Genomic DNA, 72,089 nt, shown 5'->3' on the forward strand with positions numbered 1-72,089 from the left:
GGTTTATATGTCAAATGTCAACTTTGTATGAATTTATATAATTAACTTAAATATATATTTTAGAATTTAAATTAATTTGAGGTCTTCTTAATTTGGAGCTTAAAGGTCTGTAGGTTAAAGGTCTGGCCGATAATATGGAAATAATTCCTAAGATTATTTTGTGGGGGAGATCTTGATCTATCTCAAAAATCATATTTTGATGGAATTTTGTTCCTTCCAAGGAGTCAAGGTCGGCTTGGCATTAAGAAACTCCGGTATATTTGAGTTTACCGGCATTAGCAAGTCATCCCCATCCTTTATGGAGAGAATGAGATCCCTTCATAAGAATGCCTTTTTGAAGACAAAGGGTCCTTCATAGTTAGGAGTCCACTTGCCCCGAGGATCCGAGTGTATAATAAAAAGTATTTTGAGCACCAGCTCGCCAACTTGGAATGAGCGAGGAAGAACCTTCTTATCAAAAGAAAAAAGGAAAAGCCTTGGAAAGAAAAAGTGACAAATATTCTTGTGCTAATAAAATTGTGTTCAAAGGTGTAACCATGAGCAAAGAAAAGGGTAAATAGAATTGTGAATATTTAAGAAATTGAGAAGTGAATGATCTCATGGGTTTAGGAAACTTTGTTTGAATTACCTTGAGAAATGACCATTCTTGGTTAACCAAGCCACATTACAACCCTTGAAGTCCTTTTTGATTCGTGCTTTCTGCTTTCAATTTGAATTGCTTAGATGAACGCATAAGTTAACCTAGATGTTAGCAATATTGTTGTGTGTGAGTCAAGTCCCTTATTTTTGTTCTTCGTCATAAATTGAAGATGTGTGTTAGGTGTGATTCATATTTGCCCTTGTGATTGTTTAAGAATTTTTGACATGTCTTTTATGGATAGAACTTGTTTCATGATGGTGTCGTTGTAGTATAGTGGTAAGCATCACTTTGCTTATACTTTTTGAATTTGAACCATGCATTTATTTTATTTTCTCAATTCTTGTTGAACTTGAAATTTTTGGAAGTCACTTGTTTCTTTAGGTTTTTGAGACTCTTATTTGAGGATAAACAGAGATCTAAGTTGGGGAGAGTTGATAAGGGTCAAATTTTGTATATAATCAAGAGTATTTTGTGGCCCTTTGCACTTGGTTTAATTAGAATTTCATGGCAAAACCTTAACTTTAGTATAGATAATTGGTTTTTAGTTTTATTGTGTAAATATTGTAAAGTTTGATCATATTCATTTCATTTTGTAGGTTTCCTTGCATAGTTGAAGTATTGAGCATATAAAAGGCAAAAGAAAAGCTTCAAGATTCATTTTTGTTGGAAATTAAGAAATTAAACTTGGGCTCAACACAGTCAAATCACTCTTAGAAAAGGCAAGATAGGAGGTTGGACGCTCAACACGATCAAAGCATACTTTGAGATGGTTAGGAAGAAGGTCATGCGCTCAGCGCGACACTCAACATAATTTGTGGCGGTTTGATCCTTTTTTGTCACGTATTTGTGTTAAGCGCGCTCTGTTGGGGCTTAGCACGGTCTATTTTATTAGCCTAGTATATATACTTTTGTATTTCATATTTTTAGGTTATAATATCCATTTTGAGAGCAAAATACACCAAAAACATCAAACGGACTCGTAATTAATTCTTCAGAGCATCAATCTTCGACTTTCCAACATTGATGCTTATGAATCTCTTCATCTCTCTTATGAAGCAAGCTACCATGATGTGTAGCTAAACCGCCTTTTGTCAAGATTAGATATACCTAACCTAAATAGTATGTATTTCTTTTGATCCTTTGTATGTGAATTAGTTAATGATCAATATAGATGATTATCTTTGCTTTTATGTATATTTGTGGTTTGAATCATTATTGAGAAATATCTTTCAAGTCTTGACCTAAGTTTTCATCTATCAAAGACCAAAGTTTGGGCATAGGTTTAGAGTTTGATATTCACTTGTATCAAGTTTTAATGTTATTGTATTGGTTAATAGGCTGAGAGATCGTCGATTAAACAATACGATAAAAAATTGCAACACCAGTTAGAGATAAGCGGTGTTGATGAGTGATACGTGAATATATTGATTATTAATGAAGTTCACATGCTATATTAATCAAATACATATGAAATAGGTTAATAAATTCTAATCTTGACATGTTTTTTAAACTGTTAAAGTCTGAATCTTTTACCATTGTTACAAACTCCAGTGAATGTTACTTTTCAAAAACGAAAACCCTTTGAAACCCTTACTTAGAACATCATTAATTGTAGAACGGCAATGATATCGCACTAATTCCTATGGAGACGATATAAAATACTTACCTATCATAAACTGTTTCAACATATTCTATTATTCTGATGGAACTCTTGAACAATCGATTCCAAGGCTTACGTCTTGTTCTTATTGGGCGTTTGTTGTCCATCAATTTTTTATATTAAATACCTTGAATGAAAAAGGACCGTTGGAGTCTAGCATTCTGGTGGAACCCTGATTGTTTAGTCTCGAGGATTACGTCTCATTCTCATCAAGCATTTTCCATTCACTCATAAAACATTCAACAAATCAAACTCTTTTCAAACAAAAGATATTTCAACCTGAGATGATGCAAAATGATCCTTCATCCACAATCATATGAGTTTAGATAAGTGACATTTTCCCGTGAATATTGATATGTAGAAATCCATTCAATGTGACATAAATGCCCGATCCTCACCTATTTTGGGTAGCAAGCAATGTTTTTCCGTCGATTAAGACAAAATAGATTTTGCAAAAATCAACAAATAAAGAAACATTTTCTACCTAGAACTATGTAGCATTGAGTTCTCCATCACATATGGAGTTACATAGGAGCAAGACCCGCAATCTTGTAAGGCACATTAATAAAAAAAAATGTTTTTGACCCCTTTCTTTTTTCTCTTTAATCTTTTACCACTCGAAGAAAACAAATGACATAAGCTAACATTCAATCGCAAATCTAACTAAAAGGTTCCCATTGAGTATAACGAACATGGGGGTTGCTACTTCGCATAATCGATTGTCAAACCCAAATATGGTTGTGACGACCATGTTCTTTTCAAAGGTTTTATCTATATTTTCCTTTTCCTTCATTTGAATAAATAAAGTTTGTAGGCGACTCAGTTCAGACATATTTTCTGCGAGCGTGCGATGCACTTTGCGAAGGATCGTAATTTTAGAGGCACGACAATAACAATGGTGCTATCGTACAAGCTAAGGAGCCTAGATATCACAAACGATCTAAATACATACTTAGGATATATCACCTTATTCGAGAGATAATAGATATAGTAGGTATGAAGATATGCAGAGTACCAACACTTGACAATGTCACTGACCCACTGACAAAGCCTCGTGCGTAGAAAAAGCATGATGACCATACTAGATCTATGGGTATTCCTGATTGAATCTAGTGCTAGTGGAAGGTTGTTGGTGTAAGCCCTAGAGGCCAATAGTTTTGATACTAGTATCAAATTATTTATTAAAATAATAAAAGACATTTTTTTTATTATGTTTGTTCTTCTAAAATAATATATTCCCTAAAATAGCTAGCCCGTTTAATGAAATGTTAAATGTGATTAATCATGAGATCTAATTAAATATAAGAACATCATTTTTAAAGTATATATAGTAGAGATTTATTGTGAAGTAGTAAACATTAAAGCACTGAGACTATTATGTCGATATAATGATGATCATATTTCATATATCATGAATACAAAGTTATCAAGTCTTCACATCGGTATGGACATTAGGAGTAATATTTATATTGGATTGACCCACTATGAGAATACTACATAGAAAGTAATGCAGAGTGTCATAAGTTATTCTAATGGTGATAATGGTGTATACCATCCTTTGACCTAAAACCACTATGGACCCTAGATTTAGGAGTCGAGTATTTTATTATTGATCAAACGTTGTTTATAACTGGATGACCATAAAGACAATTGATGGGTACTCCACAAAGCACGCTGAGAGACATGAGTGACCTAGATGTAATTTTTCCATCATGCATAACATGATAAATGTCTAAGGGCCCAATATTGAATTAGACAAGGGTGACATAGCATATGTCTTGTGTGTAATATAGACATGAGGGAAAAAGGGTAATTGTAAAAAATAATACTATCACAAAAAGGTTTTTGTCAGATCACATGACAGTTTCGTGACTTGGGTAGCAGTGATGTGTTGCTAGATATCGTTTATTGTTTATTATATTAAATGTCTGATTTAATATAATTGTCAACGTCAGGAGAACCTACAGGGTTACATACATAAGGACAAATTGATGAGAGATAGAATAAATAAGGAACACTGTAAGGTACGATATACTTGAGAGAATTGTGGAACACCCCAAGGTACGATGTACTTAAGTGGAATATAAAACACTGTATAATATAATAATAATAGTTATTATTATTATTATTAATAATAAATATAATAATATTAATAATAATAATAATAGTTATTATTATTATTATTAATAATAAATATAATAATATTAATAATAATAATAATAATAAAACATGTTTATTATAATAATAGTTATTATAATAATATAATATTATTATTATATGGTGCACTTAAGTTGAACTTTTAACTTTAACCCATGTAAGTGGTTCTATGAATAGAACCCTTGTACATAAGCTTTCTCAATTGATGAAATTTGATATGTGAAACCCTAACCGTAATTTCTTTCTCTCTCACTCAAAGTCTTTATTTGTAGCGGCTAGCACTGAGATTGAAGGTACTTTGTTTGTGTGGACTGAGTAGAAGTGTTGATCATCAAACATCACTTGTGATCATTCATTCAGATTTGCATCAAAGTTGTTAATCACCACAAGAGATAATTTTTTTTTATCATTGATCATGCATCATTCGTAAGGATGAACTAAAAGAAAAAACTTGTTTTCCGTTGCATTTTGAATCGTTTTTTTTCCTTCAGTTTTTGGCTATGATGTCTGCACTAGATGATACTATTTTGATTGTTGTAATCTATTAGCCTTGTTGTGGTGTTAATTATTTTTATTTGTTGTTTTAGGTGTGTTTATGTTTGCGCGTTGTTTGTTTTAGGGGTGTTTATGTTAATTTTGTTGTAATCAAAAGTAGTTTTATATATATATATATATATATATATATATATATATATATATATATATATATATATATATATATATATATATATATATATATATATATATATATATATATATTAAATATTAGGTTACAAAAATTAAAAAATTAAAATAAATTGTCATATAGAGCTTCCTCTAACATTAGGACAATGTTTCTGAGTGTGTTTGGGCTGACGACATATACCACATAATCTTACATATTTATTAGTCGTATCCATTTTTGTTCTAATACGTGTGTTGTTAGGGAGACTCCTTTTCTTCCTTCAAATATTTTGTGTTGTGCCAAATTATATTCCCTTAATATGTAGGTCAATAATTCTCCTTTGCTACCACTAGAAGTTATTGTTGTACACATTAAATACGTTTATGACTTTGTAAACCGTTGATAAATGGTTGAAGATGTCCCAGCGAGCATATGAACATGCAATAATTATATGTGAGCAAGGCTTACGGAAGGATTGAAACTTACCAGAGTCGCACCAACCTCTATTTAGTTCGAACCGATAACATCCATTCGGCATCACCTCATTGTAATCCATTGTTTCCTTTACACTTAAAATGTGTATATGATGGTCAAAGATTGTAATTGTATGTTTGATAGCTTTGATAGTTTACTCCTTCATCACTTTCATGCAGCTTTCACTGAATAATTTCCTCGACTGTAACACTGAACTCCATTTTTTTCCTCTGATTGCAAAAAGTAATCCCAACCTAAAATAGGTAGCTCTTACCAACGCGGTTATTGATAGGTTTCTAATGCCTTTGAAGACGTTGTTCATGGATTCCACAAGGTTTGTTGTCATGTGACCCCATCGGCATCCTTCGTCAAATGCTCTTGTCCATTTTTCAAATAGAATGTTATCCACCCACCTTAATGCATCCATATTTGACAATCTAATTTCCTCACGATAGTGTCGGAATGATGGTTGATTTAAGGCATACTCTGCATTCATAACTTTTTTCTGAAGGTTCTTGTCTTCCAATCGTCCAGGCCGCACACCAATAACTCCATCAACACAACCCAACTACTCCAACATGGGTCACAAACTCAGTTACGATAACGCGTCAATGCACACACAAGGCTACTTAGAAATGCAAGAACATATTAGGGAATCTAGTGATGGTGATGTTCCTGGGACCTAAAATCCTTAAACTCCTTGGGTGAGTCAATCGTGAGCGCAATAAGTAAGGGTAGTTAGGGGGTGTGGAATTAATGGCTAGTATAACCAACCCGACCGTCCTCACTAGTGTTAAAAATATTTCGTATGTAAAATAATTTAAATTAAATATTAATATTTTTATTTAGTTTTTTATATAATTTATTTTTAATAAAAAATAATAATACATTGACGCGCCAGATGAATTAGCGTTAACACTTGTATTTTCAACACCATCGCCAATTACATTGGCAATACTATATACAATCGTCAATTTAATTGGTGACACCTTTAGTTTTTTAAATTGAAGCTCCAATTCATCTGACAATAAGGGTGTTCAGATTCAAATTGATCTAAATAAAAATCGAAAATCACAAAAAACTGAATATTATCGAACTGAACTGCGAGTACATTTATCTTTAGATCAGATAATTATTTGTCTTAAAATCGATCCAAACCGCACCACGAATACCTCTATCTGGCAACCCTTTGTCCTAAATATTTTTTATTTGAAAATAGATTATTTTGGTAATTATGTGAGAAATGTGGGTATTGTGAGAATTTATTTGAAAACCATGTTGTAATATGGGCTCAAAAATTACTATCTGAACCCGGTCTTATATGGACTTCGGACTACCCAACCCTAAATCATTTTTTTAATAAAAAATAAAAATAAAAATCCCATAAAATTTATTATAAATGAAACTAAAAATTATATTATTTTAAACATAATACATTTTTAAATACTATATTATCTTTTATAAATACTATAATATATTTTTAAATACAACACATGTATAAATTGTATAAAATAATACTCGAATATTTAACATAAAAGAAACTAGTAGAATACGAAGAAAGAGTGTTGGTTATATTGTTGTATAAGATTTAAAAAAGAAAGATTGAATAAAATAGAGATAAAATTTAGTGAGATGAGAAAATCAATGTCTTATTTTGAAGTAAGACAATATAAGTATTGCTATATATATATATATATATATATATATATATATATATATATATATATATATATATATATATATATATATATATATATATATATATATATATATATATATATATATATATATATATATATATATATATATATATATATATATATATATATATATATATATATATATATATATATATATATATATATATATATATATATATATATATATATATATATATATATATATATTTAAAATTTATACATATGTGGGTCTAACGGGCTACCCACGACTCATATGGACTAACTCTAATGGATAGCGGACTTTTTAGGACTAACCTAAAAAACCTTAAATAATATGGACTTTAATTTTAAGGCTCAAATCCTATGATTTTTCGGATCTGACATGCTGGTCCATATGAGCTAGCTCATTTTGTCCGCTCTAGTTATTTGCATACAAAAATTTCCTTTTTAATTGTTGTGATTTTTTTAAAATAACCATTATTTTCAAATTTATTCCCTAAATAACCATATTTCAAAAAAATACTAAAATAACCATTATTTTTAACTGATGCTCCAATTGAACTACCGCGTCCAATTAAGCATCAAATGAGGCACCATTATCTTTGGCGCATGCATGCAAAACTAATACATGTAGGCGTCATATGTCTTGGCGCATGCATGTGTGCATGTGTCGCATAGACACATGCATTGACGCATGCTTGTGTGTGTCTTATGTGTGTGTAGCCTAGTGCTTTGGCACATGCATGGTTTGGTTTTTACCCTCCTTTCATTTTCCTTCAATTTCTTCAATCACCTTCAATTTTGTTTTCTTTAATCATGTCTGAATATATTCACAAGAGAAATTTCGATTTAATCTTTTCAGCAGTCGCACCTTTGATAAAGATTCGACTTTGGAATATAGATTTGTTTGAACGTCTTAATCGGACGTTGAACTGTTGGTTAGATGGAGAAATTGTAGATGGTGAAAGGATTAGAAAAATTCAATGGCTTGAGTCCACGTTCAACCAAAATGGAGAAGTGCGTGAATGGATGGATATTAAGACTGACAGAGACGTTCACAGGATGATGCATAATATGTTCAAAATTGTTTTGATGGTTGTAATCGCTTAGTTATAGTAATGATATTTTAATTGTTGTAGTTGTTTGTGTTGTTGTTTATGTGTGTGTTACTTGTGTGTTGAATGTGTTGTATTTGTTTGTGATGATATTTCTTGTTATCATATGAAATAAATTTTGTTTTTAATATAAAACAAAAGAGGTACATATAAAATTATCTTGTTGTGCTTGTTCCAACACTAGGACAGTTTGTACGATTGTGACCTGGATGACAACATGAACTACATAATTGAACAATTTTGTTCGTCGTATCCATTTCGGTTTGAATACAGGTGTTGTTTGGGCGTCCCTTTTTCTTTCTTCGCATAACTTCATTGTGTCAGAGAATGTCCCATTGATATTCAGGTAAGTAAGCCTCTTTTGCAACAACTGAAAAACTAATTTTGTAAACATTGAATAAGCTTATGACTTTGTAAACGTCAGATACTAAGTAGGATGGATCCATTTGAACCTTTGAACATGCCACAATGACATGGGAGCAGGGCATACGAAAGACTTGGAACTTTCCGCAGTTGCACCAACCACTATCTAGTTCCACTATGTATTATCCTATCGACATGCCTTCATTATGATCCATGGACTCAGCAACACTGTACCAACCTTTAGTACGGTCAAACACCGTGATCACGTGTGTGTTAGCTTTGGAAGCTTTATGTCTAATGAATTTCATTGAAGCATCACTAAACAACTGCCCAAATTACAACATTGAACTCCATTTGGAACGTCTTATCTCAAACAACGTCCCTAGCCTAAAATATGTTGCAGGCACTAGAGCTGTTATAGATAGGTTTCATATGCCTTTGAAGATAGAGTTCATTGATTCCACAAGATTTATTGTCATGTGGCCCCAACGTTGATCGTTGTTAATCCACCATAGTGCATTTGCGTTTGACAATCAGATGTCTTTGTGGTAGTGTTTGAAAGAAGGTTTTGTTAATGTGTAACCTGCGTTAACAACCTTCTTCCGCAATGTTTTGTCTTTGATCTCCCGCATAAAATTTTGAGTGATATGTTTAATGCAGTAGACGTGCATCGATGGAGGATCCTGCTAGCCATTATCAATGTTTTTGTATGCACTCACTATTGAAGGGTGTCAGTCAGAGGTCAAACATAAGTTAGGTTGAGGAGCAACGTGCAATCAGAGATTTCTTAGGAAAAAACTTCATCCCTCAGCAGTCTCCCCTTCAACTAGGGCAAGGGAGATTGGAAAAATGTTGTTGTTTCCATCTTGGGTCACTGCCATCAGTAGCGTTCCTTTATATTTCCTGTACAACCATGTGTCATCAATTAACTTATACAGTTTATTTATCATCTAATCAGGTCATATTCTTGTACAGTTTATCTGAAGGTCATATCTGGGTTTTGATCATCAGGTTAACCATGATGATGATGCAGTTTGGACATCAAAAACACAAATTATCTGGTTCACTACTGTGGAAATGCACCAGAGTGGCTAGATAAAATTGCAGTTCGGCATGCAAAAACAAATTCCAGAACCTCTTACGTGTTTGGGAGATTGGAATCAATAGAGAGTCAATGCCCAATGAGACTATTCCGACTGGAGGGACTTCACAAAAGAGGTGTGTCATTATTGGAGAAATCGACGACAACACATCTTAAACGAATCAGTCATACAAGGTACTAGACCAACTCAATAGTATATGGCATGGTTTAGGTCGGTTACAACGCCATAATTTGTGTCTGAGTCAAGGTATTTGATTGATCCACGCCAACTAGCTTCGTCATCATATGCTCAACAACAAATCCTCGTCCAAGAACAATGTCAACCCACCCAAACCCAATGACCAACCTCACACGTGTACCCTACCATATACACCCAACAACCAAACACCCAACCTCGCAACTCATTCATGCCACACACTCAACCTCAAAACCAAGAGTCAAACCATACCCACCAATAACCATACGCAGCCACCACAACAGTCAATAGCCCAGATGATTCATACAATTCATGCCATCGTAGTCCCCACCAATGACCACCCAAACATCTCATCGCCACAACATCCAATCAGTATTTGACTATAGTACACCCCATGAACCATTGATTCATTTCCAAACCCATTCAATGTCCCAATTCGGGCAACCATACCGTCCACAATTCACCCAACCACAACGATCCAACTACGACAATATGGGCATCAAACTCAATTACAGAAGTGTCGTTGGCGAGAATCCCCTAGCTATTGGGAACAAATGATGACACATCTATCAAATACCGTTGGACCTTCCACCGGACCTTCACACCAGCCACCATTGGATCATGTCAGCACTCAAAGACCCCAAACACCTCAGAAAAATCGTGGGAGGCCTCGAAGACAGACTAACCGCACCTGGATGTGGAATATGGGGGCGTTTCAATCGAACGGGTCATTGAATTTCTTGTTAATTCTATGTAATTTTTCATTATAACATAAATATAATTTTTTTTTTCGGTATTTATTTTTATTTATTTGTAAAATTAATATTTAAATTTTAAAAAAAAAAAATTAAAGTTGCATGCGCTACATGCATTAACGCATACACTATGTAGTGTATGCATGTGGCACCAAGGCATGCATGCGTCAAGAGGCATGACGCCTAGGTGTTAAACCATTGCATACATGCGCTAAGGATAATGACGTCTCCTTTGATGTTTATTTGGATACGCCAGTTCAATTGACGCATCAGTTAAAAATAGTGGTTATTTTGATTTATTTATTTTTTGAAAAATTAATTACTTAAAAATTAAATTTGAAAATAATAGTTATTTTTTTAAAAATTTCAAATATTGTCAACTTTAAAAAAAAATCAATAAGACGTGATTAGATAAAAGTGTAAAATAATAAATAATAGCTTTATTTATATTTAAATATCCAACATGATATGCTAGATAGTAGATTTTGAAGGAGTCTAGAACGGATCTTCTGGATCTTGTTTAGTGAATATTGATTATTGAATACATTGGATCCCTATGCTATTCTTTTGAAGTGATTAATATTTTTTTGTGTTCATCTTTATGTGATTATTTTAATCTTTTGGAGAGAAAAATTAATGACAGTTGCAATTGAAATCATATAAGAACTTTTGATGAAGTAATGCAACACAGAATTGTTGTCATTTAAAAGATTCGAATATTAGACTTTAATAGGAGCATACTTTAAGTTTTAGGTCCGTTGTCACATCAATTCGAATATACATGTTGTTTGAGTATCACTTCTAGCATAGATGGTGCTATCATTTCAGAAGTCACTGTACTAATTTGCCTTTTAAAGATTCTGAAAAGTTAGAGGTTAGTTTCATTTTTCTGTTGCAGGGTTCTCTTTACTATTCTGCCTTGAATTTTCTCAGTTGGTAATTTTTTTCCCCCACATGTTGCAGGCCAAAAGATGTATGTGACAAAAGAGAACAAGCTTTTGTTGAGTAATTTTTTTATGTCTTTGTCGAGGATCATTTAAAATATGTTGTCCATGTTTGTTGCGATTTGAACATATATTCCTCTTTTAAAATTTTGTTTTATCTTAATTGATGGTTGGATTATGAAAATTGAATGGTGAATGGGATTGATAGTGACTAAATAGGTTTACAACTTGTAACATGTCTCACTCTGGCAGAAAAGTCATTAATAGTTTGATACAGTATCTTTTGGAACAATACATTTCAACTTGTGATTTTGCTCCTTTCATGTTCATTCAATGTAAATGTGTAGTTGATTTATTTGACCGTATGTGTTTATTTATGGTATTATGAGTAATATATCATCATCTTTTCATTGAAGTTGGTGCATATTTTGATCTTCCATTGAAATAATTCATCTGAAATACAATTTTTTAGATGCAAAGATAACATATTCTTGAGACTTGGTGAAAGGTTAACGACGACTTTTATGAAAAAGCTTTTGATATACTAATGACCGTAAGTGCCCTTATTATATAAGTCTGACTCTGAGTCACACCTAAATACATTTTTATTCATACTTGCGAAGTTCCACCTCATTTATATAATGATTTGTATGTTCCAAATTATCTGGCATGAAGTGTGGGAAATCGTTGGATGTATGCCAATGGTCCTGATGGAAGGAGGGGTGTGCTCCTACGCGGTACCAAAGAATGTATGTCCACTTGTACACTAGTGACTGAATTGGACTTATGAATTGGGCCAGTCTTTATGGTTCGTTGGTCAGTTCACAATCGTTGTCCCCCAATTCCTTGCTATTAGTCTTGAAGCAAGGACTACTTATGTAAAAACTAGTGAGGTTTTCCTATGAATCTGAGCCATTGTGAAAAATTTTCTATTAAGAATGCACATCGTGGAAAGGGCGTGGGAAACATACGCATTAAATGCACTTCGTGCAGGCAAAACATTGTTCTGGTGATGGCTTCAATGTGCCATCACGCTCCTAGGGGAGGAAGGTGTCGCGCCTAGGCATACTCAAGTGTTGTTATTGTTTCGAGAATCCATTTGATTTATGTGATGTGAATTTGAGAACCTAATAAACCCAACTTTAAGTATCCTCTTTGTAGATCTTAGTGATGCAAACTATAGAACTGAATTTGTAGTGATTAATCTCGGTGATATGTAGTCTTATCCCACTCGTATGGAATGAAACAACTCATGGTAGGTTTCAGTTTTGGGAAGTCGAGATGACTAACCTCTATGTTGTTGAGAATCCCATGGATGATCTTGAGGCACAAAAGGTTTTTAGGGGTTTATAGTGTCAGTTCAAGTGTAGGTTTACCGTTGATTAAGTAAAATAGTGGTTGGAGGAACGATCTAAATTTTTGAATAATGATCGTTATTTTGTTGTCTTTGAGTAATAGAGAAGATATGGTGAATAAGACGTCCTAATCAAATCTAGAATTGCCTACCAATGTTGAAGATTACTCTTGAGTAGATAATGAGAACTTGGGAACCTATTCCTTCTACACCAGTGAGAATGGGTTAAAGTTTGCGTATTAGAATATGGGACCCTTATCAGACTTATGTATAACTCTTTCCGAGAGTGACATATGCATCTGCAGTCGGTTTGATGTATGTGGGATCCTCATGTACGAGTGTATGTTTTCCATTTTGTGTGTTACTATTCTTTTTAACGACTTTGAGGTTTGGGTTCTCAAGCATCTGGAAATTTCATCCTCACAATTGCATCTAATAGGTTAAGCTTATGCAAAGCTTTCTAGTATTAGTGTGAGTACAAAAAGAGTTCACATATAGTGGTTATATTCTTTCACTTACACCATGTACCAAGGAAGTATGCTAACATCGTCCTCCATTAAGAATTGGTCTCTCCGAAGTAGGTTTATAAAGTATTTAAAATGTACATGGGATCCTTTAAGAAATTTAAGGATAAGTTCTTATTTGTTGTTCCCTTCAACCTTGATGATCATCAGACACTATGTGAGATTCATGTAGGGGCGCTTGCAAATGAATGACAGTGGGAACATGACTTGGAGAGGCATACAATTAGATAAGAGGCCATTATCTCTAATGGTGATTCTTTCAAAGTTCATATGAGCCCCAAGGAGGAGGTCGGGGGTTTTGATCTACCAGAGTGTAAGGAAAGATTCCTTAAGAGGTGGTCACAAGATCATTGTACTCAACTTTCTGGGACATATATCTACATTGAAGTTGACCTTTCTAATGAGGAACTAAAGTTGAATATAGGGCTTGAAAAGTTATGGAAATATTTTTAGTATGAGGTGGAAGTTGATCTTGAGGGTGTCTCCCCACAAAAAAAAAAGGCTTTGATACATCGAGACTCACTTACTGAGTTTTAAGGAAGCGAGTAAGGAATATTATGTGTGGAGTGGCTTCATTATCTTATCTTGTTACTTTACTATTTATTTTCAATCAGTCATTACTTCTAATATATGACGTGTGTTGTTTCTTTTGCATACACTATGTGTATCTTGGCGAGGATAATGAACATGAAATATGAAGGAAAGGCCATCCTTTCGCTAACTATCATTCCGGTGGCAACTTCTGATACCGTTGTTGTAAAAATCATAGAGATTAATGATTATGTGGAAGGATTTATACTCATGAAGGAGAATGACACTATGGAGGATGAAGTCTCCGCATATAAAGTAATGTCATTGAGGGTGTTATCATGACCATGAAGAAACAAATTCATTCTCTTGCAAAAGTTGTGAAGGCCAAAGTGGTTCCCTTTCTTCCTAATGGAGTTTCTTGAAGGGAATTAAGTGATATTAACCTCAAGAATAGGGACAAGAAATATATGAGTGATGGGTATGTTGAGAATAAGCAAAATGGTTGTCCTAACCTAGATAAGTTAATTTTGGGAAACAACGATTTCCCTCATTCCTCTTTAGCATTAACTTTGGTTGGTTCAACCCGTTTTAAGTTTCCACATGTCTTTGGAAACAAAGCCCCTAAGATCAATAAGTATTTACATCTTAATTAGCACTTCTTTTCGGAAAATGGTTGTAAATTCCATCCACCATATGCATAAGCTCCTAATTATCTGTTCCTTAGTAGCTACTATAAAGGATGAAGTCTTTGTGTAACACCTAAACCCCCAAAACTTATTTTATAAAAACATACGGATAATTTACTCAAAAATAGAGTGTCACATTTTCTCAACATAAACATCTTTCTCAATAATCATATTATAGCAGCGAAAATAAATAATAACAACTCAACATCAATTATCTCGTAATAAAAATCAACTTCATTTCAAATAATAAAAGAAATAGTTCAATAACTCTCAGAACACAAAAAAGAAAGGTAACCCATCCCAATGTTACACTATCAAAGTGACACACGGAAACTGAGAGAAACTCAAAAGCAATAAATGACAAAGAAGGCCACTACTCCATCCTCCAAAACACAATAGTAACTGAGGCTCCTCTGCCTGAGTATCCGCGTGTAAAGAACAACATAGACAAACAAACAGGAGGCGAGAATACATTCACATATATTAATGGTGTATAAAATAGCAAGGATAGAACAATTGGCATAGAAAATCAATAATACAATTCATCCGCAACAATAATCATTTGCAAATGCAATTATGTATGTAATATATTCATTTCCTCTACTCCAATACATGTGGTACCAAGGTTTTGCATATCAGGGGTATGTTACTGATTTATCCACTCGTCATTGGCTCCTTTCTGAATCTGGTTCTTCTTTAAACCATTAGACTCGTCATTGGTTCCTCTCTGAACCTGGTTCCTCTATGAACCAATAAACTCGTCATTAGTTCCTCTTTGAACCTGGGAATTGATGTGTGCTTTTCGCAAGTATAAGAACGCGTCAGAGTAATATAAAAGATTGTCGAATCCATAGAGACCAAGTGTCAATCTATCGTTATCTATTGTTATGGTGTTTATCTAAGGTAATCAAAATAGGGGTTTTTAGAGTGTGAAATGAAAGGTAAAGTGTTGAATAAAGTTCAATTAATAAAGACAGGCTCGAATGTAATTCACATAATCAATTAATAATCCAAGTACTTGCTAATAGAACTACTTATGGGCAGTGTTTTCTACTTTGAAAAGAACCAATTTAACAGGAACTGTCGCTTTCGCGTATTCAGAACCGAGTTGTACTCCCTAATCAAACCCTCTTATTGTCACTTGTAAAAAGGCGCGCATTGCGTTAGGATAGTAAACCTATTTTTAAGAAATATAGTATCTTGACTAAGTTGAAAAGTATTTTAACCTGGATTTCTTAACCAAAAGAGGTTCTCACAAACCAGACTCTAAACTTATAAACCCGTCCGAAAATAGTTTTAAAATCACTTTTCTTCTTAAGTTAAAAACTCCTAATGAACTAAACAACGCGCTTTCGCTGTTTTTGAAATAGTTAAAAACAATTAAGTTTAAAAAGACGTTGGACGACTTTCGATCTTACCCAACGGAAATCAAGTGCGGGAAAACTTAAGTTGAAAGTTAAAATAGCCCTTAAGTGTTTCTACGATCAATTGTACGGGTTATCGGTTTAATTACGATCCTTACATTCTAACCTTATAGATTTAGTTAGACATGGTAAAATAAAAGTGTATTTTAATTTAAATAAAAGTAGTGCGAGTGCGGAAAGTAAATAAAAGTAGTGCGAGTGCGAGAAATAAATAAAAGTAGTGCGAGTGCGAGAAATAAATAAAATAAAGCGAGTGCGAGAAATAAATAAAGTAAAGCGAGTGCGGGAAATAAATAAAGTAAAGTGCGAGTGCGGGAAATAAATAAAGAAAAGCGAGTGCGAGAAATAAATAAAGTAAAGAGAGTGCAAGAAATAAATAAAGTAAAGTGAGTGCGGGAAATAAATAAAGTAAACCGAGTGCGAGAAATAAATAAAGTAAAGTATGAGTGCGGGAAAATAAAATAGATAAAGGCAAAGTAATAAAAACCTGCTCCAATCAGAGGGTTGAATAAAATACAAAGCGGAAATGAAAATGGCGGCAGGATTAACTTCCTTCCAAAGTGCTCCAAACTCGATTACAGACTCGATCACAAACATGATTACACAATTGTGGTAACACCTCGATGTGAAGCGATTACCACTTTAAAATACTGAATATATGCCTAAGTGAAACTAAGTTTGCTCTAAGTTTGGATCTGCTCTAAGTTTGGATGATTAAACAAGTGAATTCGAGTCTCTATTTATAGGCAAGTAAAATAATGGAAATGACAAGGATGCCCTTCAGTTTGAAATTGGGAGGGAAAACTTTCCTTCTTGTGGCGCCCGCCACAAGTCCATGGCACCCGCCACAAGGCCAAATTGTGGCGCCTTAGTGGAAGTAGTGGGGAACGTGGCAGTTGAAGGAAGTTGAGCTAGGATACATCATGGCTAGACCCATGGCGCCAACCACAGTGGGAGCCACAAGTGTAAAATGCTGAATTTTAGGGTTTTTAGCTCGTTTTCACTCCTTTTCTCGATCGGGGCTCCGATTAGACTGAAAACCTGAAAACAGAGAGAAACATAGTAATAACATAACAAAATAGCAATAAAACAACTAAAATGCATGCGAAATCGGAGTCGAAAATACGGTGAATTTCAGTGTCATCAAATTCTCCCACACTTAAACTCTTGCTTGTCCTCAAGCAAAACACTAAAAATCTCATAGAAGAAAAACTGGTGTAAAACGAGTGCTTCAGGTTAAAAAGGTTCTAAGTTCAAGTCGGGATGCAGTGATAGGTACTAATTGAGTGAACTAAGGGTATCATGATGACACTAATCCGCAAATACGGACATAAACTCCATTCCTATATCAACCAACCCATATTATCCCACAATACCTAGGCCTGCCTCTTCATCTCTTTTTGTGTGCTTTTCATTCAGGCGCAATCACATTAAGCCCGTTATCCATACATGCTTCATAGCAGAGTGACCTGTTAGTGATTATGATCTAAACATGGGGTTCCTGACACATAAATATGTGTAAACCCTTTTATTTGACCCAACTGCAGTTGTGGGGGATCGGATCGTAACTCGCCCTACCGATTTCAGCACCAGATACCTCTGAACCAACTAACAGCGGGTGAGTTTTTCTTTTTCTCTTTTTTTTTTCTTTTTGTAGCAAATTTTTACAAACTTTTTGGTTTAAATGACTTTGTGAGGGTCACCTATACCGGAGTTGCCTTTTTGCTTTCTTTTATTTATTTCACTAGATCATTCACTTATTTTCATCGGTCCCCTACGTAGAGGATGCGTAGGCCAGAGCTGACTGTTGGGATAAACTACTGAGGACTTATACTGAAATGATGATTAAGGCCATGGTATATGGGGTTTCGGGAATGATTCATATATTTATGAAGTCTATGGTGCTAAAACAATACTGATATTTCAAAAAGTTCTCCCAAGTCACTGTATCCTTACTCAAACCCGTCTTTAAAACCCCAAAACTTTCAGAATAACACTGTTTTCTTTTTGCAAAAAAATTATTTTTGGTAGGGCTCAAGTAATGGGGAGATTAGACTGTATTAAAGATACACTATACTGGTGACTCGTCAGACTCGTGCATCATCTAAAACACTAAAAGCAAAATAAGCAACTAAAAAGCAATAAAAAATAAACAAACTATCTAAAAACAACAAAGAAAATAAACAAACTAACTGAAAACAACAAAGAAAAGCGATAAAGTCTCCTCCCACACTTAAATCGAACATTGTCCCCAATGTTTCGAAATAAGATAAGGGGAGAGTCACCTGACATCCTACTGCTGACCACTGGTGCCTTCGCCATCCTGAGGTGGACGACGGGATCAGGTACGACGACGGTCTCTCTGATCCATCCTGGCTTGTAAGGCATCCTGAGCAGTCCTCACCTCTCGAAGGTTACCCAAAATGGAATCCTGAGTGGCTTCTATGAGTGTAGTGTGTTGACGGTGGTATTGTTGCTGATGGGCTTGCTGATTTGTGATCGTTAGCAGGGACTATAAAACAGTGTCATAGGATCTATCTGTCCTCCGCTGCGATTCTTGCATGAAGCTCATGTTATCTGCCAGTTGTTGTTGGATGGTAGAGAGTAGGTCATCACGCCTTTGCTCTCTAGCCATGTGGTCACGCCACATCTCCTCTGTAATATAAAATCCAGGGGCAGAACCTGCAAAAAGAAGAAGATGGTGCGGTGTGTGGTGGTGAAGGGTGATGGGGGGACACATGAGGTGCGGGAGATCGCTCTCGCCGATCATATTCTTCGTCAGTGTCGTGTCCCTCCTCATCAGGAACATTAGGAGGAAGAGGACCCAAAACAGGTGGAGCATCTAAAACGTAGGTCCAATTCCTTTCATCACGTAAATCAGTACGTCTAGTGCATGGTAAGACAACAGATGGGATAGCTACACCATGAACCATAAGCACATAGCCTCCTTCTCTCCTCAATCGGCACAATTTCATGTCTCTCAGAAATTTTAGGTTGATTGTGCGAGGAGGTAAGGGATCTAGGGTAGCTATCTCATTGTTCAGGTTAAGCGCTCGAGCAATAGATGTAATCAATCCTCCGAAAACAATCGGTGTCGCTTTATTTAAAGTTAAAGCCATATGTGCGAGCATGAACGGGACCGAATTAATTCTTCTATTTGTGAGGCTTCCTTGCAAAAATAGAAGCTCTCGAGCATTGACCTTATTTGGATTCTCCCGGCCAAAAATAGTACATGCCAACAGGTATCTGAAAACTCTGATGGTCGGGTTATGGATAGTTGAGGCAAGAATTCCTTCAAAAGAATTTATGGAAGTGTTTGACAATCTATGCCAGAAGGAAAACACCTCGACAGACCAATCCGAATCCAAAGGCGCCTCACAAATAGCACCGTCCCCATGAGGAATACCTAACAGGCTTGCTAGTTCGTCGATACTGAATTCATATTCAACAGCAAACATTCTAAATCGGACAGTACCAATTGTGCTAGCAGTGTTAGGATTGACAATATAGATTAAAGAACTTAAAAATTCGATTGTCAATCTCTCATAGGTAGGTACTTTGTTTGAAAAGATACTATGTAAGCCTAAATTATCTAATAAATAAAAAATGCTATGGTAGATACCCAAAGTGTAAAGACAATTTTCGTCAACATACCTTGTCGGGAGGATCTCCCGATTTTGCAACCGTTCGATAATCTTCCTTTGCCTATCTCCCGGTTTCCCTCCTCGAAGAATGAATCCATTGAACTCCATTTTTCGGCTCTTGGAAATTGATGAAGAGGATGAAGATGGGTATGTAAAAAGGTGTGATTTTTATGAGATTTGACGGATGAAAAATGAAAATGGAAGTTGGGAAAATGATTTGTATGGTGTGAAGATGGGAAATGTGTGGGCTTTTGTGGGGTTCAAGGGCGTTTTTGCAAGGTGGAAAAATGGGCTTTGAAGGTTTGAAGGTGTGAAAATGGTGAAGAAAGGGAGTCTGCCCCGAGCTTATACAGACGCTGTGGCGGGCGCCACAGCATCTATGGCGGGCGCCACAAGGCAAAATTCGGTTGGGCCAGATTTTGGTCATTTTGGCTTGGGCTTCTCGTTGTCTTTTCGGTTGGGGGGTCTGGATAGCGTTTGCATTGTAATTCCTATTGACATAAGGCTTGCATAATTTTATAAAAATAAAATTTAAAACATTAAACTAATAAATAAATAAACAATTAACATATTTAAACTATAATAAAAATGTAAATAAAATAAACAAACATAAAACATAAATATATAAATGTGGAAATATCAATATGCTGACATAGTTAAGAAAAATATCTCAAATGCAATGATATAAAATAAGTTAGATAAATGCGAGAAATATAAGCATAAGCGAGACGAAATAAAATGAGATGGTAAAATCAAATAGTAGGGGGGTCGTCTTCCTGAGTAGATCCATAGAGCGTGGCTATCTCCTGCCTAAGCTCTGCGATCTCCTGGTATAAACAGTCGGCCTCGGTAGCGTGTGTGAGATCAGATACTCCCATATGTAAGGTGAGGTCAGCCACCTCCTGTCTAAGCTCTGCGATCTCTCTACGACACTCTGCAATCTGGGTGTGGATGTCTGGGGTCTGCAATAATAGATTGTTAGAGAATACAATGATCCTGGGAAAAGGTGGTGTAGGCGTATACTCAGCAATAGGTGGTGATCTCGGCTCCTCGATAGTCTCTCCCTGACCTTCTAGAGCATAACTCTAGTTAGATGGATCATGCACACTAGTCATCATAGGATCAGGCAGTGTAAAATAATGAATCGCCTCGTTATCGACCAGTAGTCTGAACTGTTTTGGGTGGAAGGAGGATCTCCTCACTAACCCTCTGGTCAAGCAAAAGTCGATATCCATGGTAGTGTACCCATAGTAGGTCCAGAGATGTAACAGCTTGCGAGATAGACCTAGGGCGATGGCGATCTGTGTGACGATCCCTCCTACATGAATGACTCCTTCAGACGATCTGGAAACACCGCTGAGACCACATAATAGAAAGTTCCCATATGCTACTGGGCGAGACTGGGATGCACAAAATAGTAAGAAGATCTCCTCCTCACTCAGTAATGTCTCAGCATCCGGTATTCCTAGGAAGGAATGTGCCAGTATCATCTGGAAGTATCTAAAAGTAGGGTTATGTATAGCCTGGGATAACTGAGTAGAAGGATCCTGGCTCCCTCTACCTGAGATGTCACTCCAGAACTTTTCCACTTCCTTCCCCAGAAAGTATCCCATCGGTGTCTCGGGGATAGCGTCAGGGGTGGTCTGGAAGCCTAATAGGTCAGCGAACTCCTTCTGGCTGAAGGAGTACTCAACCCCAAAAGTCTGAAAGCACCATACCCATCCGGTCCAGAGTAAGGATCGTAATCAAATGAACTGAGGAACTCCAATGTCAAGTTCCTGTAGGTGTTGCTCAGATCGTCAGCGAACTCGTCCCAATGGCGCTGGTGGCTCAGAAATCGGATACTTGGCTCAATGCCCAGTGCTTCCATGCAGTGCTGATCTGGATAACGTGTGGGCGCCATAGGGCGCTGATAAAGAGCTATGTAGCGCTCTCTCTGAGCGTCATCTCTACAGGCCACGTGCATATCGTTGAAGTCCTGCATCTTGTAAAAGTTAGAAAGGGGATCCTGAAAATACAAACCATTCAAATATTTAGTCTCGGTGAAAATATGATAAAAATAAAATTAAATTAAATTAAATAAATGCGAAAAAGTAAAATGAAAACCCATGGGTTGCCTCCCACGCAACGCTTGTTTAACGTCATTAGCTTGACGATCGGAAGTTATACACCTGTAGTAGGGATCGGTGGATCAATCAGTGTGTGGCTTGAGTAGTCTGCTGGAATGTCTCCTCCTTCGTAGAGCTTCAGTCTTTGTCCATTTACAATGAATGGACTACAGGTTTTGTTCTTGATTTCTATGGCTCCGGATCTCAGAATCTTGGAAACTTCGAAAGGGCCAGTCCATCTTGAGCGTAGCTTCCTTGGGAAGAGTCGTAACCTAGAGTTGAACAAGAGAACAGGGTCGCCTATATTGAAGTCTTTCTTTATTATTCTTTTGTCGTGCCAGGCTTTTGTTCTCTCTTTGTATATCTTGGCATTCTCGTAGGCGGATTGCCTAAGTTCTTCTAGTTTGTGAATGTCCAGGATACGCTTTTCACCAGCGGTCAGGTAGTCTAAATTCAAAGTTTTAATGACCCAATAGGCCTTATGCTCTAATTCGAACGGTAAGTGACAGGATTTTCCATAGACTAGTTGGTAGGGAGTAGTTCCTATGGGGGTTTTGAAAGCGGTTCTATAGGCCCATAATGCTTCTTGAAGCTTCTGAGACCAATCTCTCCTAGATATTGAAACTGTTTTCTCTAGGATTTGTTTTATCTCCCTATTGGATACTTCTACTTGGCCACTAGTCTGTGGGTGGTATGGTGTTGCTACTCTATGCCTAACTCCATATTTTCTTAAAAGTTTATCAAATATTCTCGATATGAAGTGTGATCCTCCATCGCTTATGACTAAACGTGGTGTTCCAGATCTAGGGAATATATAGTTCTTAAATAGCTTGATCACCACCCTAGTGTCGTTTGTGGGTGCAGTTATGGCTTCAATCCACTTAGACACGTAGTTCACAGCCACTAGGATATATTTGTTTCCTAAGGATGGTGGGAAAGGACCCATGAAATATATACCCCATACGTCGAAGAGTTCTACTTCCTGAATGTTTCTTTGAGGCATTTCGTCACGCCTAGAAATGTTTCCAGTGCGTTGGCATCTATCACATTTGACAATGCAAGCATGGACATCACGCCACATGGTAGGCCAGAATAGGCCAGCTTGAAGAATCTTGGCATATGTCTTAGAGGTGCTCGCATGTCCACCATAGGGTGCAGAATGACAATGCTCAATGATACTTTTTACCTCCTCTTCTGGAACGCAACGGTGAAAAATGCCATCTTTACCCCTTTTAAAAAGGAGTGGTTCGTCCCAATAAAAGTTTCTCACATCGTTGAAGAACTTCTTCTTGCGGTGGTAGTCAAGATCAGGGGGTACGATATCAGCAGCTAGGTAATTAACAAAGTCTGCATACCATGCTACGTTACTTACTGCTAAGGAATTTTGGAAGTGCTCATGAGTTCCTAGGTTATCGTCTTCAACGGTTTCTAGTCTAGCTATCAATCTATCATAGGCAAAATCATCATTTATAGGTACTAAGTCTGGTTTTAGGTGTTCTAGCCTAGAAAGGTGATCAACTACTATATTTTTAGTGCCTTTTTTATCTCTTATATCTAAATCAAACTCTTGTAGTAACAAAATCCATCGGAGTAACCTGGGCTTGGCATCTTTTTTACTTAATAGGTAACGAATGGTAGCATGATCAGTGTAAACTATAATTTTTGCTCCTACTAGATAAGATCTAAATTTGTCTATAGCGAAAACTACAGCGAGTAATTCCTTTTCAGTTGTTGCGTAGTTGAGTTGGGCAGCGTCCAGGGTTCTACTGGCATAATAAATGGCATGTAATTTTTTATCTTTCATTTGCCCTAGAACGGCTCCAACCGCATAATCACTAGCATCGCACATTATCTCAAAAGGTTCTGACCAATCAGGTGGTTTCATAATAGGTGCTGATATTAGTGCTTGCTTTAAAAGATTAAATGCGTCATTACATTTTCCATCGAAAATGAATTCAGCATCTTTCATTAAAAGTCCAGTTAAAGGTTTAGTTATTTTGGAGAAGTCCTTAATAAAACGCCGGTAAAATCCAGCATGTCCAAGAAAACTTCGGACTTCTCTGATGGTTTTAGGGGGTTTTATGTTCTCAATAACTTATATCTTAGCTCTATCTACCTCTATACCTTTTTCGGAAACTATATGTCCTAAAACAATTCCTTCAGTCACCATGAAATGACACTTTTCCCAATTTAGCACGAGGTTCACCTCCACGCATCTCTCTAGGATTTTCTCAAGGTTAGCAAGACAATTGTGGAAATCAAATCCGCAAACCGAGAAATCATCCATAAACACTTCCATGATGCCATCTAGGTAATCTGCAAAGATTAACATCATGCAGCGTTGGAAAGTAGCTGGGGCATTACAGAGGCCAAATGACATTCGTCTGTAGGCAAAAGTTCCATAAGGGCATATAAATGTAGTTTTTTCTTGATCTTCGGGATGGATAGGTATTTGGAAGAATCCAGAGTATCCATCTAAGTAGCAGAAGTAAGAGTGTCTGGCTAGACGCTCCAACATCTGGTCTATAAATGGTAAAGGGAAATGATCCTTCCTGGTTGCTTTATTTAATTTTCTATAATCTATACACATCCGACATCCTCCTCTAACCGTTTTGCTACATGTTCGCCTATATCGTTTTGTACGACTGTGATGCCTCCCTTTTTAGGTACTACATGCACAAGGCTCACCCACTTACTATCCGAGATCTGGTAAATTATACCTGCCTCAAGTAACTTAAGAACTTCTTTTTTAACAACATCACTCATTATAGGGTTTATTCTTCTCTGATGTTCTCTGGAGGGTTTTGAATCTTCTTCGAGCGAAATCTGATGCATGCATACGGATGGGCTTATACCTTTCAGGTCAGAGATATTATATCCTAAGGCTGAGGGATATCTTCGTAAAACGTCTAAAAGTTGGTCTGTTTCCTCTTGGCTCAAGGTAGCACTGACTATAACTGGACGGTTCATCTCTTCATCGAGGAACTCATATCTCAGGTTCTTAGGCAGTTCCTTAAGTTATAAGGTTGGTTTCTTAGGGCATGGCATAAGATCTGGGGTAAGAGATAAACATTCGTAAAGGTTATCATCGATGTGGGGTTTCCTAAAGTCATCATCTTCCAATATGAGAGTTGATGGCAACTTAATTGTTTTTATGATTTCTTCTTGTTCTAATTCCCTAACGCATTCATCAATGATATCTAAGGCATAACATGCATCTCCCATCACAGGTGCCATAAGAAATTTCGAAAGTATAAATTCTATTTTCTCGTCACCTACCTCAAAGGTCAACTTTCCTCTCTTGACATCTATTATGGCTCCTGTAGTTGATAAGAATGGTCTATCTAGAAGGATTGGTATATCATTGTCCTCTTTGATGTCCATGACAACAAAATCAGTAGGGATAAATAACTGACCTATCCTAACAGGGATATCTTCTAAAATGCCTATCGGATATTTAACAGATCTATCGGCTAACTGAAGTGACATCTTAGTAGGCTGTAATTCTCCTAAGTTTAACCTCTCACAAACTGCTAAAGGCATTAAGCTCACACTAGCTCCTAAGTCTAGAAAAACTTTTTCGATGACATGACTTCCCAAAAGACAAGGAATGGAGAAATTTCCAGGATCTTTATCTTTTTTGGCTAACTTATTCTCGGAAATAGAATTGCATTCCAAGGGCTTAGGATCGTCTAGTCTACGTTTATTGGTAAGGATGTCTTTGAGAAACTTTGCATAAGAAGGTATTTGGGTGTTGGCTTATGTGAAAGGGATTTCTACTTGAAGTTTTTCTATAACCTTAATGAATTTCTGATACTGGTTGTTGATCTGGGTTTGTTTTAGTCTTTGCGGATATGGTATAGGTGGTTTATACGGAGAGGGTGGTACATAAGTTTTATCTTTAGGTTCTTCTCCTTTTTCTTGACTTTCCTGGTTTTCAGATTCCTCTGGTTCCTTTACTTTGTCTGTGGGTTCGGTACATTCCTTAGAAGTTTTGGGTTCACTCAATCTTGGGTTTGGTGGCTCATCATAAGCGTTCCCACTTCGTAGGGTAATGGCATTGGCTTGCCCTCTCGGATTCTGTTGAGGTTGTCTAGGGAACTGTCCTCCAGGCGTGGTTTGGGGGGTTTGGTTTAAAGCTACCTGAGAGATCTGGGTTTCAAGCATCTTGGTGTGCGTAACTATTTGGTCGACCTTGGTTCCTAACTGGGTAATCAGTTCATTAACGTGAATGTTTTGGTTCATGAACTCTTTGTTTTGTTGGGTTTGAGCAGTGATAAAATTTTCCATAATTTTCTCAAGGCTCGGCTTTGGTGGCACAGGTTGCATAGGTTGATTTGGTCTTGGGGCTTGGTAACCAGATTGTCTTGGAGGTGCATTATTTTGGATAGGGTTATTGTTCTTATAGGAGAAGTTCGGGTGATTCCTCCATCCAGGGTTATAGGTATTCGAATATGGGTTCCCTTGGGTGTAGTTCACTTGCTTAGAGTGGGTTTCGTTTAATAAACTGCATTCTGCAGATTGGTGTCCTTTGGTTCCACATATCTCACAATCCGACGAAACTGCGGCTACAGTATTCGGGTTTATGCACATATGCTCAACCTTGAGGGCTAATGCGTCCATTCTAGCTTGCATCATATCTATAGAGCTTAGTTCATGCACTCCTTCTTGGGTTTCCTTCTTCTCAATTGTCGCTCGTTCGACTCCCCATGATTGATGGTTTTGAGCCATATCCTCGATGAGGGCACTAGTTTCAGGATAAGGTTTGTTCATCAGAGCACCGCCTGCGGCAGCGTCGATGGTCATCTTTGTGTTATAATGAATTCCATTATATAAGGTTTGAATGATTAACCAATTTTCTAAACCATGATGTGGGCATGCTCTTAACAGTTCTTTATATCTCTCCCAAGCTTCGAACAGCGATTCTCCTTGGTTCTGGGTAAATCCAGTTATATGGTTTCGAAGAACGACGGTCTTACTTGGGGGAAAGTATCTATCAAGGAATACTCTTCTAAGGTTATCCCAAGTCGTAATGGAATTGGGTGGAAGGGAATCTAACCATGATAGGGCTTTATCTCTGAGGGAAAAAGGGAATAATCTTAAACGTATTGCCTCAGGAGAAGCTCCATTGGTTTTAAAAGTATCTGCTAATTGGAGAAAGATTTTTAAATGTTAGTTTGGGTTCTCGGTAGCGAGACCTACAGATTGTCTCTGTTGCACTAGTTGCAACAGGGAGGGTTTAAGTTCGAAATTATTAGCTGGGATGGTTGGGTTTACTATACTAGAACTAGGTTCTTCGTTGGATGGTTGAGCGAAGTCTTTAAGAGGTCTTTGGTTTTGATCTTCGGCCATAGCTCTCCTAATTCTATGAAAGAATAAACGTGCGCGAGCGTAACGTTCAGGTTTCGCCAGAGGGTATACTAAACTTCCGGTGCTGCAAGTTCTTCGTATTGACCGGCGGGTAATAACCTAAGTCTAAATGATATAACAACAGGGTACGAAATTTGACGAAATCGGTCCCCGGCAACGGCGCTAAAAACTTGATGCGTGCTTTTCAGAAGTATACGAACGCGTCAGAGTAATATAAAAGATTGTCGAATCCACAGAGACCAAGTGTCAATCTATCGTTATCTATTGTTATGGTGTTTATCTAAGGTAATCAAAATAGGGGTTTTTAGAGTGTGCAATGAAAAGTAAAGTGTTGAATAAAGTTCAATTAATAAAGACAGGCTCGAATGTGATTCACATAATCAATTAATAATCCAAGTACTTGTTAATAGAACTACTTATGGGCAGTGTTTTCTACTTTGAAAAGAACCAATTTAACAGGAACTGTCGTTTTCGCGTATTCAGAACCGAGTTGTACTCCCTAATCAAACCCTCTTATTGTCACTTATAAAAAGGCGCGCATTGCGTTAGAGTAGTAAACCTATTTTTAAGAAATATAGTATCTTGACTAAGTTGAAAAGTATTTTAACCTGGATTTCTTAACCAAAAGAGGTTCTCACGAACCAGACTCTAAACTTATAAACGCGTCCGAAAATAGTTTTAAAATCACTTTTCTTCTTAAGTTAAAAACTCCTAATGAACTAAACAAAGCGCTTTCGCTATTTTTGAGACAGTTAAAAATAATTAAGTTTAAAAAGACGTTGGACGGCTTTCGATCTTACCCAACGGAAATTAAGTGCGGGAAAACTTAAGTTGAAAGTTAAAATAGCCCTTAAGTGTTTATACGAACAATTGTACGGGTTATCAGTTTAATTACGATCCTTACATTCTAACCTTATAGATTTAGTTAGACATGGTAAAATAAAAGTGCATTTTAATTTAAATAAAAGTAGTGCGAGTGCGGAAAGTAAATAAAAGTAGTGCGAGTGCGAGAAATAAATAAAAGTAGTGCGAGTGCGAGAAATAAATAAAATAAAGCGAGTGCGAGAAATAAATAAAGTAAAGCGAGTGCGGGAAATAAATAAAGTAAAGTGCGAGTGCGGGAAATAAATAAAGTAAAGCGCGAGTGCGGGAAATAAATAAAGAAAAGCGAGTGCAAGAAATAAATAAAGTAAAGCGAGTGCGGGAAATAAATAAAGTAAAGCGAGTGCGAGAAATAAATAAAGTAAAGTGCGAGTGCGGGAAAATAAAATAGATAAAGGCAAAGTAATAAAAACCTGCTCCAATCGGAGGGTTGAATAAAATGCAAAGCGGAAATGAAAATGGCGGTAGGATTAACTTCCTTCCAAAGTGCTCCAAACTCGATTACAGACTCGATCACAGACTTGATTATAGAATTGTGGTAACACCTCGTTGTGAAACGATTACCACTTTAAAATACTGAATATATGCCTAAGTGAAACTAAGTTTGCTCTAAGTTTGGATCTGCTCTAAGTTTGGATGATTAAACAAGTGAAGTCGAGTCTCTATTTATAGGCAAGTAAAATAATGGAAATGACAAGGATGCCCTTCAGTTTGAAATTGAGAGGGAAAACTTTCCTTCTTGTGGCGCCCGCCACAAGTCCATTGCGCCCGCCACAAGGCCAAATTGTAGCGCATTAGTGGAAGTAGTGGGGAACGTGGCAGTTGAGGGAAGTTGAGCTAGGACACGTCATGGTTGGACCCATGGCGCCAGCCACAGTGGGAGCCACAAGTGTAAAATGCTGAATTTTAGGGTTTTTAGCTCGTTTTCACTCCTTTTCTCGACCGGGGCTCCGATTAGAATGAAAACCTGAAAACAAAGATAAACATAGTAATAACATAACAAAATAACAATAAAACAACTAAAATGCATGCGAAATCGGAGTCGAAAATACGGTGAATTTCAGTGTCATCGGGAATCACCACTGGACCAAAGTCCTGCCTATCTCCGATATACATGATGCATGAGTGCAACAAACAAATGCAATACTCGTCTCAAATCTTCAACTCCAATACTCATCATTGTTTCCTCTATGAACCTAAAACTAAACATAAATATCACCAATACAAGGCCACAACAATGGTTCCTCTCTGAACCAAACATCTCCTCATAATTCAAAACTTTTATCATAACTCAGCATAATATTTAAATTATATAATTTCTGAGCAATAATCACCAGATATCATCAATAACATCAAAAAAAGCATTGGGTGACCATCAACAATATAATCCACTTGAAAAATTGAGTCAACGACCCATAATCGGTCAACCTAGGGGCTAACGGTCAACCTGTCACAGGGTTGATGGTCGTCACACACCTGTCACTCTCCTCTCTCACTCGACCATCATCAATGACGATCAAGAAATAGTGGGATCGTCATGGAGCGTTGACGGTGAGACCGTCACACGTCTGACGCTCATCGTTGTTGATGTGTTGGCGTTTCTTTATTGTAGTGGTGACGGTTGACCCGTCACAGTTGTGTGGAACACGAAAATTAGCGCTTTCGACATGGTTTCACTTACAAACCTCTGATTTCGACCCCAAATGACCTCACACGCGCAACAGTTTATTTGTTTTGATCAATACAACATTTAATCACATCAACCATCATAGTTTTTACATATACATCATCATTCAAACATGAAATCATCCTCATATTTCATCAAGTTATAACGTAAACTAAAGAGCATCACAAATCCGAATTTAACACACATAATCATATAATTCGCGCAAATTTAAGATCATAAAAAGGAATCACATAAACACAATCCAAAGAGGTTTGCACAACCATCATAAGAATCAAAACACTCGTCGATGGAGGAAAAAGGAAAGGAACAAGGAAAGATAATAAGGAATCCTCTTTATCCTGCATGCTTAAACACCCATATCATCAACAATTCCCCTACCTCAAGTTTGTAGCAAAGATTAAAGCTTTTGACAATGGAAGCTCTTTTCTCCCCTTCAAAAGCTCTCTTAGGGTTTTTACCTCCAATTTTCTCACAAATTCTACTTACCAACCAAAACTCTCTCTCAACTTTTCTATTATAAATAAATAAAAGAAATTTTCTAATTTATTTTAATTAACTCCAAAAATCCCCCTCAACTCTCACTAATTCCACAAACCTCCCTATTTTCATTAAAATCTCTATTTTCTCTCCAAAGTTCAATTTCTCATTATTTATATTATTTAAATAATTAAAATTAATGATAATTCTAATAAAATTCTACTTACCCTTAATAATACCAATAAATTAAAAAGAGCACTGTAATAAAATAATATAAGACATTTTAAACTCAATTAAAATTAAATAAACAAAAAACTGGGGTGTTATAACTCTCCCCCACTTAAAGAATTATTGCCTTAAAAAATTACCTGAAAGAAACAACTTCAGATAACACTCTCTCATTCGGCACTCCAGCTCTGAAGTCACTCTTCCTCCAGCAGGTCCTCCCTACAACACTTTAACAAAAGTAATCTCTTTACCTCTCAAGTGTTTTGCTTATTTATCCTCAATCTGCAAGGGTGATGCCTCAAAAATCAAGTTATCTCTCCAATTGGATCACATGGGATGGGGCAGGAATATACTTCTGAAGTTGAGAAACATAAAAGATATCATGAAGATTCGAAAGAGACGTTGGTAAGGAAACTTTATTGGCCATTTCTCCAACTCTCCAAATGATCTCATACAGAACAATAAAATAAGGCACAAGCTTTCGAGACTTCAATGCACGGCCAACACCAGTGACCAGAGTGACTCTCAAGAACACATGATCTCCCTCTCGGAATTCAAGTGTATTCCTTCGCTTATCAAATAACTCTTATGTCTACTATGTGATGCCTTCATCTTCTCTTGAATGATCTTAACATTTTCAGTAGTGTGCTGAACAATCTCAGGTCCAAACACAACACTATCACCTGACTCATACCAACACAAAGGTGTCCTACACCTTCTACCATACAAAGTGTCAAAAGGTTTCATTCCAATAATATAATAGAAACTTATGTTATAGGTAAACTTAATCAACATTAATTCATTATCCTAATTACCTCATTGATCTAAAACACAACCCTCAATAAATCTTCCAAAGACTGGATATTCCTTTCTATATGACCATTCATCTGCGGATGGTAAGAAAAAATTAACCACAACTTGGTTCCCAAGGATTATTTCAAACTCTCCCAAAACCTTGACGTGAACCTCATATCTCTATCTGAAACAATGCTCGAAAGAATACCATGAAACTTCACAATCTCACTGATGTAGATCTATGATAGCTTCTGCAATGGGTAACTGATCTTTATTGAAAAAAATGAGTTGACTTAGTCAATCTATCGACAACAACCCATATCGAATTACTTTCTTTCGCGGTCCTTGGCAAACTCACTACAAAATCCATAGAGATACTATCCCACTTCCACTCAGGAATGCTCAAAGGTTGCATCAATCCAGACGACTTTTGATGCCCGGTCTTCGAATTTTGATAAGTCAAACAAGAATACACAAACTTTGTAACATCCTTCTTCATACATGACCATTAAAACATCTTCTTAATATCTTGATACATCTTCGTGGCTCCGGGATAAATGCTCAAACTACTCATGTGACTTTCTTCAAGAATTCTCTTCTTAAGCTCTAGCAAATACGAAACATAAACTATGTCCCGAAACTTCACAATCTTATTCTCATCTCCTCTGAAGTCCACTTCTTTATCTTGATTAATCAGTACCAATCAATCAATCAATCCCAAATCCAACCTTCCTCGATCTCTTCTAGTACACTACTAGTCAACTTCAACATATCAAACTTCACACTTCTTGGCATCATCTCACACACCAAACTAAGATATATGAACTGCTCAATCAAATCCATTTCTCTAACCATAAGCTCCAACATATGCAAGGACTTCCTACTCAACACATCTCTACCATATTAACTTTACTAGAATGGTAACTTAACTCAAAGTCAGAGTTCTTCAAAATTTCTAGCCACCTCATCTTTCTCATTTTTAGCTCCTTTTGATCAAACATATACTTCAAACTCTTATGATCTCTAAAAACTTCAAACCTCGAACCATATAGAAAATTCCTCTAAACTTTAAGCACAAAGACTATTGCTTCCAACTCTAAATCATGGGTAGGATAATTCATCTCACGAGTATTGAGTTGTCTAGAAGCATACACTACAACTTGGACCTTCTTCATAAGCACACCACCTAAACCCATCTTAGATCCATCACAATACACAACAAAATATTCACTCACATATGGTAATATCAAAAATGGCGCTGACATCAACTTCTTCTTCAACTCTTGGAACATTTCTTAACACTAAATATCCCACATATAAGCTTACCCTTTATGGGTCAACTGAGTCAAAGGCAATGCCAACTTCAAAAAGCCTTCTATAAAACTTCTATAGTAACCAGTCAAACCCATTAAACTTTTGATCTCAGTAATCGACTTAGGAGTCTCCCACTGCAACATTGTGTCTACTTCGACGAATCAACTTATATTCCCCAACTGGAGATCACATGACCAAGGAAAATCACCTTTCTTAACTAGAATTCACACTTGGACAACTTGGCATACAACTTTTTCTCTTGTAAGGTCTTTAACATAACTCTCAAGTATCATGCATGTTCTTCATCTGACTTGAAATACACCAAAATATCATATATGAACACGACAACAAACTGATCCAAGTAAGGATGAAAAATCTTATTCATATACTCCATGAATACTCCTGGCGCATTAGACGCACCGGACGACATCACCAAATACTCATAGAGTTAGTTTTATAAAACAAGAGAAGAAGAGAGAATAGAAGAGAAGAGAAGAGAAATAGGAGAAGAGGAAACTAGAAGAAGAAAGGCCTAGAGATTTCATCTATACTAAGGTAAGGGTGGGATTTCAAGTGGTTATGGGTAAACATAATGTATGTAATGTATATGGGTTAGATATCATGAACTTAGGATTTGACAGCATTTTCACAATAGCAAATTTTATGGTTTTGACAACATTTTGACAACAAAATTCTGGTTTTTGACAGCATTTTCACAATAGCAAATTTTCTGGTTTTGACAACATTTTGAAAAACTTGTAACTTCAATAATTTTTGAACCGTAACTCCGTTTGAGGTGCCGTTTGGACCATTATGAAGCTAAGAATATTATCTATAACATGATATTCATTTTGATAAGAGTAGATTAATATTTTATCAAAAGAATCCTAATATGGATGTATGTTGTATGTGTGGTGAATGTGAATGACATGTTTTCTATTGTCTGGCATGTATTGGATGGTTTTAGATGGATTTTGCGAAGAAACATAATACTTGAAATTATGTATGTGATGATGTGAATTGATGAATTTGATGAATAACATGAATTGGCTTATTTTCTTTATGTTAATGTATTGTGATGGGATGATGAATGCTATTTGATGTATTAATTGGGATTGAAGTAATGTTAGGTGTATATTATACAAATATTGGATGTGGTATGCTTATGTATGATTAAGGGGTTGCGATTGTCTTAATTGCATGAGTCTTGTTGTTGTTGCACACTTACACTAGCATGAGTCTATAAAAGAGGCAATGTTGGGTAATCTCGTGTAGATTATTTGCTTGTCCCAAACCTAATGCCGAATGAGGTTTGAAAGCTTAAGGCCGAATCGAGCTTTAGAGGCGATTATCTAGTCTATTTGAGAGACGCTCGAAAAGCCGGAAATGATAACGGATGGGATCCACATGCATATCGCATTGAGTCGCACGTGTCGGTGTGAATTGTTGTTTGTGTGATTATGTGATATGATTGTGTGGATATGATTTTGGTAGATATGCATATATGTGGATTTTAGGTGATCCATTTGATATGAGTTGTTGATGTGTTATTGATGTGATATGTATGCATATTTGTGATATATGTGATGAAATGGTGACTTGTATACATTATGGAATCATGTGAAAGTTGTATACATATTTGATGATGATTTGTAAATGATGATGGATGATAATATGTACATGAAATCGATATGTTGTGAAATATGACTTTTGTACATCATTTAGTATTCATAAATGAATACTTGTGGATTGTTGAGCCATATCGTATGATGATAAACATGTGATTATTTAATAAGATGATATGATGCATGTTTGTATGAAGCGTGACGAATTATAATAATATATGTATGTTTGTTATACATTTCATATTATTATGTTTTTCTATAATGATTTGAGTTCTCACACTTCTGTTGGAATGATGTTATATCGCGACATCGCTCAGGTAACAGAGATAGTGGTGCTTCGCACAAGGATTAGATTCAGAGGCTAGTTCTTGTTGTGTTTTGACTAGGTAGTCTATAGTGCTCTAGTCATGTAACACTTGGGTTTATGAGATTATTTGTATTTGTTTTAATGTTGAGAGATATTGTTGTGCTCTTTTTTATCTTGTTATTTGGATATGTTGGTTTTGATGTTGAGTGGCCTTAGAGCCCAAAACGATATTTTATGGTAGATGATTTATGGGAATCATCACTATTTACCATTTATGAAGAGAGATATTATTCTGTTGTGTGAGTTTTCGTGTTGGTTATTTAGTTTTGATTTATTATTCGTGTTACTTGTATGTGACCATGACATGTGTTGTTTCTGGCAGAAGTAAATATGATGCCCTCGTGTATGCATGCTTTAATTTACTCTGATTGTGCAATTGTATGTTGTATTTGAGTAGTAATAGTTTGGGGGTGTTACATTAGTGGTATCAGAGCAAGGTCGGTCATTCGGTCAGGTTATGAATTTGTTTGATTCCGTTGTATTTGATTTGTGTGTATGACACAATCAATATTGTTTGTTTGAAATGTCCGTTGAATATGTGTAATAAAGATTTTGAAGTTGATTTAGTGTGTCTTCCATTGGGTCAACTTTATGTTATTTTGGGAATGGACTGGTTGAGGGCCAACCATGCCTATATCAATTGTTTTTCAAAAGTTATTCTTTTTCTTGAGCCAGAGAAGAAAGGTAATTTATTCTTGTCTACTCAACAAGTGAATGAATCTGTGCGAGATGGTGCTGAAGTGTTTATGTTGGTGGCAAGTTTGAAGCTTAGTGAAAATGGAACAATGGGTGAATTTCCAGTTGTTCGTGATTTTCCTGAAGTGTTTCCTGATGAGGTTAGTAATTTGCCACCTGAATGTGAAGTTGAATTCACAATTGATTTGATTCCTGGTACTAGTCTGATATCAATGGCTCCGTATCGGATGTCACCATCTGAGTTGAAAGAGTTGAAGAGTCAACTAGAGGATTTGCTTGATAAGAGATTTATTCGTCCAAGTGTGTCACCGTGGGGTGCACCTGTCTTGTTAGTTAAGAAGAAAGAAGGTACTATGAGGTTGTGTGTGGATTACAAACAACTGAATAAGGTTACTATCAAGAATAAGTATCCGCTTCCGAGGATTGATGATTTGATGGATCAATTGGTTGGTGCTTGTGTGTTTAGCAAGATTGATTTGAGGTCTGGGTATCATCAGATCCATGTGAAAGCTGAAGATATTCAGAAGACTGCTTTTAGAATAAGGTATGGACATAATGAGTATTCGGTGATGCCTTTCAGTGTGACGAATGCACCTGGTGTATTTATGGAGTACATGAATCAGATTTTTCATAAATATCTCGATATGTTTGTTGTTGTGTTTATCGATGATATTTTGATCTATTCGAAGAGTGAAGAGGATTATGCTAAGCATTTGAGGATTGTTTTATCTGTATTGAAAGAGAAGAAGTTGTTTGCTAAACTTTCAAAGTGCGAGTTTTGGTTGAAGGAAGTGAGTTTCCTTGGCCATGTGATCTCTAGTGGTGGTATTTCGATTGATCCTTTTAAGATTGAGGCTATATCTAAATGAGAAGCGCCAAAATCTGTGTTTGAGATTCGTAGTTTTCTTGGTTTGGCAAGTTATTATCGAAATTTTGTTGAAGGCTTTTCTAAGTTATCTTTGTCGTTAATGCAGTTGACTAAGAAAGGTTAAGCTTTCATTTGGACTGCACAGTGTGAAGCTAGTTTTCAAGAGCTGAAGAGGAGATTGACTACTGCTCCTATTTTGATTTTACCGAATCCATCAGAACCATTTGTTGTGTATTGTGATGCTTCTTTGATGGGTTTAGGAGGTGTGTTAATGCAGAATCAACAAGTTGTAGCTTATGCTTCAAGGAAACTCAAAGTGCATGAGAGGAATTATCCGACTCATGATTTGGAATTAGTTGTTGTTGTGTTTGTTTTGAAGATTTGAAGACATTATCTGTTTGGGTCGAGATTCGATGTGTTTAGTGATCACAAGAGTTTGAAGTATTTGTTCGATCATAAAGAGTTGAATATGAGGCAAATGAGATGGTTGGAATTCTTGAATGATTATGATTTTGGTTTGAATTACCATCCTGGCAAAGCGAATGTTGGAGTCGATGCTTTGAGTAGGAAATCTTTGCATATGTCGATGTTGATGGTGCGAGAATTGGATTTGCTTGAATAATTTCGATATACGAGTTTGGTTTGTAAAAAGACTTCTTTTGGAGTGAAGCTTGGTATGTTGAAGCTACTAGTGGAATTTTGGATGAGATTCGAGAAGGTTAGAAATCTGATTTGGTTTTGGTAGATCGATTGACGTTGATCAATCAAGGTAAAGGTGGTGATTTTCGGATTAATGAGAATGGTGTCATGAGGTGTCATGATAGAGTTTGTGTTCCAGATGTTTCGTATTTGAGAAAGAGGATTCTTGATGAATGACATCGTAGTGGTTTAAGTATTCATCCTGGTGCTACTAAGATGTATCAAGATTTGAGGAAATTGTTTTGGTGGCCTGGTATGAAGAAAGAGATTGCGGAATTTGTGTATTCGTGTTTGATTTGTCAGAAATCGAAGATTGGGCATCAGAAGCCGTCTGGTTTGTTACAACCGTTATCTATTCCTGAATAGAAATGAGATAGTATTTCTATGGATTTTGAGGAAATTGTCGAACCGAGAAGATACCTTTCAACCATATTAGAGTTCGATCCAATATTTCAGAGTCTTAATTGATTAGGAGTGTTCTTAATCGATTGGTTAATGTCCTTAATCGATTAGACAATGAATACAAGCTTCTTAAATGATCAAGAACATCCTTGATGAATCCCATAAGCACCTTGATGGTTCATCTATAAAGGTTAAAAACACTTTTAGGTGAGTGCGTGCATTGTCTTAGTAATTTGATAATTACTTTAATATCTTTACAATACTCTAATCACTCAGACACTGACCAGACGAGCTTTCACACTTCGTGTCTTTCACAATATTTGAACCTTCGAGATCACTTACTTGATTCATCATTGATTCGATACTTTAGCTTGGACTTGACTCTTCTAATTGATGTGGTTTGATAAGGCTTCTTGATAAACACCATCATCAAAGATTGCTTGATCAGAGATCATCAGGAATTTCACCGACCGCTGATTGACATTAAATGTTTTTCTTAAGAGATTGTCTTTGACATCTTAATCTCACGATCAAAACATCTTGATGATCATGATCATTACTTTATATGAAAACTTCACATCATAATGTTGTCATCATAAAAACCATTGAAAATATCTGATTGCTGCTGAAACTATATCTACAAATACCTAGATCCACAATATTTTTCTATTTTTATTAAATTAACATGGAAAACATTATGTTTATGTCATAAAAGGAATTCATCAATATGATTTGAGATTTGCTATGATAAATGCAATCATTTAGACATTTTAGAAAGAGAATGACATAATCTTGGTCACATCATAGTTTCATGAATTCAATTGTCCCACACGTACATGCAATTGAACATTTGCAATGAGGCAAAGCTCTATAGTTTTCTAATTGACCCCATAAAACCTTCAATTGAGTCAAGAAATAAAAAATGCCTAAGATCACCTTAAAGAAACATATAAAGCTCTTTGTGAATATCATCATATATGCGGTTGATATCACCATGTTCTCTTTCTACTTCTAAGTTTTCTAAGTGAGTCCATAAGTTACCTATAATAAAATATAATTGTTAATCTCTACCATTATATACATTGATAGTTACCAATGTTGGGTATAAAAATAGGTATGTTGTTGATATCACTTAAGATAAAGGTTTTGGACCACACTCAATTCAAGAATGATACGATTTTTTTCTACCGAATAAAAAAGTGGTCCAATGACAATAACTGTGGTCCTCTTGTGATGCAATATCCCTATCGGATAAAGCTGTCCAATTAATCATCTTTCAAGGTTATATATATATATATATATATATATAGCCATGGATGTTGATTGGAAGACATAAAATTAGAATCAGGTTTCTACAAGGTCTACCCACAAGGGTACAAAATTCTTTTATAAATAGTACTATTTTGCATTGGCTTTTCATGATGACCAAAGTAATAACTTGACAAGGGTGCAAAATTCTCCATTGCATATTTGCATTATATTATAGGATAAGGTGGACCACAAATTCCTTTTTGTTCATGTCTTAATGATCCTGAGAGTCTCATTGGACCAAGACAATGCAAAATGTATCCAAGACATCACACATGATTTATTTTGTCCTAATTGCATGAAAAAACAACCAATTCATGACCCTTGTGATCTTTATAGTGTAGTAGCTTATCATGATAGAAAGCAAAATAAGAAATTCAAAATTGCATATGGTAACTTTTGGCTTTTCTTTTCCCTTTCTCTTTCGGCTCCTTGTAGGCCTAATGACATCTATATGCTTGAATGTAACCATAGGAAGGACATACACTAATACAATTTTTGCAATCATAAAAATCACAAATAAATGAGGAATTTATAAAAAAACATTTAAAAAGACAAATTTAAATTTAAAATAAAGTTTATAATAAATAATAAGTCAAACTCATACTTTAATTTTTTTTATTTTTAAATTTAGGATATGATTTGGTTACCTCCTATTGTTATACGCTCTTCTTTTGATATATTTTGAATTGAGCTCACAAGTTTAAAAAAATGTGTTTTGCTTTAAAATAAAATTAATTATTATTCTTAAGAAAATATATAAAAAAAATTATTTATGATTAAGTTAGATCTTATACTATTATAATTAGTTTTATAAAAGAAATATAAATTATGAGTTAGAATATAAAATTATTTTTCATTAATTATATAAAAAATTAATAAAAAAATATAAATAAAAAATAAATAGTAAATGATTGAAATAAATAAGTCTATTTTGATGAAGAGAAAGTAACTAAGGGTCTTTCGGCTTTAAAAAATATATTTTTTTCTATTTTTAAAAATTGATTTTATAAAATTATTTTTTAAAAATATGACAAGTTTTTTTGTATTTATTTTTACTAAATAAAAAAAATTAATTTTATCATCTTATAATATAAACATACATTATTGAAGATCAAAATATAATTGTAAATTGTAACTTTTAAAAAAAATAGTATTTCAAAAATAATTTTTATAAAAAATTATTTGAAATAAATTCAAAGTTAAACGATTTTTTAAAATTTTGATATAAAAAAAGTTTTAATAAAATAATAAAATATATAAAATAATATTTTAAAAATAATTATTTAAATCAAATTTTTATTTTAATTTTTTATAAAAAACTTATTTATAAAAAATTTATTTATAAAATCTTTATTGTACTATAAAAATCATATTAAAAAAAAGTCAAAACAAACGTCCATAATTTTAATTCAGAGACAAAAATATATACACAAATAGTAGGATATTTTCAATGAGTACATAATGAGAGTGGACCCAGCTATGAAAAGAAGTAACTGCTATAAATTTAGTAGTACTAACTCTTTGCAAAACTAACTCACATTTGTTCATATCTTCAAAAAGAAAAACATTGTAAAGTCTCAAATTTAAATATTGAGTTTTGTGTGTGTTTGTGGTTGTGTGTGAGAGAGAGAGGGAACAAAAAGAGAAGAGTAATGGTGGAAAAGTGGAAGAAAGGTGTTTTGGTAGGGAAAAAGGGAGGAACATGTACTACTCCATCACCTACATGGAGATTTGAACCTCCATCTCAACAGAATAATGTTGTTTCAACTTCAACCGTTTCTGCTAGAAAGCTTTGTGCTAATCTCTGGCAAATTCAACATGGTGGCGCCACTCTCCGCTGCAAAAACAACTCCTCTGACCAGGTTTAACCTTAGTTTATGTCTTGTTTTTTATGTTTAACCTTTGTTAATTGTTTGTTTTGTGGTTTGTCTTCTATTTCTGTATAAACTTTATTCTGATATATTGATTGGAAGTGTTTCATGTTTTGGAGCTTTTAGAGAATGATGCATATTTTATTTGCTTTAATCAGGCTGCGGCGCAGTTACTTAATGTACTAAACAGAAGAATATGGAGTCTTGAAGAGAAACAAGCATTGAATATATCAACAGTGATAGCCTTAAAATCGGAACTAGATTGCTCACGAAGACGGATGAAGGAGTTAGTAGAGGAGAAGCAAATGAACGCGCGGGAAATGGAGAAGTTAATGAAGAAAACGACGATGGAGGAGTCTGTTAGAAAGAATAAAGAACGCGATAAAATTAAAGCTGCTGTGAAATTGATTCATGAAGAGCTTGAAGTTGAGAGAGCGTTGCGAAAGCACTCAGAAAGCTTGCGTAGGAAGTTAGCTAGGGAGGTTTCTGAAGTGAAGTCTTCATTCTCTGGTTGTTTGAGAAACCTTGAGCGAGAGAGGAAAGCGCGGATTCTATTGGAGAATTTGTGCGGCGAGTTTGCTAAAGGAGTAAAAAGCTATGAACAAGAAGTACGTTGTCTTAGGCGCGATTCTGAATATGTGGAGGTTAAAGAGAATGGCCTTGATCGGTTAGTACTTCATATTTCAGAAGCTTGGCTTGACGAGCGCGAGCAAATGAAGTTAGCGCAATGTGGCAGTGATGTCGTTGAGAGATTTTCGATTGTTGACAAGTTAGGTTTTGATATAGAAGCATTTCTTCATGCAAAACGTTGCGTGGATTTTAGCGAATTCAGTTACTCCTCGCCAAAGGAGCTCAAGGAAATTCGTCCTATGGATTCCTTTCCACCGCAAGATGTTGCAAGTGGACCTCAAAATATGGATCAGGAAGATTCCATTGGTAATGACTGGTTTGAACCGAAAGAGATCATCGTTGAAGAACTCGGAAAACTCGGCTCTAGACCGCAAAGAAACAACGCTAATGAGCTCTATCGAGAAAATAAAGGAAGGAAAAGCTCAATTAGGAAAGAGGTTATGTCATGTAATGATAATAATAAGAGTTGCTTGGTGGAGAAGAAATCAAGTGAAATGAAAGAAAACAACATAAAACTGTGGAAATCGAAGTTGATTGCTTCAGATTTTGGCGAAACCGAGTCTTCAACCAAATTGCGAAAGGGAGTAAAGGAAAACACATTGATGGCAAAACTACTTGAAGCAAGACTAGAGAGACAGAGAAGTAGGTCCAAAGGTGGAAAAAGCACTTGTTGATTAACTAGAAAACACTAAGATCTTTCATCAAATTTTAGTAAAACCATCTTGTACACATGAATCTTTTGCTATTTGTATATTATCAGATTGATGAAGATCAGAGTTATATCAATCAAAATAGCTATAATAGCAAACTTTATTCTTTTCGATTATGCATAAACATAAGAGGTAATGAAAAATATAAGTGACAACTTAGGTAACACAATACATGATTCAAAACAATAAACTATATCATCAACCACAATGAAGTATGAAGAAATTCAAATTTCAAAGCTTCGAAACTTCGACAGGGTGAACTATGACAATATAATTATAGGCATCAAGAGTGAGAAAATCATCAAGTGTTGGAGAACTGCATTGCCTAGTGAAGATCTTGCAAGCATCCTTATACTTTCCTTTCTTGAACTTATCTTTTCCAACCTCATTTTCAATCCTAACCATCTCTTCTTCAACAACTCTGCCAAAAAGTTCTTTGCCCACTTTCACTCCGAGTCCATCGCCATCAAGTTCGACTCCATACTTAAGCCACTGCCAATTCTGAACCCTACTAATCTCAGCAGTCGCGGCATCTTCCATGAGATTGTAAAGAGGCACAGAACCTGATCCGGTTAGCCATGCTGCCACATACTGAATTCCAACCCTTGTATTCAACCGGAGACCTTCCATCGTTCGGACTCCTCTAGGTATCTGCAAGAGGTCTTCTTCGGTTAACTTTGCAGCGTCGTCACGTTTCATCGTTGCTATCTGATTAGGAGCATTTCCCATGTTTTTGGTGAAAATCTCCATACACGACGGAATTAGACCAGGGTGTGCAGCCCATGTTCCATCATGACCTGCCTTGACTTCCCTAAGTTTGTCTTTTCTTACCAATTCTAGTGCTGCCTCATTAGCCACCGGATCGTCTTTAATTGGAATTTGAGCAGCCTGTTGAATAAATTGAATTAAGAAACATTATGTACAAAATCTACACACATATATGTTTAATTTGATAAGATTTCTATTTATGATTTGATTTGTGTACGGTGTAATTGCACGCAGTCAGTCACATCTGTATCGTCCATATTACATACCATTCCTCCCATGGCGTGTACGCCGCGCCTATGACATGTCCTGATAAGAAGTTCGGAGTAGCTTTTCATGAAGTGTTGAGTCATACCAACTTGGACCCGATCGGGTAGCAACCGGTCTGGATGAGCTTGGAAAGTCTTAACATAACTGAAAATGTAATCCCAACGCCCACAGTTCAGACCAACAGAGTGATCTCTGAGCTCATACAGAATTTCATCCATTTGAAACACTGCAGGAAGGGTTTCAATCAGAACAGTTGCTCTGATGCTTCCTCTTTCAATTCCCACCATCTTCTCCGCCTTTTCAAACACTTTGTTCCATATCTTAGCTTCCCTGTCAATCCAATCACACTGAGTTATAAAACCAATTTCTATTTTTTCACCCTTCGCTATAAAAGCATGAAACTTGTTCAACAAGTAAACCATTTTATCTTTGATCTTTGGCTCATAAGTTATTATATTACCTTGAATGCTCCATTTTGGGAAGGTAAAAGAAAGGGCCAAAACCACCACCTTGAGTACGCCGGAAAGTTGAATGATTATGGTAAAAGTATAGACCAAAATCAACAAGACAACCAGTTGCAGGCTCACCATCAATCAGAATATGAGCTTCGGGTAAGTGCCAACCTCTCGGTCGCACGAAAAGCTTTGCTATCTCATCATTCAGCTTGTAAACTTTGTTTCTACCTTTGTCATGAAAGGTTATGGTCCCAGCCACAGCATCCTTCAAGTTCACTTGACCTCTCATAAGATTCTCCCAGCTTGGAGACAGTGCATCCTCAAAATCAGCCTTAGAACATCAAAACAAAATAAATATCTCAAAATAGTCATACCGATCGATTGCCATGAGCCTATGGCTTAGGTTACTTCGGGCTCAAATCAGGTCAGACTTTTTTAATAATAATAATAGTCCTCAAACTATTAGTCTTCATAAAACATTTTTAAAAGGAAAAACGCGCACGCGTCTGCGCGTGCACACGCGCTTGCTTTATGCATGTTATAGTACTAACCATAAAAACTTTAGCTCCAGAGTTAAGAGCATTGATGATCATTTTTCTCTCAACAGGACCAGTGATCTCAACTTTTCTATCAGAAACAGCTGGTGGAACAGGTGCACATATCCATTCTCCTTCTCTTATGGATCTAGTTGCTGGATCAAAACCTGGTAGAGCTCCTTCATTGTATCTTCTCTTTGCTTCTTTTCTGCACTCTAGTGCATATTTTATATGGCTTCTGAACTCACGTTGTAAATCAGCAACAAATTTCAAAGCATCTTTACTGAGGGTTTTTGTGAACTCCGCATCGTATCTCCCAAGAACTTCAACTCCTTCTGGTACATCATAGTTAGAGTTGGTTTGCTTCTCTTGTGTTGAATGGCCATGGTTTCCGAGGTCCATATTCGCTATAGTACTTCTCTACCTTATTTGAATGAAAATGGAATGAGTTGAGGCAAAGGATTGGGACGAATATATATAGAAAAAGTTGGATGCTACAATACCGCATTTAGATATGCGTGAATCGGTATGGAGGATAGGAAGAAGATGGATGAGTTTGAGAGAGAGAGAGGGAATGGAATGAGACAAGAAAATGAGTGCAGCCTGAAGGATAAAAGGTGGCTATATTGAAATATGTGCACTCCTTGGGAGGTGTAGTTAGTTATACGATAATGTTTTGTGTTGGCTGCACTATTGAATATCGCTTATATTATTAAAATAATTATGAATGGTTAAGATAATTATATTTTGTTGAAAATATAACTCATGTTTTTGAGATAATTATTGATTGTTGAGATAATTATAGGTTGTTGAGATAATAACTTATATTATTGAGATAATTATGGGTAGAGATAATTGTTTGTTGAGAGAAACTAAGGATTAGGGTTTGAGATAACCTAAAACATCGTATTATATATAGCTGGTAACATTGTAATCTAGATGTAATTCACAAGACATAAATAAAAAGAACTATAGTTACTTTATGGTCGTAACATTGTAATCTAGATGTAATTCACAAGACATAAATAAAAAGAACTATAGTTACTTTATGGTCGTAGACGTAGACAATTTTGACGAACTGCGTGAACGTACAAAGTTTTTGTGTGTTCCTCTTTACTCTGATATGTATTCCCGTTTCTGTTCTAACAATTGGTATCAGATGACGATTAATCTAGGAGGTGCGAAATTCGAAGTGACTCGGTTCGACGGAACGGGAAATTTCGGTTTATGGCAAAGGAGGGTTAAGGATTTATTGGCTCAACAAGGTTTACAGAAGGCGCTTCGTGATGAGAAACTGATAGACATCACATCCATTGATTGGAACGAGATGAAAGAAAAGGTCGCATATTTGATAAGACTTTGTGTTTCTGATGATGTGATGAATCATATCCCGGACCTTACAACTCCGAAGGATGTTTGGGAAAAATTGGAAAATCAGTACATGTCCAAGACGCTTATGAACAAATTGTTCGCGAAGCAGCGTCTCTATCGCCTAAAGATGCAGGAAGGAGGCAATTTGCAGGCTCATGTCAATGCTTTCAACAACATCCTCGCTGATTTGACACAACTTGGTGTGAAGGTTGACGATGAGAATAAATCCATTATTTTTGTATGCTCTTTACCAAGCTCTCATGATCACTTGGTGACCACTCTGACATACGGGAAGCAAACAATCACGCTAGATTATATTTCTTCTACTCTTTTGCAACACACACAACGTCGCCAAAGTGTATATTAAGGTGGAGGAAGCTCAGGTGAAGGTTTGTTTGTGAAGGAATGTCAAGATCGTGTCAGAGGAAAGAGAAAGGAAATGAGTTTTGGAAAGAAAAAGAGGTTCAAGTCCAAGGACAGAAAACAACATAATGTTATGGTTGCAAGCAAATTGGCCATTGGAAGAGGGATTGTCCAAACAAGTCAGGCAACAATAGTTTAGCAAATGTAGTTCAATTGGATGGCTCATGTAGTGAAGAGGATTTTCTTTGCGTTTCATCTGCAAAGTGCATTGATGCATGGATTCTCGAATCTGGGTGCTCCTACCATATGACGTTGCACCGAGAATGGTTCAACTCTTTTAAATTAGGTGATTTTGGTTTTGTTTATTTAGGTGATGATGAAACTTGTACCATCACTGGAAAAGGGAAAATTAAATTTTCTTTGGATGATAGTGGCGTGCGCACGTTGAGTGATGTGCGTTATGTTCCAAAATTGAGGAAGAATTTGATTTCTCTGGGTACTCTTCAAGCAAATGGTTATTTATTTCGGTCAGGTGGAGATAGAGATATCATGAGTGTTATCAAGGGTGCAATGATAGTGATGACGGAAAGGAAGACTGCAGGAAACATTTATAAGTTGTTAAAGGGAATAATTATGAATGATGTAGCATTTGTTGAAATTGAAAATGATGCAATTAAACCGTGGCACATGCGCTTGGGTCATCTCAGTGAACGTGGGATGATGAAACTACATAAGAGGAATTTGTTGAAGGGTATTCGTAGTTGTATAATTGGATTGTGCAAGTATTGATGTCTAGGAGCTTACAAAAGAGCCCTTCGTTGGAGGTTCAATGTACTTTGTGACATTCATTGATGATTTTTCTCGTAAGTTTTGGGTTTATTTCATGAAATATAAATCTGAGGTATTTTTCAAGTACAAACTATGGAAGGCAGAGGTTGAGAACCAGACAGGGAGAAAAATAAAGTATTTGCGATATGATAATGAAACTGAATACACGGGTAAGAAGATCGTACATTTATGTGAGGAGAATGGAATCCAGAGACACTTTTCTGTGAGGAAGACACCATATCAGAATGGTGTTGCAAAGAGGATGAACGTGACTCTGATGGAGAAGACGGGGTGCCTTCGGTTGAATGTTTGTCTTTCAAAAGGTTTATGGGCAACAACACTCGATATGGCATGTTATCTAGTCAACAGATCACCACGGGCTTTATTGGATGGAAAAGTTGCAGAGGAGGTGTGGATAGGTAACCCCATTGATCTAAGTAATTTAAGGATTTTTGTGTGTCCAACATATGTGCATATTTCCAGTGAGGATCTGTGTAAACTTGACCCCAAGTCAAAATAGTGCATCTTTATTGGCTACAATAAAGGTGTAAAGGGGTACAAGTTATGGGATCCGGTTAAGAGGAAGGTGGTTGTCAGTAGAGATGTTATATTTGACGAGAAATCTATGTTGAAACACTCATATGTGACAGTTGTTCTAGATACTGATGTAGAAAGGTCCAGTCAGGACAAGATTCAGGTGGACATTTAGGAGCCACCAGTGAGTCCAAGACAAATTGTAGCCTAACAACAGGATAAACCAGACTCAGATTCGTGTGGAGTGCAAGATTCAGATGGAGTACAAGACTATACACTTGTGCATGATAAGGAGCCCCGTCATATTACACCTCTAGTCAAATATGGGTTTGAAGACTTAGCAGCATATGATTTTCTTACTAGTTCAGAAGACCCTTCTACCTTTCGAGAGGCTATGGCTAGCCAGGAGAAAGATAAGTGGATGAGTTCTATGGTAGAGGAGATGTAATCCTTAAAAAAGAATGAGACACAAGATCTTGTTTAGCTGCCACAGGGGAAATAGAGTTATTGGTTGTAAGTGGGTGTACAAGAAAAAGTTAGTAGTAACAGAAAAAGAATAGGAAAAGTTCAAGGCTCGCCTAGTTGCAAAGGGGTATTCACATCAGAAGAGGATTGGTTATGATGAGATTTTCAGTTTGGTTGTTAGACACACTTTTATCAGAGCAATATTGGTCTTGGTAGCCAATAGGAATATGCATTTAGAGTAGATGGATGTGAAAACAACTTTCGTTAATGGTAATTTAGAGGAGAAAATCTGCATGGAGCAACCAGAGGGATTCAGTGATACTGGATATGGAAAACTTGTTTGCAAATTGAAGAGGTGTTTATATGGCTTGAAGCAGTCTTCAAGGAAGTGATACAAGCACTTTGATTTATACATGCTCCAGATTTGCTATAGAAAGTGTGATTATGATTGTTATGTTTATGTGAGGAGCCTTGATGATGGCTCTTTTATTTTCCTGTTACTTTATGTTAATGATATGTTGATTGCTGCCAACCATTTACATGATGTTAATAAGTTGAAGATCAACACTACTACACTGTTTACACAGAATATTAATAAATTAATAAATTAATTTAGTTACAAACTACATTGTTTACACAGAATATTACATTGTTTACACGGAATATTAAAGTAAAAATGTTGTTTTTCATCGTGATTGTTGTCGGTGAAGAACAAATGTTGGATCTCTTGGAGAAAAGCAATTGTTACTCGTTTCATTGATCTTGAGGAAGATCAAATATTGAATGCAATATATTCTCTATGGGTTTTGTATTCATTTGGGTCTGATATAAAACAAACAAAAAAGGTCAGATAAATAAAATAAATATCCAGTTATATGATTATATAAGAACATTACTCTCACCAAAGTAAATACATTACTCTCACCAACCACATATTAAAAACTTAAATTTTTCTGATCTTGCAATCTATCACATTGATACAGTGCTCTGATTAAACATATAGGGTTTTTCACAACGTTTGGGTTTCTTGTGGATTCACTAATAGTCAGAATGCTTTTATAACGAGACTTTTAGGTTTCACGAGGATCACTAATGGTGGTGTCTTGAGCATTGATACTTATTAATTGGACGAAAAAGATTTGTTTAAGGACGGTGAAGAAACACACTTATATTTTACCTCAATAAAATATGTTCCAACCCAAGCGTCAAATATCTCTCGGTTTTTGTTAAAAATCTAGGGGAAAAAGCTTCTTTTTTTTAATATTTACATTGTTTACACAGAATAATAAAATAATAGGATAAAATTTATTTAACGAGTGTTCTTATGGTAAAATATTATGATTAATCACTCGATTTTATTATAAAATCGAGATTTTTTATCTTCGCCTTTTAACTATCACCTCGGTGATGACGAAAACAGAGGTGAATAATTCTTTTTTTTTAAATTATATTGTTTACACAAAATATTAAAATAAATTGCTTACAACAAATCTTTGTTCTTATTACTGAATATCTTCGTTAATATCCAGATTTAGTTACATTCCCTTCTTTAAATGGGGGTTATTCTAAAAATACAACAACGACAACATCAACACCATTATGTGAGATAGATTGCAAGGACAGAAAAAATATTTTGTTCAAGATAGAAGAACATTAAAGATTTTTTCAGTCTTGCAATCCATCCCAAAGAATGATGCTTGCGAGTTTGGGGCGGCTTCATATTAGTAAGGATTAGGGTAAAATATGTTTAATGAGTGCTTTTATAGTAAAATCTTATTATTTTATGTCTTGGTTAAATTGAAAACCAAAGGGTTATAACAATTTATTTACACTTATAAACAAATAAAATCATAAACTGCGTTATCTGTGCTTCGAAGCTTGTACTGGGTTATTTTTTCACCTCGGTGTTATGAAAAACAAGGGAATGTATGTTTTTTTTAATTAATAAAAAATAGCGCGCCTTGGATTTATACCTCAGTTTTCTATTGTTCGGGGTGAAAGTTTCATCATGAAAAGCGTTATTTGTTGTAGTGCAAGTTGGGTAAGGAGTTTGATATGAAGGATTTGGGTGCTGCAAAGAAGATTCTTAGGATGGAAATTCATAAGGACCAAGGAGCTGCTAAATTATGGTTGTATCATACAAGCTATGTTAAAGGTGTTTTGAGCATATTTGGCATGAGCAAAGCAAAGCCTATGAGTACTCCATTGGCGAATCATTTTAAGCTCTCTTTGGAACAAGTCCAAAGATAGACTCGGAGATTGAAGATATGTCTAAAATTCCTTATTCTAGTGCAATTGGTTTTTTTTATGTATGTTATGGTTTGCACTATACCAGATTTAACACAAGTAGTTAGTCAAGTGTGAAAGTTCATGTCCAAGCCACGGAAGCATCATTGGGAAGCAATCAAGTGGATCCTAAGATACTTGAAGGGTACAACGAATCATGGTATCATGTTCAACAAGGAGCAGGGTGTTCTATCAGTTGTGGGATATGTGGATTCTGATAATGCAAGTGATCTAGATGATAGGAGGTCTACAACAGGGTATGTCTTTACTCTTGCAGGGGGACTTATATGCTGGAAATCATCAGTTCAAACCATAGTAGTTATGTCTACAAATGAGGCAGAATACATGGTTCTAGCTGAAGCTGCCAAGGAAGCATTATGGATTACATGGTTAGTGAAAGAGTTAGGTGTTGAGTAAGGTGGACTTCAGTTGCATTGTGATAGTCAGAGTGTTGTCTATTTGGCGAACAATCTGGTGTATCATGCTAGGACCAAGAATACTGATGTGAGGTTCCACTATATCAGGGAATTGTTGGCGTCTAGACATATATTACTTCAGAAGGTTCACACTTCAGAGAATGCAGGATAATATGTTGACCAAGCCAATCACTAGTGACAAGTTTAAACACTATTTGGACTTATTACATATTTCTCTATGTTAAGTATGAGGTGTACCTCCTCAGTTTCCAGGATGAATCTTTATGCAAAAAGTTTTCATATGTGTTTGATATTCGCCAAGGTGGAGATGATTGAATATGGCTCATATTGTTGAGATAATTATGGATTATTGAGATAACCATGGGTTGTTGAGAGTATAACTCATATTGTTGAGATAATTATGGGTTTTTGAGATAACTATAGTTTGTTGAGATAATAACTCATATTGTTGAGATAATTATGGGCAGAGATAATTGTTTATTGAGGGAAAATATGGATTAGAGTTTTAGGTAAACTTAAACCTCGTATTATATATATGGGTTGTAACATTGTAATCTAGATGCAATTCACAAGACAATAAAATGAGCTATAGCTACTTTGTAGTCGCAAACATAGGCAATTTGGTCGAACTGCGTGAACAAAGCTTTTGTGTGTTTCTCTTTACTTTGATTTGTATTTGTGTTTCTGTTATAACATATCCCATTAGGTGGGGTCGGCTACATGGATCAACCCTCTCCATAATATTCTATACAAGACCATGCTTCTATCCAAATCATTAATCTCGAGGTCTTTCTTAATAACTTCTCTTATGGTATTTTTAGGTCTTCCTTTTCCTCAAATTGTTTTCCTTCTCTCCATCTGGTATACTCTCCTCACTACAGAATCTACAGGTCCTCTCTTTACATGCTCAAATCACCTATGTCTATTTTCCACCATCTTCAATATTATAGGCGTTACCCCGACACTATCTACAATATTTTTGTTTATACTTTTATCCTGTCGAGTCTTACCACACATCCACCGCAACATCCTTATCTCTCTTACACTTACTTTAGTCTCTTGATGATTATTAATCTCCCAATATTGTGTCATGTATAAAATCACAGGTCTTACCGTAGTTCGGCAAAACTTTCCCTTCAACTTGAGTGGTACCTTTACATCACATAAAATACATGATTCCTTTCTCCATTTCAACCACCCAACTTGAATTTGATGGTTTACATCCCCTTATATTTCTCCATCATTTTTTACAGACCCAAGATATTTAATCCGTGTAACTTGAGGGATAATATGGTCTCCAACTTTCACTTCTAGATTAGAAACATTTATTCTTTTGTTGAACTTATATTCCATATATTCCGTCTTACTTTTGCTTAGGAGAAAACCATGAATTTCTAAAGCTCATCTCCAAGTTTCCAACTTTTCATTTAAATCCTCTTTCGACTCTCTAAGAAGAACTATATCATCTGCAAAAAACATACATCTCGGTGCTAGCTCATGAATGTGTTCCGTGAGTACATCCAAAATTAAGGTAAAAAGATAAGGGCTTAGGGTAGAACCATGATGCAAACCAATTGTAATGGGAAAATCATTTGTCTCTCTACCCTGTGTTCGAACACTAGTCGATACTCTTTCATACATATGTTATAAAAACTTCATTTTAAAAATTGTGTCACTAATAAAAAAATACAAAATTTAAAAAGATTTATATTTTATTTAAATTGTAAATACATCAAAATTTATTCATCGAAGTAGCTTCAATGTTGTTCTTGTAACACCTTAAACCTAGAAACTCATATAAAAAGAATTAGTCGACAATTTAAGGTGTCACCTCGACAATCCAACAACACAATTTCAAACATCTATTAACATGCAACAAAATTAACATACTAACAACTTCAAATTAAACTTCAACAATAAAGTATTGAACTTTAAATCACCAAATTCAACATTGACTCAAACCATAACAAACGACGTGTTCCCGATGTTACAAGATCAGAGCACTAAAACCATTAAATTGTGATAAATGATAAATAAAACGAAGAATAGCTCCAACAAGTCACCTTCCACACGCAACAACAAATTTACTCATGAGTATCTGCAAGATGTACATGATGGACAATATTAAGCAAAAGGGGTGAGAAATAACTTTGATATAAAAGGTGAAAAGAATGCAAAAGTGGAGAAACACACAACATACCATACATTCAATATACAACCAACATCACCATAATCTCACACGCATTCACAACAATATTCAAATATATGTAATACAACTCACGAAATAGTGTGATGCTATGCATGTAGTACCAACTCAACATTTGGTTTTCTCGGGAACTAGGTCCCCCCTTCTGAACCCATGAGCCCCCCACCCCTTTTTGAGCTTGGGATAAGCCACTAGTCTCCTCTTCTGAACTAGAGAACATGCTTATTTCAATGACACAACATAATTATGCATGTTTATACAAATCAATGAAACAATAATAACAATGTTTACAGTCCCCCTTCTAACCATAAACGAAATGCATTGAGATACAATAGTAATTCACTCATATGAATTACTATCCAACAATAACAATAACAATAATACACATAAACACACAAATAGTCCCCCTTCTAAACTATCCATCACCAAGCCAACAATGCAAAATTAATCACCATATAATCATGCATCTCACAACAATACTAATCATACTCACATCATATACATCACAAAAAAACATCGCATGCATACCATACATTGCTACATCATGTACACAACAACATTTAAGTAACTCACGATTAATTAATCTCGTAATAATTAATTAACAACACCAACACATCCAAACAATAGTCAAATGTCAATCAAACTTCAAAGTAGTATCAAAATTATGAACCGACAGCTCGAAATAAACAAACAGGGACAAGAACGCCCCTTCTGACTGCATGATGGGCAGCCTGTCACCAGAATGATGTATGTCTTCATGCTAAAACCCCCATATGTCATTATAATGATGACCGTCTTGAGAAACCAAGCCTGGAGACCATGACGGTCACCCGTCATAGCGCTGACGTCCGTCAGCGTCTTAAGGTGCGTGATTAGGGATGACAATTTGACTCATCCCCAATGGGCACCCACAAATTTACCCACAACGGGCAGGGTAAAAACCTGCAAAAATGGATACGGGCATGGGCTCGGGTAATTACCCATAAAATAAGCGGGTACGAGTGCGAGTATGGGCACCTTGGTACCCACCCCGCCCTATACTCGCACACTATATATTTATGTATTTTTATTTATATTTATATATTTTAGTTTATATTATTATATAAAAATGTATGTATATCAATTATAAAACGTATATCAATGTTCCCATTACACATTTAATATAAGTGTTCATTTATTTCAATAATAAATTGTTTGAAAACTTTTTAATATTTTTAAAAACTTAAAATTATATGATATTTTATAATTGATCTATTTATTTTTAATAGGAATGTGGGTCGGGCACGGAGATTTTTTCAAATCGTGGGGATAGGGATGGGTACTATAGTATCCTACCCATTTCCATCCCTATGCGTGACGGTCAGCCCGCCATCTAGGTGACTCCCTTCACCCTGCACCAGAAGGCAAAATGTGAATTGGCCATGGATTTTCAATGGGAACTTCAATTTTGGCCTCCCAGTCATCCCAACACGACGAAAAAGTTATACCATATATAATAATATGGTAAATCATAGAATTACCCAATCTATTTATCATTTTTATCAAATTCATGTTTATGTTCAAACCTTCAAAAATTTCAACAATAACATAAAATCATCTACACAGAAACAGAATCATGCACACATGAATTCAATCATGAAAATTAGATAATCACACATTCAGTCATCAATTTTCATATTAATATATAACAAGAACAATTCATGAAATGTTTAACACAATCCCTAAAGAGAGTAAGGGTCTCTCCTCTCTACCTTTTCATGCAAAACACACATATAGAAGCCCCCCCCCCCCCCCGACCTTAGATTCCTAGTAGTAATTTAGAATTAGGTTGAGGTTGGTGGTTTGTGCTATTCCCACTTCAAACCCTAACCTCCTTTTTCTCCCAAAAGCTCCAACATTACGTATTATTTTCTCAAAAGCTCCACTAACCCTTTTTTTTATTATCTTTAAACCTAATTTAATATTTTGTTAATAATAATAAGGCCCGACTCTTTTCATAATTTTCACCACTTCCCTTATTTCTCATTAGTTCCTATTTTTCACCCAAAACCTCTATTTCTATTAATTTTAATTGATTAATTAAAACAAATGCCAATTCTAATTATTTTAATCATTTTAATCCTTCTACCACCCCATAAATACTCTTACTACACCACCATAAACACATACAACTCATAATATATTTAGTTAAAAGTGCACCACATACCAATTAATTAAATAAAACATGAATAATTTGATTAAATAAATTAATCGAATTTCGAGATGTTACCGTTCTTGGTCACGACCACACACTGTGATGTTGCCTTTGAACCCACTTTCATTGCAAACTCCTTTCACTCCTCTTTCACAACCGTTTTTTTTAGAATATTAAAAACTTCTATATGTGCATGTCTCTGAGAATCTCTAAGTTCAAGTTCTATGTATATATTTATTTATGTCTCTTATTTTTCTTATCAATACTTCAATTGTTAGGGATTTCTATTCTCTTGACTAATTTATTATTGGCATAATTAATTTTTTTACTTTAATTTCTAGTGTTTTATCTTTTCTTTTAACTAGTTATTGAATACATTATATTTGATTTTTATCTAATGTGGTTTTAATCAATCGATATTCGTATCTTTGACTTGATTTATTTTAATCCCTAGTATGTTTTCTTTTGTCGAAAGATTATTTATTTGTTGTGGTGTTGATTTTTTTCCTAGTCACCATCCTTCTTCTTCTAACATGTATTAATGAACAAACATCTAATATTCTCTACGAACAACAACCTACGTCGTCGAAACCTCCATACCACGGCGGAAAAGGCAAAGAAATCATGGGAAAATGTCTCTCCTTCAGAGATAAACTAATGGTGAATAAAATAGGTGAGAAACCTAAAGAATGCATGAACCTTATTCAAAACGGTCTAGTGAAGATTGATTATAAGGGGGTAATTTACTCCTTACTAGAGTGGTGATTGATCCAAGAATGTTTGAAGTGTTGTGCGACCCATGGCGTGAAGCTCTTGTCATCAAATTGTTGGATAAAAACATTGGTTTTAAGGCTTATGAAGAACAAACTAGTTACGATATGGAAACTTGTTGGAGATTATGACTTGATGGATATGGATAATGGATTCTACGTGGAGATTATGACTTAATTTTCAACCACTACTTGATGGTTGTTACGTGGAGTCTGAACTTTGTCTCGTCGACGACTAAGATAGAGAAAACCATGGTGTATGAGCAATTTTCAATCATGAATCTCGTTTATTATGGTGAGAGCATACTATTAGCCATGTTGTTAGCAATCAAAAAGTCTTCCAGAGTGTACGAAAAGTGTTACAAGAATAATTTTTTTTATAATTATCATATCCACAAAGATTGGTAGTTTTAAAGGCCGTTCAACATTTTTTAAAATTCTATGTAGATAAGGTTTTTAGTGTTGTTTTGATGCGTCAAATTAAATGACAAAAAGTAAAATGGAGATTTCAATGTTAACAATAAGAAAGCTTGTTAGGGGTACATTTCTTCATTATGTATTTATCATGCATAACCATAGGTTAGTTATATACTCCTCTACTCAGCTATTAATATTACCATATGTTTCTCTAATTCATATCTCATATTGGTCTCAACATCGTGAGATCGGCGCATTACCTAATAGCTGATATCACAGTCTATTGACCTACACAAAGCATTATGTTCCAATAGTTATAAAACAACAAAACTCCACTTCGATCATACTACTATACATGCATATATTAAACCCAACCTTATGTCTAGGCATTAGTATCCAATATATGATAATCTCGGATTTAGTAATGACAAACATCTTTTGAATGTCAACCCACACTATGAAAACAAGTTTTAGGTAGAAAATCTAAAATAGACACTAAGATTAACGAGTCGTCAATATTAAATCTTGAGTAGACTTAGATAAAATGTCATGACCAATTTACTACATGAATATAATGTATACATCTAACTCTCAAGTAAGATATTTTTAGCTATGCTTACTCATCGTAGTTGTACTAGTATTCCCGCAAAGCTGAGCTTGGAAGTTTATTTGCCTTGTCACTTGAGTATCGCTTCTAACTTCAGGATCCCTCTCTTAAGGTGAACCTACTCCAATTTTGTACTACCTCATTCCCCCGAAACTCCCTTTATAATCAACTTGATACCCTTATTTATATGTGAAGATTTAGATCCCTTGCTAGGTGCACTGCCAATATGCACCTAGCGAACATGCTTTCTTCTGGATTAAGCAATTTTATTTGTCTGACAAGTGGCCTTAGTCGCCTTGCTTTACTAGATGCATCGCTCATGATCTTTGTGCAAAAACATTTTCTTCAACAAGAAGTACTTTTGTCTTCAAGTGTCATTTATCCTCCTGAGCATTTCTAGGTGCGCCTATGATTATCATACCCCAAAATTTGTCCTACTTTTTTTATTCAATTCGTCTGCCTTATGGTTTTTTTTTCATTTTCATACTTTTTTCTATTTGATCACGCATCCATCGACATTTGCATATGTGAAGCGCCGCGAAAAATACAGAGTCGCCACCAGATTTTATTGATTCCAAAGGAAAGGGAAACTAGCGATAAAACCCCAAATGAGAGAAACGGTCTCGCAACCAAGAGTGGATTCGAAAGTCGGTTATGCAAGGGGAAGGTATTAGCACCCCTCACATCCATGGTACTCCATGGGAACCACTTGCTTGTATCAAATGTGTATCGATGTTTGTTTATTTGTAAGTTTCTTGCTATTGGGAATGAGATGAAAGAATAAGATGGGGAGAGAAAATAAGTTTTAAGTTAGTGTGCTCGCCAAGGATTTGGGCCCTTGTGCCTACGTATCCCCATACGTGCAATAGGGAAATCAAAGCTCCGTAGTTCGGCTCACAGGCAGAACATTTATTTGGTTGTTTTTACTGAACAATATTGATGTTTGCGTGCTACTGCTCACTTGCTTGTCTACTCTGCCATGGGAGCGGAAAGTATTTTCTTGTTTGCGGTAAAGTGGATACGCTTGGTTTGCACTCTAGCAGTTAAACATTACTTGCTCGCACATGGAGGCTTAAGCGTCATTCACGGTTGAACGGAAGTAACACGTTATTTTTGAAAGGTTTTGAAGGGAAATCCCTAAGGCAAAAGATGATTTGATTTGTTAGGGTTGATTTTATGTACGGAGACAAGCATCTGACCCTTGGCTAGATACAGTCAACGGTCCAATAACTCGGGAGTTAAGAGGACAATGTTGTCCTAACCACTCTTTTTCATCCAAAAAATAGATTTGAATTGTGAAAAGAGTTTGGCAAGTCTAATCGCTGGAACTTAGAGGGAGACAAGTATCTGACCCTTGACTAAGTACATTCAACGATCAGAGTACTTAGGAATTGAGACGACAATGAAGTCCTAACTACTCTTTTTCTCCCTCATAGCACCTAGATCTAACCTGTTTGAATCATTAGATGTTTTAAAGGGGAAAGTCAAGTGTCGGGTCCTCAGGCTAGGTACGGCCGACAACCCAAGTACTTGAATGTTGTGTACAAACACGTACACCCCATTTGGTATTCCAATTTATTATGAAAATGTTTTAAAAAAGGTATTTGGCGTTGGATCAAGTGTTTGAATTTATTATGAAAATAGTGTGAGTGAAGGAATAGAGGAGAGAGATGTGAAAGAATTCTTTAACTTGAATTAACTTTTAATGATAGCAAATTGTGTGATCATCATCCAAATTGGTTGTGAATTGCATTACATGATATATTTGTGTTCTTACTTTGTAATTCATCCCATTCTATTGTTGCATAACCACACATATAAGCCTACATTGAAAACTTCCTTTAAAATAACAATTAAAATGCATTTTATGTCAGTATGTATCAATACATGACCCTTTGCATCGATACATGTAGCCTGTGATTAATCACAAAACAATTCTTGTTCAGTATGCATCGATACATGGAAGGCCAAAAACTCTGTGCATCGATACACACGACACCTGCATCGATACATGACTACTTGAGTCAGCCTGTGCATCGATACATACGCATTGGGCATCGATACATATTAGTGTAAAATTCACATGCATCGATACACACGATTCCTGCATCGATACATGATTAATTAATTTCACCAAAAATCTATACAACTTACAGTATGCATCGATACACACTTCTATGTATCAATACACAGAGTTGTTTTAAGTCATAACAGCAACTGTTTCTTGAAGGATATAAATACAGGTTTCAACAGCAGATGGAGTGACGAATTCATTGAGGGAAAACAATTGAACACAGATCAAAAGCAGTGTTGGAGCAATTGTTTGTGAGCACATAAAAACCTGAAAGAGACTTCATCTTCTTCATCTTCTCAATCACTTCTCGTCAAGAACAATTACACATAACAATTCTTGTTCTTTGGATTAAAGAAGTATCGAGATAACGTTCAGTGGTGTGATCAAGGATCTAGCTGTGGGTTGCAGTGGAACGATCGAGGATCTAGCTGAGTCGAAGATTGAAGGGGGTTTCTAGGAAAAACCTACTGGTTTGTCCTTCAAGAACTGGTGTGTTCTTGAGGGTTTGGGAGTCACATTTGAAGAACAGATTCAGCCGCAGCGTTGCGTTTGGAGATCGGGGGATTTCGCAAGCAGGTCGTGGAACCGGTGAATTGTTTGCAACTTTGTGCAGGAAAATCTTGATCGAGCTCAGATCAAGTGAAGGTTTATACAAGAAGAGGTTCTTGGAGTTTAGAAATTCTGTCTTTGTATCAAAACCTTGTATCAACGGATTCGGCAATAATTGATAATCAAAGTTCTCAATTTCATTTGAAATTGAGAGGGAGACGTACCCACACGCGAGGACGACGTGGGGAACTTCCTTAACAAATCTCTGCGTATCGTACTCTTACCTTAATCTTCTTTACGTTTCAAAACTGTTTTGCAACTTCTGTCAGTGTGTGGTGATTGATCATATTTCTGGACAGCAGTGATAATAAAACCTTTAGTCATACACCATTGCTGTTTATCATCAAACACTCACACACCAACTGTTTGACAAAACGGTTAACTTGATTGTGTTCATTGGAAATAGTATTTGAGGATAAGCGCATTCAATCTGTTAAAATTCTGTGTGTATTATTTCTGTCATTCTCATTAAAATCCAGCAACTGCACTTGCGTGTCCGGCTTTCTAGCAGCGGTTCAGAATAGACGGAAGTCGATTCGGGACCGATCTTTCCGCCATTTTTGAAAACTCTGATTAAACGTTAAATCCGTTAATTTTTAAGAGGTGATCTATTCACCCCCCCTCTCGATCACTAGCCACACCGTCTAACAAGTGGTATCAGAGCGCCGGTTCGCTGGTGCTCTGTGGCTGCCTGTAACAGTATGGATTCTGAACCAAAGGGGGCGTATAATAGAGCGCCTATTTTCAACGGTGAAAATTATGGCTACTGGAAAGACTGCATGCGAGTTCATATAAATTCTGTGGATAGGTTAGTATGGGCTGCCATTGAAAACGGTCCGTTTCAAATTACAATGACTAATGCGGCTGGCGCCATAGTACCTAAACCAGAAGATGATTGGAATGAGAAAGATGAGAAAAAGTGGTCGTGTGATTGGAGAGCTCGAAACATGTTAATTTCAGCACTTGGTGTTGATGAATATTATCGAGTATCACATTGCACGACAGCTAAAGAAATGTGGGACGCTTTAGAAGTTGCCCATGAGGGTACTACTGAAGTAAAACAGTCCCGCATTAACACACTCAATCAAGAGTTTGAGCTCTTTCGCATGAAACAAGGAGAATCCATCTCCGACATGCAAAAGAGATTCACCCATCTAACTAACCGATTGAATGCTCTTGGAAAACCTATTTCCAATGAAATTGCTACTAATAAAATTCTCAGGTGTCTAAGCAGGGAGTGGCAACCTAAAGTTACAGCAATCAAGGAAGCCAACGATCTTACAAGACTTACGATTACAACACTGTTTGGAAAGCTGGAAGAACATCAGCAAGCTCTGGAAAGTCTTGAAAAATATGAGAATAAAAGTAAGAAGGAAAAGAAGAAGAAAAGAGACAAAGAGGGAGAGAAGAAGCCAATAGCTCTTGTGGCTTCTAGCTCTAAGTCCTCACGAAAAGAGCAAAGCGACAATGATTCAAGTAGTGACAAAGACTCGGATGATGAGGAAATGGGACTGTTTGTAAGGAGATACAATAGATTCATTCGAAAGAATGGAGTCAAGCATTCTGACAAAAATCTCATGAAGTTTCGAAGACAATCCATAAATTCGAAACAAGAAGAAAACAAGAAGAGTAGAGGAAGAGGATCATGCTTTAATTGTGGTAAATCCGGACACTTTAAAACGGACTGCCCTATGAAGTATAAGGACCAAAGAAAAGACTCACCAAAAGGGTACAGCAAGCAAAGAAGAGCGTATATTGCATGGGAAAGTGATAGTGATTCATCAAGCACACAAAGCTCAAGTGATGATGATGAAGCTGCAAATCTGTGCCTTATGGCTCACACAAAAAATCAGTCCTACCACAAGAAGAAAAACAATGACAAAAAGGTAAAACAAGCCTACTTCAATAACTTCTCCTCTATGTCTTTTTCGGAATTAAAAATAGCTTTTGAAAAACTGCATAACGAAGCTGTAGATGCTTTTAAACGACTAGCTTCCGACAAACATATCTTCTCTTTTTTGGAAGGTAAAGTAAACAAAGCTGAAATTGATTTAGAAGCATTGAAAACTAGTATTGCAGAAAATTCAAAAACTATTGACATTGACGGATGTAGTAAAGTTAGGTATTGTGACGCTTGTTATGTTTGGCAAAAAGAGGTAAACACTCTTAAGGTCAAACTAGAGAAAGCGCTACAACCTAAAATTACTTATGCCGTTGACCCCAAGTTGTTTAAGAAGTCATTGAATCCTCCATATGCAAAATACTCTTTTATTTTAAAGGATTCGATGAACAAGAAACAACAAACACATCATCATGGTTTATGTCATTATTGTTGTCATGCTGGCCATACCATTGAGAAATGCAAATTTAGGAGATTTCTAGTCCCTAAAGGTATTTATCAATGGAAGCCAAAAGGCAACCATGTTAACACTTACCCTCTTGGACCCAATGAAAATTGGGGACCAACCTCTCTCTTTTGATGTTGTAGGATGAGTGCCTTGCCTCCGTAGATAGAAGGTGGTTTCTTGACAGCGGTTGCTCAAGGCACATGACCGGTGACATATCGCTTTTTATAGATTTCAAGGCAAAGAAAAAGGGATATGTTACTTATGGAGACAACAACAAAGGAGCCATACTCGGCAAAGGTAGTGTAGGTAATCCCTCCACCACTACTATTTCAAATGTCCATTTAGTTGAGGGACTTAAACACAATTTGTTAAGCATAAGTCAACTATGCGACATGGGCTATAAAGTTTCGTTTACAAAAACTTGCTGCATAATTGAACATGCTGAACAAAACATTGTGTTTAAGGGTGTAAGAGTAAACAACATCTATATGCTTGACTTGTTTGATGTACCGTTAACAAATACTAAATGTCTAGTCACCTTGAATGATGATTCTTGGCTTTGGCATAGACGTTTAGCTCATGTTAACTTCGATTTGCTAAACAAGGTTGTATCTAAGGATCTAGTAGTTGGTCTACCAAAAATAAAATTTTCAAAAGACCACCTATGTGACGCGTGCCAAATGGGAAAGCAAACAAGGGTGTCTTTTAAATCTAAAAATGTAATTTCAACTTCACGACCCCTTGAGCTTCTCCATATGGACCTCTTTGGACCTTCTAGGACAAAGAGCCTAGGTGGAAACTACTATGGCTTTGTAATAGTTGATGACTACTCTAGATTCACTTGGACTATATTCCTTCATAGCAAAGATGAAACTTTTTCTGCTTTTAAAAATGTTGCAAATCTGTCCCAAAACAAAATGAATTCCAAAATAGTTACAATTCGTAGCGATCATGGTGGTGAGTTTCAAAATTATCACTTTGAGAAGTTTTGTGACAAGTATGGCATTGAGCATAACTTTTCAGCCCCTCGCACTCCACAACAAAATGGCGTTGTGGAGCGTAAAAATCGTGTTTTAGAGGAGTTGGCAAGAACAATGCTTAATGAGGGTGGATTACCAAAATACTTTTGGGCTGATGCTGTTAGCACAGCCTGTTATGTCCTAAACAGAATCTTAATTCGCCCTATTTTGAACAAAACTCCTTATGAACTTTTGAAAGGAAGAAAACCAAACTTGTCACATCTTCACGTATTCGGTTGTAAATGTTTTGTTTTGAATAACGGTAAGGAAAACATTGGGAAGTTTGATGCAAAAGCGGATGAAGGTATTTTTCTTGGTTACTCAATGTCAAGTAAAGCATATAGAGTTATAATAAGCGTTTACTTACTGTTGAAGAGTCGGTTCATGTTTCTTTTGATGAGTCTTATCCGAAAAATGTCGGAAAAGGTATTTCTTTTGATGACGCAGGTGTATCTACAGAAGACATACTCAAGGAAGCTGTTGAGGAAATTGATCAGTCCAAAACAGCTGCCCATGAGAAGGAGGAAGATACAAGTCATGAAGAAATTGAGGAAGAAAAGACAGCTGAAGTGAATGATCTTCCAACAGCTTGGAGATCCTCAAAAGACCATCCCATCGACAACATTTTGGGAGACATTTCAAAGGGAGTAATGACCCGGTCTAAGATAAGTAACTTTTGTTCTCACTTCGCGTTTGTTTCACAAGTAGAACCTAAAAATGCCAAAGAGGCCTTGATTGATGAATTTTGGCTAATGGCCATGCAAGAAGAGCTTAATCAATTTAAAAGAAATGACGTTTGGGAACTTGTCCCTCGTCCGCGAGATCATCATATCATAGGCACTAAGTGGGTTTTTAGAAACAAGCTTGATGAAAACGGAGTGATTACTAGGAACAAGGCACGCTTAGTAGCACAAGGATATAACCAAGAGGAGGGCATAGACTATGAGGAAACTTATGCTCCAGTTGCTCGCCTCGAAGCTATACGTCTTTTGCTTGCCTATGCGTGTTCTAAGGATTTTAAGCTTTACCAAATGGACGTAAAGAGTGCCTTTCTTAATGGTGTCATAAATGAAGAAGTATATGTTTCACAACCTCCCGGTTTTGAAAATGCTGAAAATCCAGATCATGTTTACAAATTAAAAAGAGCTTTGTATGGTCTTAAACAAGCCCCTCGGGTTTGGTATGAAAGGCTTAGCAAATTCCTAATTGATCATGGATATTCAAGAGGTAAAGTGGACAATACTCTCTTTATTAAACACAAAGGGAAGCACATTCTTTTAGTTCAAGTTTATGTCGACGACATCATATTTGGTTCAACTAACATACACTTGGTCGAAGAATTTTCTAAGGTTATGCAGGGTGAATTTGAGATGAGTCTAATGGGGGAGCTAAACTACTTCCTAGGACTGCAAATAAAGCAACTTGATGAAGGTACTGCAGTATGTCAAACAAAATACTGCAGAGAACTACTCAAGCGCTTTGGAATGAATGACTCAAAATCAATCGACACTCCAATGCCTACCAACGGAAATCTAGAAAAGGATGAGCACGGTAAGTGTGTAGATGTCAAAAGATTCAGAGGTATGATTGGATCTCTCTTGTATCTTTCTGCTTCTAGACCTGACATCATGTTTAGTGTTTGCATGTGTGCACGCTATCAATCAAATCCTAAAGAATCGCACCTAAAAGCGGTGAAGCGCATATTTAGATATCTTCATGGAACGTCTAAATATGGGCTTTGGTATTCTAAAGGAAGTGATTGTAGCCTAGTAGGGTACTCCGATTCTGATTTTGCTGGCTGCAAATCAGATAGGAAAAGTACAAGTGGTACGTGTCACCTATTTTCAAACTCCTTGGTCAGTTGGCACAGCAAAAAGCAAGTTTCTGTGGCTTTGTCAACTGCAGAGGCCGAATACGTTGCAGCCGGTAGTTGTTGCGCTCAGATTTTATGGCTTAAGCAGCAACTACAAGACTTCAACATTCAACTCAAACGTATTCCTATCAAATGTGACAACACTAGTGCCATAAACCTTACTAAAAACCCTGTTTTACACTCACGCACTAAACACATAGAGATTAGACATCATTTCCTTTGCGATCATGTTGAAAAAGAAGACGTTGTCTTTGAGCATGTTGACTCCAAAAATCAGCTTGCTGATATTTTCACTAAACCATTGGCAACGGAACCTTTCTTCAACATACGTCGTGAATTAGGAATCTTAGATCTATCTCATTTGATGTCATAAGCATGTTACATCTTAATTATATTATGCCTCACCGTGTGTGACAAGCACTGTTTTAGATGTCAATTATCCTTCACAAGATCTCTCCAACAGAGGTAATATCAATCCTTTCTACAATTTTCTTATTGATTAGTGATTGTGTATGTTAAAACAAATATGCTTACTCTAGTTGATGTAAAATTTGCTTGAACATACTTCCTGTCTATAATGTGTGTTCATTAACAATCTGATTTCTGAGCAAAATTATCATGACATAGTGCAACTGCATAATCATACTGCATTAAAACTCATTAAAAACCAGTTCAGCATCAGTATGTATCGGCACATACGAAGCCTGCATCGATACATATACTCTGAAATTAAATTTTTTGAAAAACTGCTTCAGTATGCATCGATGCATCTATCGCATGTATCGATACACAAGGCAATTGTAAACACTAGGCATCGACGCATCCATCGCATGTATCGATACACATGACAATTTTGAAATACTTGGCATCGACGCATAACTCTCTGCATCGATACTTACTGCTGTCATCTGAATTAAATGCATTCTTTTTCTCTCTCATGCATCGACACACCACCCTTTCATCTCACTGCATTTCATTTCATATTGCTCATGTTTTATTTTGTTGCACATTATATGGTTTAGCTTATGTAACTCTTAAACTTGTTCGCACACTTAAAATGCTTTTCAATTTTTGTTTACCTCTATTTGTTATTGCCCTTACTGTTTGAATGATTCTTTGTGAATGATTCTTTAACTTGCAGCTTCTTTCTTTGTGATTGATAGCCTTTTATCCATTTTTGCCATGCCCTGCTTCACTTTCTGCTTGATAACTTTGGTTCTTCCTCTTTTTGATGTTGTCAAAGGGGGAGAAAAATGCAGATATGCACAAACTCAGGGGGAGTATCACACATCTTGCCAAGAATTTGCCATCATAAAAAAGGGGGAGTTTGTGAAAGAATTCTTTAACTTGAATTAACTTTTAATGATAGCAAATTGTGTGATCATCATCCAAATTGGTTGTGCATTGCATTACATGATATATTTGTGTTCTTACTTTGTAATTCATCCCATTCTATTGTTGCATAACCACACATATAAGCCTACATTGAAAACTTCCTTTAAAATAACAATTAAAATGCATTTTATGTCAGTATGTATCAATACATGACCCTTTGCATCGATACATGTAGCCTGTGATTAATCACAAAACAATTCTTGTTCAGTATGCATCGATACATACGAACCATGCATCAATACATGGAAGGCCAAAAACTCTGTGCATCGATACACACGACACCTGCATCGATACATGACTACTTGAGTCAGCCTGTGCATCGATACATACGCATTGGGCATCGATACATATTAGTGTAAAATTCACATGCATCGATACACACGATTCCTGCATCGATACATGATTAATTAATTTCACCAAAAATCTATACAACTTACAGTATGCATCGATACACACTTCTATGTATCAATACACAGAGTTGTTTTAAGTCATAACAGCAACTGTTTCTTGAAGGATATAAATACAGGTTTCAACAGCAGATGGAGTGACGAATTCATTGAGGGAAAACAATTGAACACAGATCAAAAGCAGTGTTGGAGCAATTGTTTGTGAGCACATAGAAACCTGAAAGAGACTTCATCTTCTTCATCTTCTCAATCACTTCTCGTTAAGAACAATTACACATAACAATTCTTGTTCTTTGGATTAAAGAAGTATCGAGATAACGTTCAGTGGTGTGATCAAGGATCTAGCTGTGGGTTGCAGTGGAACGATCGAGGATCTAGCTGAGTCGAAGATTGAAGGGGGTTTCTAGGAAAAACCTACTGGTTTGTCCTTCAAGAACTGGTGTGTTCTTGAGGGTTTGGGAGTCACATTTGCAGAACAGATTCAGCCGCAGCGTTGCGTTTGGAGATCGGGGGATTTCGCAAGCAGGTCGTGGAACCGGTGAATTGTTTGCAACTTTGTGCAGGAAAATCTTGATCGAGCTCAGATCAAGTGAAGGTTTATACAAGAAGAGGTTCTTGGAGTTTAGAAATTCTGTCTTTGTATCAAAACCTTGTATCAACGGATTCGGCAATAATTGATAATCAAAGTTCTCAATTTCATTTGAAATTGAGAGGGAGACGTACCCACACGCGAGGACGACGTGGGGAACTTCCTTAACAAATCTCTGCGTATCGTACTCTTACCTTAATCTTCTTTACGTTTCAAAACTGTTTTGCAACTTCTGTCAGTGTGTGGTGATTGATCATATTTCTGGACAGCAGTGATAATAAAACCTTTAGTCATACACCATTGCTGTTTATCATCAAACACTCACACACCAACTGTTTGACAAAACGGTTAACTTGATTGTGTTCATTGGAAATAGTATTTGAGGATAAGCGCATTCAATCTGTTAAAATTCTGTGTGTATTATTTCTGTCATTCTCATTAAAATCCAGCAACTGCACTTGCGTGTCCGGCTTTCTAGCAGCGGTTCAGAATAGACGGAAGTCGATTCGGGACCGATCTTTCCGCCATTTTTGAAAACTCTGATTAAACGTTAAATCCGTTAATTTTTAAGAGGTGATCTATTCACCCCCCCTCTCGATCACTAGCCACACCGTCTAACAAGAGATATAATGAGGTTGAGAAGATAATGGAGAAGAGATGAACAATGGATCATGGAATGGATGGAGAATACTTGACGTTGGATCAAGTATTCACGTTGCAATGGTGTGAGTTTTATTCGGAAAACAACTTGACGTTGAATCAAGTACCTTTTGTTTCTTTTGAAATGCTTTATTTATCGTTTTGTATTTTATCTTTTTCGATTATCATGCATGGTGACCTAACTATAAAACAATAAAGCTAAGCTATTACATGACTAAGGGTGGGGGATATTTGACCCACAATGGGGGTATCTACACAATACAACATAAAGGCATGAAAGGAAAATACAATTTACAACTCATGTGCCATGCCTAAACCATACAAGTGACGTGACACTTCAAATAATACAAACTAATGAGTCGAAAATAAAATGGATAACTTGGATGGTGTTTGGATCTCTCATTCACTTGTCACCACAAAAAAACAATAATGGTTAGTATGCATTAATAAAATGGAATTAAAATGCTAATTCAAATGAATGAGACGATGCAACAATATCTAAACATGTTCAATGGTTAAAATCGATTCGAATAGTAATGGATTAATCAATGAAGAACAATCAAAGATCTATCATGTAATCATGGCAAATGAAGTTAGGCATATAAAACATTCATTACCTAAATTGAAATGGGATTTTCAATTTAATCAATATGATCACAAACCAAAGGAATCGATTAAATGGACAATTAAAGTGAACATTAATTCTACGGATTAAAATCTACCTAAACGTGAATTAGAATCGAAATTAATCAAATAGAAAATTCACAATCCAAATTCAAGAATTGAATCTATCCTACATGATCAAACAAATCAAATTGAGTGGAAATTAACCTAAGGTCTAACCATGGAAAAATCAACCATTAACCATATTAATCCACACAAAATCCACAAAATGAAATAACCAAAATCTAATGACTAAAACCTAATCATGGCATGGTTAAACTAATATGAATTAATTCTGGAAAATTAAGATCAAATCTACACGATGATTAAAATAATTTCTAAACCTAACCTAGATCCTAATTACCAATTAGCCTAATTAATCCAAAACTATGTTAATCTAATTACCAGAAAAAACCAAAAATCCCTATTTCTTATACCAAGATCAATTTAATCAACACCATATTAATCAACAAAATTAAACACGGTTGAAATAAATTAAAATCATTAATATGGATTAATATGGATTAATGGAGATTAATCAAGAATTAACATGGGCCAATGGAGGGTGAGAACAGTGGAATACAGATCAAGAAAAATTTACTTGGGCCAAAAGCCCAAGTCTCCAAAAACAGAACCCTGAAACCGGGTTTCCCATGGCTATCCAATAACTCAGCTGCAGAAATTCAAAGACGCCTCGACGTACACACGCTCGTCACAGACAAAAACGCGAGTAGTTCGATGCCGATAACGTACCAGGGAGACGCGCGCACGAAACTGAAGACGACGAGGTCGATCCGAGGCGAGAGGATTTGTCGATTCAAAGCTTGTGATTCTGATCTCCTTCTATCCCCGCGCGTTCGCTTTTGTACCCGTTGTTGATGGTCGATTCCGAAGTGTTGCGTGGCGTTGCAATGAAGAGTGAAAAGACGTTAGGTTCTTGCTTCGAAGAGTGAAGATAATTGTTTCCAGATGTTTCAACGGATTCCGGTCGATGGCGATGAAACTCTTTCCCGAAGCACTGTGAGTTCTCTCTTTCGAAATCCAGTGAGTTTCCTCTATCACTTTCTTGTTACGATTTCGATTCTCCTCTCCAATCCTTATGTTTCTTCTCCTTCCAAAATTTTCATTCATTTTCTTCAGGCCCCTTTTACGAATTTTGTTTCCTTGTTTTTCTGGCTGCGGTGGTGGACTGAGTTTTGGAAGCAGGTTGGTTCAATGGGTTATTTGAGAGGAGGTTGTTCAGTTGCAGGTTATGACTTCTAAAGTGAAATCCAGGATTATTGCAGAAGGGAAATTTTTGGAAGGTGAGTTGGTTCAGGGTGAAGTTTGATCGGTGGTTGTGGAGGGTCTGCAGGTTGCAGAATTGTGGTAGCAATTCAGAATTTATTAAGTTTTCTATCCCCTTTTCTGAATTGGCTTTGTTAAAACTCTCCTAGGATGAAAACAGTTTGAATCTTGATTGAATGTGGCTGAGATTTACTGTTGTTCATGATTTGCTATGCTTATTGTTTAGGACATTTGTAACTTCCATGGATTGACATAAGGCTAGCTTCATGTGGTTGGCTTATTCGGTGCATGGCTGGCTCAAGGCTTGGAGTTTTATTGTGGAGCTATGGTTGTGCACTTCGTGCAGGTCTCGGTTCACATTGGCTTTTGTTGGTTTTGCCTATGCATTGCAGCGACAGTTTTATTGCCGTTTTTTGTTTGTAAATTACTGAGCTGGTCCTGACTTGATATGCGTGTCGCATTGGTTGTTGTTTTGTAAGGCTCATGGATTGCTTAAGCAAAGCTTCGGAAATGTTCGGAATTACGTCAAGATTTTTGTTGTAATGGTTTAATGTAGAGTTTATGTAAAAATGGTTATGTATCGGTTCATATTGATTTAGGAACTTGGCTTATGAACGATTTTGAATGTCGAATATATGGTTATGTAATAAAAATACGAAAATAGAAGTGGATGGTTGAATATGTAAAATTGATGTACAAGAAGAGGTTGAATGATAAATGAAAATGCAATGTATTTGGAAATTGAATCGAACTGAACGATTGTGATTTGGAATGTTGGAAATGAATGGAAATTTTATATGATAGTTGTATGGTTATTGTAATGTAAAGTAATTGTTGAATGTTTTTGTTTATGAAATTAGAAATGAATGGATATATGATTTGGATCGGATGGAAATGTATGATTTATGGTCCAATGATGAATGAAAATAAGGTTTTAGTTTGAAATTGTGATTTGGTTGACTTTGGTCAAAGTTGACCAAAAAGTCAACGATTGACCAAAGTCAACACTTGGTCAAAGTTCCACTTTTTTTTGGTATTTTGTAATGTATTGAGAGTTATACCTTGTAATGTACGGAATTGAATACTCAATTATTTGGATAACAAGACCACGAATGTGAATGATAACTTGTCCTTAAATGATCCTTAGAGAAACCAAATTGACATATGTATGAATCAAATACTTTTGATCAATTGAATCACAAGGAACATATGATAATTCATGAAACAAGTGGACCAAAATTCATAGATGAATCAAGAACAAATTCTTTTACGAATTAAAATGGACTAATGACAAACAATGGACTAAAAGATCGATGCATCAACGCAAACATGGATTAATACCCAAGATTAGGCATGGGCTTAGAATCAAAGTTAAAGATCCAATGAAATGAACATGAGAAAATGAACCATGACAAATCTTGAATCAACAAAAAAAACCAATAAGGACCACAATGTATAGTGGATATGACCTAACCAAAAGATTCAAACATCAATGGCATGATTATGAATTTGTGACCAGTGGCTAGACGGAATGACACAAGACACGTGAGCAAGCTGTGAACATGAAGAGATTATCAGATGAAATTTGCGGGGCCATGAATTCGGACCAGAACCAATGGTCACAAACAAAAGATGCACATGGAAAAGTATGAACTCGATGGAACCCGAAACCAAAGGAGGCAACATGAATGGCTAACGAACAAGGTTGTAGGATGAAGTTTGACCAAGCAAAATCAAGCACAATGGGTGATGAAGAACCAAATGAGGTTACGGTTTGTGGAAACATCATTAAGTGAGGATCCCCAGATTAAGGTTTTGCTTCGCCAAGAAGTCACAGTTGAATCTCCAAAGTTGACATACATACACAATTTCCAAGAGATACCTCAAACTAGGGTTTGATTGTGTGAGCCACCTTTAGCCGTAGAGAAATCCCAGTTTCCACCAGGTGCAAACACAAAGCTTAGAATCCATGATATTTGTCCTCTTGTATGGGAACAATGAATATGCAGGTGAAATGAATGATATGAAGATATGCATATGATTAGGGTTAGTGACCTAGAAGAACTTTGTGAAAGGTATGGTGAATTTTGGGGTATGACAATATGGTGACAATTTTAGGCTAAAGGTTTGGTGATAATGGATTTAATCGATTTAAGTGGATTTTTGAGGTGAATATTATTTGGTAATTATTCGGGTTTATTTCCCGTATTACTTGTGGTAAGGATCATCTTTTTATTTGAGATTCATGATTATCAGAGGGAATTGAAATGATCATCACTTAATTTGAAGGTTTTTTTGGATTCAAAGAAAATGACAAAGTTGGAATAAAATGAAGATTTCATTCATTTATTGGAAATTATGACTTCTTAAAAGTACTAAAAGTTATGGGTTAAGCCACTCAAAGTTCAAGACAAAGTGGTAGAAAAATCAAGGAAAAAACATTAAAATTCAAGTTAATTACTAGTGACTTTTTGCCTTATATTCTAACTTGGTATTTTTGCTAAACTCCAACACCGTTGGTCTCTAACTATCCTTAACTACCTATTTCTCCACAAGTCATCCATTTACCCAATTACCCTTAACTACCATAACTTCCAAATCAACACAAAACTTACAAACAAACACAAATTTTAACTTCCATTTTTTAACTCAATCCTAGCCACTTTTAACAATTAACTCTATGGTTGAAATTGGTGATACACAACTAAG

At 36.0% G+C, this 72,089-nt stretch overlaps 3 protein-coding genes, 1 long non-coding RNA gene and 1 other non-coding gene across 6 annotated transcripts; 4 read left to right on the forward strand and 1 right to left on the reverse strand.

The window, feature by feature from the left end:
• The first annotated feature begins 26,881 nt into the window (after positions 1-26,881).
• Positions 26,882-26,988, forward strand: LOC127077911 (small nucleolar RNA R71). The gene has a single exon (XR_007787673.1). It is a non-coding gene; the product is annotated as a small nucleolar RNA R71 (small nucleolar RNA).
• Positions 26,989-40,197: 13,209 nt separating this feature from the next.
• LOC127076017 (uncharacterized protein At5g41620) lies at positions 40,198-42,062 on the forward strand. Its single transcript, XM_051017569.1, has 2 exons — positions 40,198-40,603; positions 40,771-42,062. The coding sequence occupies exons 1-2, from the start codon at positions 40,394-40,396 to the stop codon at positions 41,914-41,916; spliced, it is 1,356 nt and encodes a 451-aa protein (XP_050873526.1). The 5' UTR covers positions 40,198-40,393; the 3' UTR covers positions 41,917-42,062.
• Positions 42,035-44,552, reverse strand: LOC127076016 (malate synthase, glyoxysomal). The gene is made up of 4 exons (XM_051017568.1): positions 43,994-44,552; positions 43,448-43,773; positions 42,987-43,317; positions 42,035-42,840 (listed from the first exon to the last, which is right to left on the reverse strand). The coding sequence occupies exons 1-4, from the start codon at positions 44,378-44,380 to the stop codon at positions 42,184-42,186; spliced, it is 1,701 nt and encodes a 566-aa protein (XP_050873525.1). The 5' UTR covers positions 44,381-44,552; the 3' UTR covers positions 42,035-42,183.
• Positions 44,553-49,909: 5,357 nt separating this feature from the next.
• LOC127137917 (secreted RxLR effector protein 161-like) lies at positions 49,910-50,242 on the forward strand. The gene has a single exon (XM_051064324.1). The coding sequence runs from the start codon at positions 49,910-49,912 to the stop codon at positions 50,240-50,242; it is 333 nt and encodes a 110-aa protein (XP_050920281.1).
• An 18,431-nt stretch (positions 50,243-68,673) lies between these two features.
• LOC127076018 (uncharacterized) lies at positions 68,674-70,148 on the forward strand. 2 transcript variants are annotated; one of them, XR_007786740.1, is made up of 2 exons: positions 68,674-69,137; positions 69,234-70,148. It is a non-coding gene; the product is annotated as an uncharacterized LOC127076018 (long non-coding RNA). The 2 variants fall into 2 exon arrangements; XR_007786741.1 differs by having other exon boundaries at positions 68,674-69,113.
• The last annotated feature ends 1,941 nt before the right edge of the window (positions 70,149-72,089 follow it).

Source organism: Lathyrus oleraceus, chromosome 4, assembly GCF_024323335.1.
Source record: "Lathyrus oleraceus cultivar Zhongwan6 chromosome 4, CAAS_Psat_ZW6_1.0, whole genome shotgun sequence".
Taxonomy (NCBI): domain Eukaryota; kingdom Viridiplantae; phylum Streptophyta; class Magnoliopsida; order Fabales; family Fabaceae; genus Lathyrus; species Lathyrus oleraceus.

What these genes read in the sequence shown, in the direction of transcription:
- LOC127076016 (XM_051017568.1), bottom strand. Translation starts at nt 44,380, where the DNA reads ATGGACCTCGGAAACCATGGCCATTCAACACAAGAGAAGCAAACCAAC. An exon ending in CTGGAGCTAAAGTTTTTATG is followed by an intron (nt 43,774 to 43,993) that starts GTTAGTACTATA and finishes TGATGTTCTAAG; the next exon opens with GCTGATTTTGAGGATGCACT. An exon ending in CCCAAAATGGAGCATTCAAG is followed by an intron (nt 43,318 to 43,447) that starts GTAATATAATAA and finishes TTGGATTGACAG; the next exon opens with GGAAGCTAAGATATGGAACA.
- LOC127076017 (XM_051017569.1), top strand. Translation starts at nt 40,394, where the DNA reads ATGGTGGAAAAGTGGAAGAAAGGTGTTTTGGTAGGGAAAAAGGGAGGA. An exon ending in AAAACAACTCCTCTGACCAG is followed by an intron (nt 40,604 to 40,770) that starts GTTTAACCTTAG and finishes TGCTTTAATCAG; the next exon opens with GCTGCGGCGCAGTTACTTAA.
- LOC127137917 (XM_051064324.1), top strand. Translation starts at nt 49,910, where the DNA reads ATGTCCAAGCCACGGAAGCATCATTGGGAAGCAATCAAGTGGATCCTA.